The sequence below is a fragment of the Malaya genurostris genome, chromosome 2, assembly GCF_030247185.1.
Source record: "Malaya genurostris strain Urasoe2022 chromosome 2, Malgen_1.1, whole genome shotgun sequence".
Classification (NCBI taxonomy): domain Eukaryota; kingdom Metazoa; phylum Arthropoda; class Insecta; order Diptera; family Culicidae; genus Malaya; species Malaya genurostris.
This window is the reverse complement of record NC_080571.1, coordinates 265167860-265236715: the sequence shown is the minus strand read 5'-3', so window position 1 is coordinate 265236715 and position 68856 is coordinate 265167860. Positions and strand designations below refer to the sequence as shown.

Genomic DNA, 68856 nt, shown 5'->3' with positions numbered 1-68856 from the left:
ATATTATACGGTGCGAGAAGGGCAAGTGTTAAACCAGTCCGAGACATCGATTAAAGTCGAAAAATTTGGTAAAAAAGCTATGGTATGCCAAGCAATTTGTAGCTGCGGTAAGATTTCGAAACCCTTTATCACCACTGCTTCAATAAACAGCGAAATATACATCAAGGAATGTTTACAAAAACGACTTCTACCCATGATTCGAAGCCACAAGGATCCTGTTGTTTTCTGGCCAGATCTTGCTTCTTGCCACTACTCGAAATCAACGGTAGAATGGTATACTACCAAAAATGTCGATTTCGTCCCAAAAGACATGAATCCACCAAATTGCTTACAACTTCGACCAATTGAGGAATGTTGGGCACATCTAAGGAAACATGTCTCGGCAGCCGAAACCATTCAACAGTTCAAAAAAGATTGGAAAAAGTGTCAAAACTTGTCGCCAAGAAGTCTGTATGGAATTTAATGAGGAACGTTCGCAAGAAGGTGTGCCAGCTAGTCTACAATGGCTAAGTAGCAAATGTTGAGAATAATATTATGTTGTTGTAGTCTAATATTATCATTATATCGAATAAAATTTAAATATCTAACACTTGTGAATTATTTACAGCGAAATCAAAGTGCGTCCATACTTTCTGGGACAGTCTTTATGTGCGAAAAACAACAAACAATATGAACTAAACTTTCTCGGGAATGGCTGAATCGATTTTTACAAACTTAGATTCAAGTAAATGATCTTACGTATCCAAAAACGAATGTGTCGGATACAAATGTGCTAGTCACCAGAAGAACATAATCAGGCTCTATATTCCAATTGCAGAAAACAATTTTCCAAAACAATTGCCAACCAGCATTATCATCATACCCACACGGAGAACCCTTCGATCATAAAATTGCGATATCGCAGTTTTTGATTTTTGCGATAGTTGATTTAACTAATTTCTTTTTGATTCAACCAAAATGGTTTTTGATTTGCATATATTCAAGTAGTTGAAAAATATGTTGTTTTGAATGCTGTCAAATACTGGAGACAGTTGAAACCAAAACAATAATCGCAATGCAAAATCAACAACTTTTCTAGTTGAAATCTGTTCGCGTCGCTTCAAAATGTCAATGAAAACAACATCGATGGTTAAAGCGTTTTGTGAAATTGTGTTCATTCGATTTGAGAAATTTATGATAACAAGTGCTTATCTAACAGCGGTGTTGTGATAAAGTTAACCTTGTTTAAGATGAAAAAGATTTGGTGACAAATTAGAAAATGTTAATGAATGATCATCTCGTAATCTTTCAGGTGTGCGCAAAAATTTGATGCTTCAAATTCTATCGTTGATTTACTTCCTGCAGACTGTTTTACTTCCAGCCGTTTGATACCGATGATGATGTTCATGCATTAGCAATAAAACGCTTTTTGACATGAATTTAATTTATAAAAGTAACAGGAACGAAGGGTTTCAAACACACAGAGGCGCTGCGATTGAATGGCGCGTTTGAATTGCTGTCGCAAAATTCCAATTCCCACGGTTGATGCACCCAAGCTCATATAAATTGACTAAAATTAGCAGTGCATAACTTTAGTTCAACCGTTTGAAGGCATCATCTTTCAATACTCATTTTTTTTTTTCACTTTCAATACTCATGTCTAAAACAAATAAAACCGATTTATTTTTCCACTAACAGAATTTTGTTTCAATAACAACACCAGTTCTTTCAACTAAAATATTTGTTGAAATTGAAAGGTATGTGTCCTCACTAATTGACAGCATTTTTTTTCAAACAGTTAAATTAGTTGTTTCAACCATCGTTTCTGCTAATCGAAAAACAAAAATGACAGTTTAGTTAAAACAACAATCGATTAGTTGAACCAAATTTTAACCAATCGAATTCAGAAAATCAACTAATATTCTGGTTGAAATGGGATCGCGGGTGGTTCCGTGCAACCATTAAAAAAGCCAATCGACGAGCAGAACAACGATGTCCATTCAATAATAAATGCTGACCACACTAACCCAGATCTGAACCTCATAGCTGGGCTGGGTAAGTGTGATTACCGGCGTGCTTTGCGGTTACCACGGCGGCATTGTTTCCGAGTTGACTTCAATTTAAAGTTCCGCAGGTCACAACCGTTAGCTATGGCATGTAGTGCCTCGCGGTCTCACCGGAGCAGTATCTATTCCCGCTCGCGAACGCTCTCCTTTCCCAGGGCGAGTATCAAATCCCGCGTGCAGCAGCAGCCGCAGCACTTGGTTGCAAATTGAACACCGAAGCTGATTCTCAGATGCTCAGATATCTGTTGACCTCTGTACTACTCTCTCACAACCGTGTATGACTAGGCGAATCTGTGCCGGGTGCGGTCAGAACATTAGCATGCACATTCCAGTTTGTTTCAGAGCATTCAATTAGCGATGCCTGTGAAAGGGTATGCATAAATCATGCAGCGCATTCCCTGGATAATCAACAAGTATGTCTTGCTTTCAGTCTTTGAGTTCTTTGTGTTCTGGTGACAAGTGAAAAGATAAGAAAGAAAAGCCCGATGAAAAAGGTTTATTCTAGGGTTACCGTAAGTCGATAGGTAGAGACTTTAACAAATAGAAAAAAACAGTACTTCGTTGCAAAAGATAGCAGACATATTGTCACCACGAGATCCGCAACCATTCCAAAACGCAACCCGATAGAGACGCACTTCGAAAACGGCAATAAACAATAAACAATCGGAATCAGCAAAACGAAGTTCCCAGAGTTCGATCGACAGCCATGTCCATTAGGAAAATTTATTGGTTGCTATGAGTCAAGCAAATTGTTGGCGGAATCCGATTTATTTTCAGATATTTTATTATATTTCTCTTCAAATACTGCAGAGTGCCTGACTAGAATGAAGCATGTCATCTCATCATAATGCAGCTATTCAATCGAGGTACGAAGGGGTCAGTTGTATGTACAAATCGAATGAGTTCAGGGAAATCTACAATGTATGCATCTGTATCAAATTATATCACTGAGTTTTCTCCGATACGGCAGATAATAGTTTTATATACTCAGCATGAAATGGATCTATCTATTATCATAAAATGCTTTCTGGAGTTGGGTTTTGGTACCGGAGTTTCTAATTTGTGAGTGTCATTTAAATGCAAAACTTTACTTTAAACTTTACAACAACATGCAAGAGGTAGATATTTCAAAACTGAATACTTACAATTTGTAAACCTAGATAATTGATGGTTGTTTGGGATGAAAGTGGATAATTGTGCAAAAAGTCATTCTCTACTATATGCACAAAACAAAGGCAAATCCCTTAAATTTTGTTCCGCATGGCATGGTTTGTAATAACAAATTTACACTTCAACGAAATGAAACAGACTTACAATTGCCAAGAAATGATACTTTAACAGGGTAATGAATTATATTTACTTGTGTGGCTAAGGAATCAACACCAGTAATTCCATCGTATGTATATCCTTTTGATCTTATGTGTACATCATGTGTACACTAGCCTAGTTCTGTTAAATTTTTTTCCTCGTCAATCATGCCAAATTATAATACAGGGGCCCTTGTCACTACACGGCGAAAACCAAGTGAAGTGACTGTGACCTTTATTATGGGTATCAATTTGCGGTGGAAATCAAGTGAAGTGAATGTAGGTCCTTATTACGGAAGTCGCTTCTGAGACAAAAATAATTACTTGAATGAACTTGATGTCATTATTACCATTACGCCACCAACATTTCGTTGAAAAAAATAATTTTTTCCACCACAGGGATCACTTCACTATGCGTGATAATGTTGATGTGTAAAATCAAGTGAAGTGACATGTAAGTGAAGTGAATGTGAAAGTGGAAGTGAGAACGGTAATAAGGTCCAGGATTTTTTGAACGGAAATAGATGTTGATTGTAAGAAATAGATAGAGATAATTTAGTAGCTGCCTTCGGAAGCTTATAAGCACCATGTCGAAAGAACATCTCATCTTTTGAGGTGATCCAGTCGTGAAGTCACTATCTCTGATCTTTATAACTAATGAAATGCTGCTCAGAAAGTTCGCGAGACATCGATGAAAACAAATGATTGTCGGAAGGGATCAAGTCTGGGGAGTATGATGGGTGGGGCAAAAGTTCTCATCCGAGATCAGCATTTGTTTTTTTTATTTAATAATATAATATATTTTTAGGCAACTGCTTAAGCTCCAAGATGCCAAGGGTATTTTCTAATCTCAATAAACGACTAACTTAAACGCCCTTATTCTGAATAACGACGTATTGGTTTTTCGATCGAATATGGTTGGGTCGAATCCCAGCTACCTTTGATTTTGCTAGCGTTATTAGGAATACGAATGCAATACGATCAAAAAAACGGTACGTCGTTATTAAGAATAAGGGCGAAAACTAGAATAGTATCATTAGATTATGTCGTCTCGGATTTTCGAAAATCCAGCTTTCAGTTGGCGATCGGCAGTGGTCGGTGAAAAAAAGGGGGTATGGAAACAATATGTCTGAAAACTACAGAGATCTAATTAGTTGCCGTCGAGATGGTGAAGAGACGGAGAAAGGGGGAACGAAAAAGTTAGTGAAAAAAAAAGATCTTGTTAGTTCCAATGAAGATGGTGGACAGGGACGGGGATCGAGAGAATCGAGCGGATGTTATCAGCAATTGTTATTGACCGTCTTAGCGTTGTCGTGCTTCAAAACGACTTTTTCATGTCTTGTTGGGTATTCTGGTCATTTTCCGAGCAACGCTCGAAATTTTTAAATTGCAACATTTTCTGTCTGTAACGATTAATTCTTATAATTTCCCCTGGTTAAAAAAACTCGAATCACAAGACATCTTTTTGGTCACACCAAATATAGGGTTAAGGTTTTGCAGTTGATGTCAATGGTTAGTCAGAATCGACCAATGATTTCCTGGGCTTAGGATTCTCAAAATAACTTCCTTTTTGCCTTTCTAATATAGAAAGGTTATGCAATCACTGTAAAAATCGACCGGAGGGCCGAGTGTCATATACTATTTGATTCAGTTCGTCGAATACGCAAAATGTCTGTATGTATGTAACGTTTCTTTTCATTAACTTTTCCCGGATATGGCAGTAAGCTAAACAACTGGAATTAAAACAAAGACCTTGTCTTTATAATCAATATTTAAAATGAAATATTTGTTTCATTGAATTTACTGTTAGTGGGTGTTGAAAATGGAACCAATTCCTTAAAACTAGCCAGTAAATTCTTCTAGCATGCAGCTTATAACCAAACAAACTAACCGCGACTGAACCGGTCACACTTTGATTCAAATAATTGTCTTAGTATCCTATTGAATGAGGTTGAATTTTATCCTTCATATAAATGACAACAGGTAGTAAACCTATTGAACTTGTAGGCCTGACTATTTAATGGCCCTGGAAACTTACAGCAACTGTGGCAGTCTCCCGATTCCGGTTCCGGAAACAAGAATTCAAAATGAAACTTGCATCGATTTTTCGTGAAATATTCATGAGAAATACATCATAACACCAAAGCAAAGACCTGGCAATACATTCCTTTTGTGGAATTTTTCCTTTCTGTTTCAACAGACTTCGCAGCCGATTCTTAGCGTACAGAATCGTTGCATGGCTGGTAGGGTAACAGAGCTATTTGGCCACATCATATATTTTGGCCCACCTAACAAAATTTATCGATTTTATCGATGTTAAGTAACCCCCCGAATAAAAAATATTGTAGAAAAACAATACGATTTGCTGTTACAAAACCTGCCACAATTTTGCTTTGACCATTGAAAAACATTTTAATGTATTGTTACACACTATTCAATTAATTGTAAATATGCTTTTTACAATAGAATGTATAGGTTGTTAAGTATCGTAACAATTCAAATCATAAAATTTTCTCATACATGTTTTCTTGGAAAACTATCAAATGTACAGTTTGCATATTGTTTGAAACACCACGTGTACAATAAGTTCAATTGTAGAAACAAAATATTGAATCGTTGGAAATGAAAAAAAAACTTGTCAAGATATAATGATTGGTATTGTAACCCATATATCTAATTGTGAATCAATTGATTATGCTGTAAAATCAATGGTTTATTTTTTTACGGACCATGTTGCATAAATTTGAAGCTAATCGCATTAAATTACCTATTGCGGAAAGGTATTTTTACAAAGTGCGCCAAAATAAAATTAATCCTAAAGTGGGCCAAAATACCTCTGTTATCCTTCTACGATATTATGAATCCTTTCTGGTCGGGTCTCGAACATATGACAACTAGCTCGTGAGACCAGCGGTTTATTCATTGAACCGCCAACCCGGGGCAATAGGAGCATTAAAACAGTTTTTTATATCCCGTCACGAGCGGGTGCAGAAAACTCTTTGCTCCGCGCATGCTTTAGGCTTTTTTGTACGTTATAGACGTTACAAAGCATTACATGCGTTACTGGTTTGTAAGTTATAGGCGTTACGAAGCATTCCATGCGTTATTTTTTTGTAGGTCAGGCGTTACTTTTTAGTAAGATATAGAAATTACAAAGCGTTCCATACGTTACTTTTTCGTGAGTTATAGGCGTTACAAAGCGTTACATGCGGTACTTTTTTGTATATCAAACGTAACGAAGCGTTACTTTTTAGTAAGATATATGCGTTACTCGTTTTTAAAATACATTTTATAAGTTTTGGGCGCTACGAATCGTTATTATGCTACCAACCACACTCGCTTGTGGTCTCAAATTGTTACGTGAGATGAGTATTTACTCGCTCCTAGTGACCTAACTCTCACATGCAGTTTTCCTTTCAAAATATTCAATGTGAGCTATCCTCTTCGTGAGGAATGGTTGTCTGGTTGTCTGGAACGACAACTTGATGAACACATAGTTTGTTATACGGACGGTTCTCTGTTGAATGGTCGTGCTGGTGCTGGTGTCTACTGTCGTGAAATGAGGCTGGAGCAGTCTCATTCACTTGGTAGATACTGTACTGTGTTCCAAGCAGAAATCTACGCGATTCTGTGTGGAGAACAATCGGCACTTCAGCAGAGGATCTGTGGTAAACGAATTTATTTTTGTTCCGACAGTCAGGCAGCCTTAAAAGCACTCAGTTCGAATGACTCACGGTCGAATCCAGTGATCGCATGTCGAACTCAAATTGAAGACCTCAGCATTTCAAATGCTGTTTACTTCTTATGGGTACCCGGCCATTCTGGTATTACTGGAAATGAATGGGCTGATGAGTTGGCTAGAGCTGGTGCAACGAATGATTTCGTTGGTCCTGAACCAGCTTTACCACTTTCAACTAGTTGGATAAAGCACAAAATTCGTTCTTGTGCTGCATCCAAACATGCCAGCTATCTGAAAATGTCAAAGTGTCTACTGCATTTTTCCAAGCATCATTGCAGTATTCTGGTCAGAGCTCTGACTGGACATTGCAAACTGCGTGCTGAGAATTATTCGTGTGATTTGTGTGAATGCGATTATGGTACTTCATATCATCTGATATGTAACTGTCCCGCATTGACGCAACTACGTATCCGGGTTTTTGGTTCTCCATACATGGTTGAGTCTGTGTATGCGGAGCTAAAATTAAAGAATATTCTCTCGTTTCTCACCCAATATGGTAAGGAGCTATAGTCAGAAGGGTTCATCGTTCTTCCTGGAGTAAATGAATCCTTTCTGTATTCACCTTAAATAGGGTTTATCAGATTGTTTGGCATCCTTTAGGAGGTACCGAATTTACTTCTGCTCGTACATACTGCGAATCGTTCTGCATTCTTCCGGGAGTGCAGAATGGCGTCGCTTTTGTAAGATCTCTAAATCCTCTCGGGGGTTGGAGGTTTTATTAACAGCAGACTGTTCGGGACCTCGTTGAGGTTCAGAATTTACTTCTGCTTCCACTAAATGTGATCCCCAGCAGATTGTTCAGCGTCCCTTAGGGGTGCAGAATTTACTTCTGCTTTTATGTGTTTTTGTGTCGTCAATTTTTCCCATCCTCTTAGTCCCAACCCTTGCCATATCCTTTCAATCCTTCCCTTTTATATATCGGGAAAATGATGCTAAAAACAAATTGATGGCAAGGCACAAATCTCCAATTATCAAGGGGAACGTGCCATTTGAGCCAATTTGTTCTGATTCCTGATACCTTTTGTAAGTTACAGGCTTTACGAAGCGTTACTTTTTGTTATAGGCGTTACGTGATATGTGTTATTCTACAATTACAGGCGTGTAATTTACAGGAGTTACGAAGCGTTACATTCATTACTTTAAACAGGTTTTAGGGGTTACGAAGCGTTACAAGCGTTAATCTTTTCCAAGTTATAAGCGGTACAAATCGTTACATGCGCATGTAGTTTTAAGTTTTTCGCTTTTCCTACCATCTCTCATTCAGCTCATGAGGAACCTATTATCTCACCTTTTTAATCTTTCCAGTGACGTGTAGACGACCTGGAATGGCTTGGTGGCTAACGTCACTTGTTTTTGAACTTGGGTAAACACCCGTATTCTGTTTTTCGATCGAATCGAAGTATTTCAATCGTATCGAAATATTTTGATTGAATTTGAAGTTTTCCGTTTTGTATTTCGATTGAATCCGAATTTTTCATACAAAAACATCACTCGCTCGAAATGCAGAATTTTTACTTTCGATCAAAACATTCCAAGTCAATCGAAATGCAGAATAGAGGTAGTCTTAGTCAAAAATTACAGCAAACTCAATACAAGCCCTTTACCTAGCAATTTGGAGATTTTTTGGGTGGGGCCTCCAACTGAAGAACCAATTTTCCTCATTTCATTACCAGGTTTCTGAATTTTTGGCAAACATTTTATTTTAGGTAAAATAAGCTTAGATACTCTGAGGCGATTGAGATTTATACCAAATAGAGGATCGGCTCTTTGTGTCCTATAAGGGCCGTTATCGATTTTACGGAATATTTAGGCTTCATAATCTTCTTTGTCCAAAATGAACATTTTATTTTCCATATCAACCTTTCTGTAGAATGCAGGCTTTTCCCGCAATTCATTTATCAATTCTTTTTCTCTTATGTTTTTGTCCGCCAATAGAACGGTTTTAATGGTGTCCGCTATAATAGTTCTGGCGTCATCAATATTTTAAGGCTAGGCTACAAGCTTTAAGATTGGCTACATATTTTGAGATAAACAATTGACTAGAAGTCCCTTAAAAATCTGTTCGGTAGGTTTGGTACGTAAATTTTCGAACTTCTCATGAAAGAGAAGTCGTTCCCGAGCGGACTCACACTCTTCCACAAATTTTATTTCACTTAGGAAAGTAGCAAAACCAAGTGAGTATTGTTCTGCTAATTTTAAATGAAAATTATAGCATTCTGAAGTTTTCACGTTTAGAATGCTGTATAATTTTCTAATTCTTTTCTTCGGCATCTCCTGTTGGATTTTACACATTTCAGATTTCAGCGCTATAATGAAATAAATAGTGTGTCCAGATATAAGGTCGCTCAAGCTTTAACTTAATAAGAATAAGGAAGTTTGAAATTATATATCGACTTCACGCGAAGATTGTATCGCAACTTAACTATGAGTAACTGTTTCGCCTAGCAGCACTACCAGTGGGTCGTCAACCCCCTTTTAATCCAAAACGCTTTATCATCGCTCACAACAAAGCGCTCCAGTGCATCTCTCGGCCGATTGTAGTGCTTCATGGATTATCCCGGGTAATTGACTAGAGCAAAACACTTAAGCCTTGTCGTACATAATTATTCAACTTTGTCACCTTTCGTCCCATATCCCGTGCACCACACAAACACAGCGGACTAATTGAATCCAAAAGCATCATTACGGAACTTCGTCTTGTTCTCTCAGTGCCGTGGCCTATGCGAGATACCAATACGTCGGAATTTTCTTCAACCGACGGGAAAGGCTGTTCGGAACCCGCAATAGATTGAAGTTGTGGTGAATGGCTGGAACACGTGCTTTCGAGTTTCTATTAGTGCCTGACTGACGGTTTGGCACTGGCAGCCGGTTGTGCGGAACTGGCAGTACACACTTAACCTATTTAGCTTTGGGAGGTTTGGGGGGCTTCGGAGGAGAGAGATTGCTCATCGAAATCGTTCCCGAAGGGATGCGGTGTGGAACCAGGAATCGACTCTTAATTTCGCAGGTGAGCACTGCCATGCGAAGGCGAGATGGAGCGCTGGCTGCAATCGAACGTCTTTTCCATTACTCACAATCTTATTATCAGCATCAGTTGGTACTTCATAGTGGTGAACGTTCGATCCTGTCAAGCGAATAATGAGTGAAAATGAATTGAATTTTTGCCTCCCGTCGAAGAGTGAGTTGTTGTCTTGAAGGGGAGAATTTTTTTTGTGGACCGTTTGCCGCTAAACCGGGATTTCAGCTGGCAGCTGACTTTTGGTAAAATGTGCCAAGGAATAGATTTCCTGCGGTAAAGAGACCGTACCGGGAGGGAACTGTTCGCCGATTTTTCAATTATGGCTAAATTGTAATTAAAAGTGTTCAACTTCGGCAGATTTCGGGGCTGGGGTGAAGTGGATTGTAAAGTTGCTTCAGTTAGCAGGTTAATTTCGTGCTTGGTTTGATAATTGAATCAACTGTGCTGTGCTCGTCTTGGCGAACTGTTAATTATATCGTCGGCTGTTCCTGGAGTGTCGGAACGAGCGTTTAATCTTTAAATATGGTTTTCGTTTTATTGTGCAATACCAAGGTTAGATGCTGAGTCAGTTGAGATTGAATTTAGTTTAGATTGAACTAATTATCGTATCTTGATAATATGGTACTTGTCAATCTTATTGAATAATTTAAACACTATGGATGACGCACGATTAATTTTGTGAATTATGCAATAATTGTAGAAACTAGGGTTTTCATGTAACTAAAGCGAAGGTGAGAGTGCAGAAGAACGAGCAGAAGTATTTGTGGAATTTCGGTAATGTGTGTCTCACTCAAATCGGCATCGAAATGTATCCGATCCTTGTCGATCCCTAACAAGCTTACAATATAAAGCGCCACCTCCTCTTAGGAAGACTACACACCAAGATGTGTTTCCCCTAAGATGCGCATGCGACTTTGTTACATTGTTGCATGCCATAATAAATACAATGCGGTGATAGTGCATCTTGGAAAAAAATCAAATCCGTAGACTCACTTCATATAACAATAGCTCGAATTTCCATCAGAATCAATTACAACGCTCAAAATCAACTGAAGTGATACAAAACTTTTCATCAGAAACAATTTACTACCAGTGTTGAAAAACGTCTGTAGAAGGTCACAAAATTAGAAATTATCTTATGGAATACAGAAAAATAAAAGAATTGCGTTCCTTTGTATTGTCAACCATCTCGCCATCTCTAAAGCTGCTTCATTTAGAATTGGAACAAACTTTTGCTCATAATGTGGCGCTCCTGGTGGACGGATTTTGAAGTTCTTGGCGGCCACGTGTCGGGAATTCTGTCAGTTTCACGTATGATTCTTGACATTCCGCAAATCGACTGTACTTTGTAAACAATCAACATGGAAGCCGAAGGAAGGGAAAAAATTGTGCACAGTTATATGGAAAATCCAGTGTGGTCTGTATCTAGGCTAGCTAAACACCTGAAATTGCCCAGAAATACCGTATGGCGCATTATCAAACGGTAAAAGGAAACCTTGACGACGATTCGGAAGCCTCAAGCCAATTACAAAACATTTTTGCGTCTTTTCAAAAAAGTTTTTCAGAAGTTTTATAACCGGTTCCAGTAACCTCTGGGATGGTTGGCCAAATGATTGGTTTATTCAAATTGATGTGTTTTAGTAAACTTTGCACATTTCAGATTGTTCCAGAACTGTTCCAATATACATTTTTAGTTTTGTCGTGAATACGACTTACTTTACTATGGGGTTTCATTTCAAAATTAGCCGCATGGAAGAATGAGCAGAACTTAATCGTGAATATCTCGACTTGTATTAATGGCAGCAACATAATTCTTTAACTATTTCATCAAAAATATGATCAGGAATTTAGGATAATATTTTGAACAGTGTGAAATAACCACAAACAACCCAAAAATTAACTGACTGCGTATAAAAGGGGAACCGTGGTCGAAAATCGATCATTTCTTCTTGTGCGTTGGAAGGAAGCGGACGTCGTGGGAATGATTTAGTCAACCAGCAGCTTCGGAGAGTGCACTTTCTGCGTAGTTAAAAACCTCAAACGCTCAGGTCGCAACTCTCATTTGGACTTTAGTCGTCCGGTGGAGCAGTTGGCAATGAAAGCAGGCCTTTTGCGTGTTATAAGGCCTCAAACGCTTAGGTCGTGCTTCATTCGTCATCTAACACTCGATGTGGATAGACGAATAACCTACTACGACTAATTTCGATTTTGTTTTATTTTTTATTCGCAGTTGTCTAAATACCCAAGCTATGGGTAAAAACCGCCATAGATCCGAGAAGGATCCAAAGGATGCTAAGCGTCTGAAGCCAAGTGATGTACAGGTAAACGACCGTTTGCTGAGTAAAAACCAATATGCTGATCTGCCAGTTGATGTCGAAGTGGAACTGCAGAAGAAGAAAAAAATGCCGCCTTTCTACCTGAAGGGCTTCCCACCAACTCTACGCTCGGATTTCAACACACTGATCAGCAAAGGACTACAGGCAACAATCCGTTAATGTACTGAAGGCTACAAAATAACTGTTCCGGCTTTGAACCACTACAAAGGAGTGGAATGCTATCTGAAGCAGACAAAAGCGGAATACTTCACACACGATTTTGCCGCCAACAAACCTATGAAGGTTGTACTTCGAGGACTACCCGACATGATGGAAGCCGAACTAAAGCAGGCACTGTCGGAGGCTGGACTAAAGCCTTTGATGGTATTTAAAATGAAGCGCCATAATACGGACAAAAAGTTTAGAGATCAACTGTACCTGATTCATCTGGAGAAGGGCTCCATCACCATGAGTCAACTGAAAACGATTAAATCGTTATTTCACATAATCATCGAATGGCAAAAGTATAAACCGGTACATCAGGATGTCACACAGTGCACGAACTGTTTGAACTACGGCCATGGAGCGAGGAATTGCCACATGAAAAGTCGGTGCGGGAAATGTGCCGAACCACACAATACCAACGATTGCCTATTAGATGATATCGCTGTAAAATGTGTGAACTGTGATGGCGACCATCTATCTACTAGCAAATCGTGTCCCAAACGTGCTGAGTTCACAAAAATTCGACAACAGGCGTCCCGCAAACAATCAACGCGCAAGAATGTTCCACAGAAGGATGAAGGTAATTTCCCACGGCTCCCACCGAAGAGGGATATTCCGAATTTGCCGCCACTTCCTCGCAGCAATCCAAAAGGTTCAGCCGCTGGATCACAAAAAGAATCTTCCTCAAAAATCCCTCCTGGATGGGGCAATAATCAACCACAAGCAAAGGATGACTCTGGTGATTTATTTTCTGCTGAACAACTGATCGTCATTTTTAAAACAATGACAACAAAACTACGAAACTGCAGAACGCGGTTAGATCAAATCAACGCCTTAGGCAAATTCATCATCGAATATGCAATATAATGAGTTGGTTATAGTGAATTGGAATGCTTGCTCACTCAGGAGCAAAACTGCTGAATTGTCCGACTTTCTTCAAGAGAAGAATGCCGATATTGCTATTTTAACTGAAACTCATCTTAAACCTGAAATTTCTATTTTTATTTCCAATTACAGGATTCACAGGCTCGACAGGACAACTACCAGAGGAGGGGGAGTTGCCATTGCCATTAAACGATCCATTCAGCACAGGCTTCTGTCAGCCTTTACATTGCAACTCATAGAAGCCATCGGAATTGAGATTACAACGACGATGGGACCCATCATCATCATTGCAGCGTACTGCCCCAAACAAACCAATCTTCGAGATGGTACGTGTGCATCATTGAAGCGAGATCTGGCTATGCTCACTCGACGACAGAACAAATTCATCATTGCTGGGCATGAGCTGTGGGGAAACAGAAGACAGAATCGAAACGGATTCGTACTTGCCGAAGATTACGAAGCTGGACAATACAACATCTCCGCTCCGGATCAACCAACGCGACTTTTCAGATCGGGAGTTCAATCCATTTTGGATATATTCATCAGCAACGTCGCCATAGACAGCTCTCCGGTTGTCTTCTACGAGCTCTCTTCTGACCACTTTCCAGTAATATTGACGTTGGGATCTTCACCAGAAACAGTGCCTATTCAACCACGGAGGAACTATTATCGCACCGATTGGGTCCAATTTCAACAAATCGCCGACCAACTTATTAATATCAATGTTCCACTAGATTCCCCGATGGAAATCGATGCGGCCCTATCTTCCTTCCAGCATTCAATCACAGTCGCTCGTGATAGGACGGTTCCAGTACAACATATGCCGAGTTCGACAGTGTCACCAAGAAACTCATCCGACTTCGGAATATCTACCGGAGGCAGTATCAACGAACTGGCATCCTAGATAGGAAGACTACTTATAACAACTTAACTAGGATAATCCAGGAAAGGATATCTGAGCTTCGCAACAGGAACTTCCAGCAAAAGCTTCGAGAAATTCTCCCACATTCAAAGCCCTTCTGGTCCTTAACGAAGGTGCTTAAGAAAAAACCGAAGCCTATTCCTCCTCTGATGTCACCCCAGGACGCAGCTGAAGGAATACCGTTAATCACACCAGTAGAGAAAGCAAATGCGCTAAGCCAGCAGTTTGTGTGTTCTCACAATTTAGGACTCAACATTGTTAGTCCATATGAAAGAGCCGTTGCTGATAGCGTAGTTGAGGTTGACCAATCAGACAGCTTGGTTCCTGAGGAAAGTAGAGTCACTGCGAATGAGCTGATGGCTTTTGTGAAAAAATCCAAAAATATGAAGGCCCCCGGTTTCGACAACACATTCAACATTGAGCTGAAACATTTGAGTATTCGCTCATTTGTCTTCTTAGCTAAACTTTTTAACAGGTGCTGGGAGCTTGGTTACTTGCCTTCAATGTGGAAGTTAGCTAAAGTTATCCCAGTTTTGAAACCGGGGAAAGATCCTTCCTTTTCCAAGAGCTATCGGCCCATCAGCTTACTCTCTGCCCTATCCAAGCTGTTTGAAAAGTCATTACAAAGGCGAATTCTTGCTTTCGCAGATGAACAGGATATATTTCTGGAAGAACAGTTTGGGTTCCGGAAAGGAAGATCCACCATCCACCAGCTCACAAGGGTTAACAACGTCATCCAGCAAAACAAATCAGTGTCCAAAACGACTGCCATGGCAATATTGGATATTGAAAAGGCATTCGATAATGTGTGGCACGATGGACTGGTGTTTAAACTGCATCGGTATAATTTTCCCATGTATCTTATTAAAATTATCAAAAATTATCTTGCAGATAGAGCATTCCAGGTTTCTCTGAATAATGCACTTTCAGAAAGATTTACTATTCCTGCTGGTGTACCCCAGGGAAGTATCCTAGGTCCCATTCTATACAACATTTTCACATCAGACATCCCACCTCTTCCAGGTGGTGGTGTTCTGTCACAATTTGCTGATGATACTGCCATTCTTTACAAAGGTCGTGTCATTAATGCTCTGAAGAATAAACTACAGACAGGTCTGGACGCTTTAACGGAATATTTTACAAGCTGGAAAATTGTGATCAATGCAGCAAAAACTCAGGTCATCTTGTTTCCACATTCAAGATCTCCAAAACTTGTTCCATCAGACGAATGCAGAATACGATTCGGTGATGAGGTCATTCAATGGTCAGATGAAGTTATCTATCTAGGACTCACCTTTGACAGACATCTGATATTCAGGTCACATGTTGACAAAATCGTTCAAAAATGCAGCATACTCATTAGGTCTCTGTATCCGCTGATTTGTAGAACATCTAAACTATGCCTGAAGAATCAGATGGCTGTCTATAAACAAATCATCTACCCCACAATTGAATACGCAGTCCCTGTTTGGCGGGGTTGTGCACGAACACACAAACTTAGGCTTCAACGCATTCAAAGTAAGATCTTAAAGATGATTCTAAATCTACCCCCTTGTACAAGGACTAGTGAAGTACATGAGATTGCCTCACTGGATATACTAGAACAAAAATTCGAACAATACTGCACGAAATTTGAAGAGAGGTGCTCAATCTCTGAAATACAAATAATTCAAAATTTGTACGTATTAGGTTAGGGATAGTTATAAGTAGGTAGACATTTTATAAATAATTAAAATAAATATTATGATTAAACATTAGTATGTAAAACAAGAGTAACTAAAACACCTAATATTAATAACGAATCGTATGAACAACAAAGATGAAAGGCCAAAGGGTCAAAACACTTGTACTGTAAAATGTTGATGTAATACACAAAAATAAGATTAATAAACAGATATTTATGCAAAAAAAAAATAGGTCGTGCTTCATTTGGACTTCAATCGTCGGGAGCAGCAGTCGTCAATGCTTTTATTTGGACTTCGGTCGTCAGGTGGAGCAGTCGCTAGTAACAATAACAGACCTTTAGCGTTGTACAAAACCTCAAACGCTCAGGTTGCAGAGCCACCTGTTCGTTGTCGTTTGCATTGGAACAAAATACAACGGAAATGGACAACAATGTGGAACATTCTGCAAAATCAGCCCTTCTAATGGCTCTAAATGTTACCTTAAGAACTATAAAGATTGCTTCTTTGTAAATCTATATATATAAAAATGGATGTAAGTTTGTATGTTTGTAACGCGATAACTTCGGAACTACTGAACGGATTGCCACCAAACTTGGCACAGGTACTTCTTGTATTTCAGAGATGATTTAGGGAGTATATTTATGTGGGAGGGAGCGTAGCAAGTGTCATAAACAAGGGGGGGTCATGGAAAAATTCATATAACTTGACAAGAATCGATACGTTTTGAAGACCGTAGAACCATTTTGCATACCTTAGATATGACTATATGGGGGATGGATGTAGCAAGTGCCTTTAAATAGGGGGGGTGTAATGTTTAAAACGGCATAATTCCGAAACTACTGAACGGATTGCCACCAAACTTGGCACAGATACTTCTTGCTCTGCTGAGATGGTCATAAGCGTATTTCTATGGGTGGAGAGAGCGTAGTAAGTGTTCTTAACAGGGGGACCTCATGAAAAAAATTGTCTTATTTGACGAGAATCGATACTTTTTTAAGACCATAAAAACATTTTGTATATATTAGATATGATTATATGGAGGGTGGATGTAGCAAGTGCCTTTAAAAAGGGGGGTGTAATGTTTGTAATGACATAACTCCGGAATTACTGAACGGATTGCTATCAAACTTGGCACATGTACTTCTTGCTCTTCAGAGATGGTCATAAGCGTATTTTTATGGGGGGAGGGAGCGTAGCAAGTGTCATAACCAAGGAGGGGTCATAAAAAAATTAATATAACTTGATGAAAACCGATATTTTTTGAAGATCTTAGAAACATTTTGCATACCATAGATATAATTTAATGGGGATGGATGCAGCAAGTGCCTTTAAAAAGGGGGGTGTAATGTTTGTAATGGCATAACTTCAAAACTACTTAACGGATTGCTATTAAACCTAGTGCATTTACTTCTTGCTCTTCAGATATGGTTATAAGAATATTTTCATGGGGGGAGGGAGCGTAGCAAGTGTCCTTAACAAAGGGGGTCATTAAAAATATTATCTAATTTGACGAGAATCGGTACTTTTTGAAGACACTTTTTGCACAACTTAGATAAGATTATAAGGATATTCTGTTAGGAGAGGGTGTAGTAAGTGCCTCTAAAAAAGGAGTGCAATGTTTGTAACGGCATAGTCCGGAACCATTGCACGAGTTGCTAAAAAATTTGGTACAGTTATTTCTTGCTCTTCAGAAATAGTCATAAAGGTATTTTTATAGGCGATTAGATTAGATATGATAGATATGGGGAGTGAATGTAGCAAGTGCCTTTAAAAAGGGGGATGTAACGGTATAACTCCGACACTACTGAACGGATTGCTATCACACTTGGCACAGATACTTCTTGCTCTTCAGAAATGATAATTAGGACATTTTCAGGGAGGAAAGTGTGTAGGAAGTGTCCTTAACATGGGGGGAGAGGGTCCATGACGAAATTTGAACAGAATCGACATTTAGACTAGAAGGAGGGGTTTTTGAAAAAAAATTTTAATCTCCCATTTTTTTATAAAACAAGAGAGTGGCAAAAATTTCAAGGTCGTATTTTTCTTTGAAAAATTCCAAAGGATATGGTTCCATTTTGCCGGGGAATTCAAAGAGCTAAGGGAAAATAATCTTTATCTGTCTATGAACGCGAGTGTATTTAAGTTTCAGCATAACTACTAAACTAACTAAACGAACCGCCACCAAGTTTGGCACGTGTACCAAAGGTGGGAATCGATACTTTTTGAAAAGCACAGATACACAGGAAGTTAAATTAAAATAGGTTATTTCGAGGGTGAGAGAGAGTAGTAACTGCCCCGAACATGGAAAGTGTAAGGGAAAATTGATCGGGTTTTACGCAAAATTGGTACTTCTTCACGAGTACAGTATATTTCTAGCAACTGAGAGGTTCACAAAAATATTCACAAGAGAGAGGGGAAATAAGTATTCTTAACATTGATCTGAATTGACGAAATCATACAACACATACATGTAAATTGAGGAAACTGTCGACTATGGATAATAGGAATTACAACAACATTTCTATTAACTGAATCATTATTCTATAGGTTTTCCTCTCCGATGAACGACCAAAATGGTTAAAACCTTAGTAAAATAAATTATATAAAAACGTCATTCTATAGTACGAATGTAGTTATGATGTTAAACAACCTTTCGTTATAAAATAATCATTATCAAATGGAAAATTTTGAACAATTCATGATGTCATAAAATTTTTATAAAGAGGAGGGAGTAGCAAGTGATTATATCCATGGAAGCCAAAGGTACTGTAGATCGATTGTGACGAAAATTGTGATACATATAAAACTCGGAGGTTACTAAGAAGGTATTTATAGAGAGAAAGGTGTTTTAAATGTTCCTAACAAAAGGGTTCAAATATAAAACTGACCCAATTTGTCGAGAATACCATGAAAATTATGATTATTGTGAGATCTGAGATGGGACACTGATCATTCGCAATCTGAACATGAACGGAGTATTGTTCGATCGGGTTTCCGTCTAAGTTATGTTTCACTACAAGAGTATTTCACTAAGCAGGACAAATTCGAGAATTTTTTTCGATCTTCCCTTCACGAAACATTTCCGAGCAACGCCGGGTAATTCAGCTAGTCTAAAATTAAAATTATCAGTGTACTGCAAATCCAAGATAATTTGACCAGTTTTTTGCAATTTTCACAGTTCTAAAACAGTGTTTAAATTCGTTTATATTCAATCAGTGTTTAATATCTTAGAAAATTATACTATTTGGCTCTTCTGGCATGCCAAAAATTAATCCCGTACAGCATTTTGATAGTATCTTTTACTAAAATATTGAAATCCGAAATGAAATAATCGACATCAAAATTCTCTAAGGTGCCATTTAGAACCATAATTTTATACCCAAAGAATTATGCGAAATTTAACTGCACTATATTGTATACGGCCCATTTTTCAACCAGTTGTAGTTTGTAGTAAACTTTCTGCAGATTTGCTATATAAAATGCATAGCACCGACTCAGAAGCCATTCATTTCGAATTTGGCTGTCGTTGTCATGGTGTTGATTATGGTGCGATCGAAGAATCTCCAAGCGAAATACAAAGCTTGTTACCGCAAGCGGAAGAAGCATTCGTAATATTTGTGTGTCAGAATGTTTAATGTAACTAATCTGTACTGTAGATTAGGTGTATCGTTTCAAATTTTAGTAGTGTAAAAGGGCAAAACTTGCACAATTCACACTATCGATCAACTAATTTATATTCCGAAGTATAAAATAAGAGTGTCAGTTTTATTCGTATTCACGACATCCAGTTATGTCTCTGACATTACACACCTGTACTTTTTTTTCAAAAATTTGTAACTACTGAATAAATTGACCGATCTTGATGCATTTGGTATCAGAAAAACCGGGTTTCTTTAATTTCATTCTGCCTTAATCGGTGTTGATATGGTCCAAAAACACCGGTGTTATTCCAGATCGCTTTGGGGTAAGACGGTTTTGCCATTTGGGGTTTTTTTTTATTTCAAAGATATTTTATTCAGGCCTATTTGCGTACAAGCTTTACGTGGCCGATTTAGCTGAGTTTTTAAATAAAAGATTTTTTTTGTATTGGATCTCGTTGTCACCTTTTTTCTAGGGGGAGAGGTGCTTCCATTTTCCTCCTGCGAGGATTGAGGGGCACTTCGTTCGTGGCTCGTCTCGTCATCCATTGCCGCATCGGTGGTATTGTTGTTCATTTCGTTGCTAGTTGCTGTAGATGCGCTTTGTTGTACATTGTTTGCAGTTGCTGGTTGGTTGGATGGTAAGCTGTTAACTGCAGCTGGTGTACTTTGTTCTATAGGGGATACGTTGGATGGTTTCGTTGAAGAGGATGCTTCTCTGTTGTTGGTGACTGTCACAGGTGTACTGGGGTTGCTTGGGGTTGGTGTAAAGGAAGCACCGTTGTCCTTTGGTATATTGTCTCCTTGTCCGGTTTATCACATGGCTTACCGTAGTGAACAGCTTTTTGACAATATTGACATGTGGCCATCTGATAGTCATAGGTAACAAGTGATTTCCACGGTATTCTTGTATCCACCGAATGTCACATAAGAAGGTATAGGCCTCCTCAAGCACATGCGTAACAAACGTACGCCATTTAGAATACCGGGGAAAAAATTCTTCCACTTTTCTTTTTCGATAGAGAGAATCTCTCCGTATTGGCAAAAGAAATTCAAAACACTGTCTTGAGTAGAATCGCTCTCTTTCTCCGTCCAAAATAAATGGTTTGCATACTGAAAAGATGTCAAAGTTTCATTCAAATCAGAGCAAGTCTATCCTGATTTTGCCACCTTTTAATTTATTTTTTATGCCCAACTGCGGCCCTAGAGGGAATGTAGGTGGAAACAATGCAAAGACTTTTGCAATAATTTCGGACACTGTATATCTCGAATGTTTTATCAGGACAAACGATAGGAAAAAACAGTATAGATAGTTGCTCTTAAATAGATTAAATGTATTTATCGGGAAAAATTGTTACCGATTTGAGTTTCTCTTCTTAGGTATAGCTTTTGAATGGGTTTCATTTTCAAAATTTACTCATCTAACTTTCATGATTTTTTTTTTCGTTTTGGGAAGTGATAAGTAATTCAGCTATTGATTTAATGACGATTAATTTTTAGTATTCCTTAAACTATGAGAGGATCCCCAGAATCAAACTTGTCTGTAGACAAGCAGGAACAAGAATTTTCAGGTTGGTCTGATGGAGTGGCAGGTTTCAGTATTATTTTACACTCGCACTTTTCTATTTTTCTGTCTGTAAGTTTCACTAGATCTGTAAAATATTACTGTCATCATAATTATAACCACCTTCGATGTTTTCATCGTCAAAACATTTTACTTTGCTTTAAAACTATTCATGCAGTGATCAGGAATATTGTTGTTCTACTTCATCACCGCCAATTAGTACTTCTTTACAAACTAACTTCCACCTTCGACAGACAACCATCTCAAATGGATTGATCCTACCTATTATGTACTCAATCAAAATTGACTTCTCAGTTTCCGTGAACTGCAGTCAACAAGTGGTATTCAAATGAAACATTAGAAAATCAACGATCCAACATAGTGTCAAATGTTTCATTAAAATTCTACTCTATCAATAAAAAAAAAGTTTCAATATTAGTTGCTAAAGTTACTTCGGTACTCTTTCAATGGCATCCATCACGAAACCAAACGATCGGGTAGCCACCGAGAACCAGGGTTTACTGAGCAGACTGTCCCAAGGATCAACCGCTCCGGTCGCTGATCGTGCACCGGAGAAGGATCTGCCACCGTTCAAGTAGTCAATGTAATCGTAATCGGATGTGAGTGGACTCACTTTCGAATAATAGATGGCGGCAAATGTAGAATAGATGATCAAAACAGCCGTTGCAACCTGGAAACAACATTCCGACATCAATATAAACTTATCTAGTTGGATTTCAAAACGTATTCTTACCTGAAAAACGGCCCAGAATTTGTACGATCCTTCGGAGATTATAAAGTCATAGTATCCGTTCAGTGGGTCTCCCTTGATGTATCTGCCTTCAACGGTTGCCACTGCGGTCGAGTTTTCTGCGTGAGATTCAAGAGATTAGCGGGTTTGATTGGAAAATGAAACGCAACGAAAAGGATTTTTTTCTGATATCCGGCACGTAAAACAATTCAATCCTGTTCGGTTTAGCAAAGTACAATCAGTATCCGGCATGGGCCGGTTCGGGCGATATTCGCCTATCTTGATTGTAGGAGAAGAAAAAAAACCTGTAAGAACAAATCAAAGTTGTTGAACAGTTCAGCCTGAAGGGGAAAACTTTTTCATTTGCCTTCCGTCTGGGCTCGGATCCGCTCGTGACTAGATCTGATGGCAGCCGAAGTAAAACTTTTTTTTTGTTTTTCGAAATACTCAAACTCGCAACCTAAATTCCCGCATGGCTTATATAACAGTGAGCAGTTGATGCGATGCGCGTAAAGTGAAATTACGAAAACGAAATGCAAATTCCACTTTGCAAAGCTTTTCACGTGCTTCAGTCTCACTCGGGAAGTTTTCCGTGCCCGCTCCGGGGCTGGGCCGGTGGCTGGTGTAATTCACAAGTATTATTGCAGGCATTATGCGGCGAGAGTTACGAGTATCTGAAGTTGAGCTTGATGTTATGTACCGGGTTTTGATGGCTATAATCAATTGGAGAAATGTTTGACATATTTTCTACTGTGACGAAGCTTTATTGCACTCTGTTGTGTTGTTACGTTTAGTGGAAAGTTGCAAACATTGCCGACGAGATGTTCAAATTATGTTTAACTAAGTTTCCAAAATAACACTCAACAAATTTCAAATTTTCAGAAAAAATGAATATTTGGTTATACCTTACATTGCAAGAAAACTACTTTTAAATTATTTAGCATTAGCCACGAAGGTACGCGTGACCGAGAAGTTGGTAGAGAATTGGGAGAACGGAGTGGGCTCAGGTGGATAATACGGCCGTTTGAGCACTCGAAACTGTGTTTTACTAACTGGGTGTCACTCGTATTCCAAAGCTACTACACTTCTCAACAAACGGCATTTCACTCTTTAGATGTCTCTATAAATCAGACAAGTTTGTGCAGTTCTTTTCAGAGCCATCATATTGAAAAATAAACAATGAAAATAAAATAGGTAGTTACGAAACATAACAAATTTCAAAATATTTAGTATTAAAGCATATTTTATATATATATATATATATATATATATATATATATATATATATATATATATATATATATATATATATATATATATATATATATATATATATATATATATATATATATATATATATATATATATATATATATATATATATATAATATATAAATGGATGTAAGTTTGTATGTGTGTAACGCCATAACTTCGGAACTACTGAACGGATTACCACCAAACTTGGCACAAGTTCTACTCGCATTTCAGAGATGGTTTAGGGAGCATTTTTATAGGAGAGGGAGCGTAGCAGGTGTAATTAACAGGAGGGGGTCATGAAAAAAGTCATATAACTTGATGAGATTCGATACGTTTTGAAGACCATAGAAACATTTTGCATACATTAGATATGACTTTACAGGAGGTGGATGTAGCAAGTGGCTTTAAAAAGGGGGGTGTAATGTTTGAAACGGCACAATTCCGAAACTATTGAACGGATTGCCACCAAACTTGGCACAGATACGTCTTGCTCTTCTGAGAAGGTCATAAGGGTATTTTAATGGGGAAGGGAGCGTAGTAAGTGTCCTTAACAGGGGGGGGTCATGAAAAAATTTGTCTAATTTGACGAGAATCGATACTTTTTTTACCATAGAAACAGTTATATATTAGATATGATTATATGAGTGGTGGATGTAGCAAGTGCCTTAAAAAAGGGGGGGGGGGGGTGTAATGTTTGTAATGTAATAACTCCGGAACTAATTAACGGATTGCTATCAATTCTGGTACAGATACTTATTGCTCTTAAGAGATGGCCATAAGGGTATTTTGTGAGGGAGGATTTATGAAAACCATAGAAACATTTTGCATTCCGTAGGTATGATTATATGGGGGTTGGATGTACCTTTAAAAGGGGGGGTGTAATGTTTTTAACGGCATAACTCCAAAACTACTGAACGTATTGCAATCAAACTTGGCATAGGTACTTCTTGCTCTTCAGAGATGATCATTAGGACATTCTCAGAGGAGAGAGTGTGTAGCAAGCGTTCTTAATTTGAGGAGACCATGTCGAAATTTATCTTATTTAAAGAGAATTGATACTTTTTAAAACCATACATACATTTTGAAAAACTCAAATATGGTTTTAAGGATATTTGTGGGGGGGGGGGGGGGGGGTGGATATTATGAGTGCCTCTAAAAAGGAAGTTTAATGTGAAGTTTATAGAATTTTCCATAAAACGATACTTCTTGCTGAGTACAGATATTATTTGTGCTTCAGATGATGCTAAGAGCATTTTTAAGAAGAGAGTGGGAGCGGGTGGATAAAATAAGGGTCTCATTCAAGGGAGGAGCAAAGTTCAAATTGTTAATATAATCGAACGTAACTCCAAAACAACTCAAACTCACCACACCTAACTAGGTTGGATATTTTAAGGTGGGGAGAGTGGGGGGGGGGGGGGGTCGCAAAGAGCAAAGTTTCATATCAACTCAGTAAATTATCGCCAAACTTGGCACAGGTACTTTTTACTATTCACAGGTGGTCACGACAAGCTTAGATATTCATGACAAAGTGTATTATAACATTTTCTTATTCGTTGTCAAACAAGATAGGGGGGCGGATTCAGACTAGGAGAAGGGGATCTTGAAAATCAATTTTCATCTTGAATTTTTTATAAAATAAGAGAGGGACAAGAACGTCAAGATTGTGCTAGATAGTATTGCTATCGTTAATTTGAATTTAGTAGTACTGCTATTGTTAATTTTAATTAATTAATCGATCCTTTTTGAAGAGCACAGATACTTCGTACACTACTAAGAGGTGGTCATAAGGGTTATCATGGAGGAGAGCTGTAGTAAGTTCACTAATAAAAGGGGAGTTCAATATAAAATTTATTCTACGAGAAACGATGCATCTTGACAAATACAGATACTACTTTTATGTCAATGTAGATTAAAAGGTTATTTTAAGGAAGAGGGAGTGCAGCAAGTGCCCCAAATATGGGAAGTGTAAGGTAAAATTGATTGAATAGCAACATAAAACTGCTCAGAGTATTACACTAAGTAGGATAACTTCGGGAATTTTGTTCGGCCTTTTCTTCCCGAAACATTTCCGAGCTACGCCGGGTCATTCAGCTAGTAAAAAGATAAATCTTTAAATTTTACAATACCGAGACGTGTCACTTCACCAAAAGCCATTTCGCCGAAAGCCATCGCCGAAGGCCACTTCGCAGAAGTTCATTTCTCCGAATGCTATTTCACCGAAATCTGTTTCGCCAAATGAGCCATTTCTCCGAAAATGTAATATCGCCGAATAGACTATTTAACCGAAAATATCGCAATATTGTTTCAATCCTTTTCATTATAAAAATATATAAAAAAAACTCCGTATTTCTCGAAGATTTAAATAGAAGTTTTAAGGTTAAATAAAGTCCAAAAAAGTTTATAATCTCTTAAGTTGTGAGAAAACTTTTTTGGGATAATTCTTATTAACAATGCGGTCAGAGTGTGATGGGGGTTGGACAATCACTTTCCTTGCAGCCTATCTGAGCTCAATTTCCAACCCCGCAAACAAGGTCCATAAGGTTAGGACATCTTTTTTAAATAATGGAACAAATAAATAATACTTTTAAAATCCATTAAAATCAAGGGGAACGTGCCATTTGAGCCAATTTGTTCTGATTCCTGATTCCTGAACAAAGATCTAAAAATAATTCAGAAAGCTTAGCAGTTTGTTAAATTTTATGCAAGAATAAATGAAAAAAGTGCACTCGATTTTCTCAGAGAACGCATATCAGATTTTCTTCAACTCAGATTCAAATGAAAGGCTAAATATTTCTATAGCTTGCTGTTGAATTTCATCCTCATCCAACTTCCGGATCTGGAGTAGAGGGGTAAAATGTGCCAATAAATTAAAAAAATGCACTCGATTTTCTCAAAGACCGGTCAACCAATTTTCACAAGCTTAGGTCTTAAAAACCAACTCAACTAGTTTTTGCAATGACTGAGTGGAAACATATATTGTAGAAGCCAAATGAACGAGAAACTCACAGAAAAGATGATTTTTCGGAAAACGATAGGCTCAGATACAGGACTCGAACCCGCGTTCTTATGCAATCGGTGCATACGCGTTACCATTTCGCCACCCTAAGCAGTGTGATAGAAACAACTCTACCACCCAACTGGGTCTGGCAAGCGTACATCGAACATGGTTTAAATCCTAGCTGCCTCACGACCGGTATCATATATTCAAACATCTTCTCTGTTCATTAAACAACAAACACTAGTCTTCTCGCTCTCGCTATCTATTTTTTCTCTCAAGCACTGGGTGGTTAATCTATCTATCTATAGTCTATCACACTGCTTAGGGTGGTGAAATGATAATGTGTATGCACGGATTGCATAAGAACGCAGGTTCGAGTCCTGTCTCTGAGCGTATCGTTTTCCGAAAAAATCCTCTTTTCTGTTGGTTTCTCATTCATTTGACTTCTCCAATATATGTTTCCACTCAGTCATTACAAAACCTGAACTTAGTTATGGCGACTACACGTCAAACCAACTAAAAATTAATAAATCAACTCAACTAATTTTTACAAGAAAAGTCTTATCCCATAGACACCTTTCCGGAATTACAGACCGATAAGTATAAAAAATTTCATTCTCAATAGAGTGTTTTTATACATGACTGAAAAATCAAGCAAAGTACTATGAACTAGTCGTATAATTAATAAGGTTTGATTAGTTTATGACATTGATTTTTGGTTATCAGGAAGAACCTAAAAAAGTGATCATATACTCTTTTGAAATCACTTCAATTTTTCAGAGACGATATTATGTCTCCATTTGTCAGTGTAGAATTTCGTTCGGATCCGACTTCCAGTTCCGGAAATACAGGGTAAAGTGTGTGTGAAATTGAAACCCATCATTTAGAGCAATAGTGCAAAAATTGGAAAAAATCTTCTAAATTTGGCTCAATATTGTTTCAATTTTTAGGTTGTTTTGTTGCTGGTCAAACGAATCGATTTCGACTATGCCGGTTTCAAATTCTTGGTTCCGGAAGTTCCGGGAATAATAATGAAATCTCAAAAATGTACTCTCTTCAATTTGCCAGAGAAGCTGAGTAGATTTTGACAAATTTACACTCATATGAAAGGTGTTATGGTCTTATAGAATGCTCTTTGACTTTTGTTCGGATGCGACTTGCGGTTCCGGAACAACAAGGTAAAGTGTGTTTAAAATTTATACCGAAAATGAAAAATTATTATAAACTTGGCTCAAAACTTTTAATAATTTGGAAATAATTGGGAAAGGGTATGCTAGTGTATACTCATACAAAGTTGTTTTTGTTTTTTATTACTATTATTATTTCTAATGAAACTCTTTGTAATATTTTTGAAAACATGAGTTATGTAAGAAAGGTATCATTACACCACTAGGTGGATTCAAACAGGTTATTTTTTACATTTTTGCTTTACATGACGGTACAAAATTCTAAGCACCATCACTCTGTTGTTCCCGAGCCGGAGGTCGTTTACGATCAAAAGTCAATAGTGAAATTTGTCGGAACAATTGAAAAGAAAATAAAATGTTTCAACAAATCAAAACCGATTCTATAAGATTAAATAAAATATCAAGAAAGCTTTCGGAACAATTAGAGATATTTACTAAAAATCTCTGAGCATTTAGAAAATTTAAAAAAAACTCAAGAATATTCCTGAACATTCTGGTAGCAATCAGAATGTTTCGAAAATGTTTCAAAGATGCTAAAAAAACAACAATCACTGTTTTTAAAGACGTACAATTTCTGTAAATTTCAGAAAGTTTAAAAAATTTATAGTTTTTGAAAAATTCTGGAAATGATTCCAGAAGTGCATATGTTCTACGAAAACTTTCAGAGATATCTGTCATTTATGGAATAATTCATATCTATTAGCAATATTTTATTTCAATACATGTTTAAAAAGTTCAAAAATTTCAACGACATCAATTTTCTTCGATGTAAATACACTAAAGTTTCACTTTACACCGTTTTTTTGTAACATGACACGTAACCCCCTTTGTAAGAAAAAACCTTAGTGTAGTTCAATTCACTGATCTTTTGCAGACAGACCACGATCCGAATCGGCTGTGAAATCAGAATAGACAAATTCAATGAAAGGAGTGTAATAAAAAGATTTTGCTTTATCTTTTCAAACATTTCTAAAATACCAAAAAAAGAACGAATTTAACAATTTTCTTAACAGATCATTTTGACTACCAATGACTTACTTGTTATATCTCAACGCAACCCCATTCTGCCATTTTGAAACCATCGTTGTATTTTACTATATTATGCAAAATACATAGAAATAATTTATGCAAATACCATCAAATTTCTAAAAACATCCTAACCAACCTCCCACTTCCAGAAGTAGAATCAGGAAAATCTGTTCCTTGTGATGGAAAATCTTACGAATCGTTACAACTAGGTGAATAATTTTCCCAAGCTCAATCCATCACCAGTCGTGTAACGAGCAGAAAGGCCAAAGTAATCGTTATAGTGAAGCCTTCTGACAGAAATGCGGTCCCTCGGTAAGTTTTAAAATATATACATACTTTACCATTCATTTTCTAAATGCATAATTGAATTGGAAGAGAAGTGAATAGAATTTGAATTTATATGATGATACATGAACCTTTCCTCAAAGTATGAATAAACATTTCCGACTAGCCGGCTTCGAACTACGCTTCGAGCCAAGTTTCTCTTTCGTTAGTTTTGAGTTACGGAACCTGACTCAGTGTTAGAGAAAGCGAACCGGAAATCAGTCGGGAGTCCAGCTAGGTAGCGTACCTCGACTGGGATAAAGTTTACTTTAAGTAGACGAACGTGGTCTAAAAAGTTTAATCAATAGTCAAAGCGACATAGTGCCGGTTAAGAGTGGAGAAAGAAGGGCCATAAAAACGAAGTTTCCCGGTGTGAATTTTTCAAATTTCGGTAAGCCGTCGAAGCGCTGAAAAGTTATAACAAAATTGTACTCCAGCTGAAATCTTTATCGATTTTTAATACGTTTGTAGAGTCATGAATCCACGCGAAATGTGGTGCAATACTTCAACCACTTCCAGGAGCTTTATGTGCAGTAGACATCCATAAACTGCAACATAATATAATTAATTATTTTACTGAATTCTTTCGGTAAAACCAGGTTCGTTTCCGCGGTGTCAACAGAAAAAAAGCCAGCAACGTTCCCATCGCAACCAAAACTGCAGCGAATATACGCAAACGAAAACTTTTTTACGAACTAGATAAAGGGGTTAATTTTGTCCGGATTTTTTTTTTACTCTAGCTACCCAAATCTCAGTGTATATAACTTTGGACCATGCTAGGTGCAGTCGTCGGCACCCTGTTGCTTTCGCGCCAGTTCCTTCTCGGTGCATAATCAGACTGACCAGATGCTACATCCAATTAGAGGGCACCGTATACACATGCAGGGCAAGATAATAAACTTGTTCCATGTAGAATTTGGGCACAACTCGCTGCATCTAGATATGAAGAGTAGATCGCCGGATCCAACTACAAGGAACCTACTATGTGTTGAAGTGGTAGTAAATTTGCCAGCAAAAAACGGATCCAAGCTGTTCCATTGCCATAGGTGAATTTCCGGTTTATTGCATCCAGTTGGTCCTTCGTTACTGGGCCAACGGCAGCTGGTACACAATGCGGTACAACAAATTGAACAAGTATGAAATCGAGTTAACTTTATGAAATAAGTGACCGAGAAAGTTAGTTACCCGTTCCGAGTTGCGGTTCATAATGAGGATACTAATAGAGCAGTAATGGCATGAAGGTGTTCCTTCTCATGGATACGCTCCATGTAGTACAGTGCTACAAGATTTTACGTGATATTATTATTTTAGCTGCTCGCAGGACACGATTTAACAATCATTTGAACAGATGACAGCTTAACGAATTTAGATTTTCGTTGATGACAACACGACTCTCATAATAAGTATAGTGTAAACATTTTCTCCAATAGGCATGAAACTCCCCTATCTTTTGTAAATGACTCGTAATAACCATCCTTGGTTCGATTTCTTCGTGTTTCATTTCGGCTCATCAGTGTTTAAATCAGTTCATACTCAACTGCCATTTCCACCTGGCAATTCAATTCAAACCGTTAAGTAGTCAGAAAGGATATTTCCTCTTTCGTACAATATGCTCAAAGTGTTACGTAAATAATGTAAAGTTTGCATTTGCTTAAATTGAACTGCAAGGTGAAGATATCAGTTCGAAATGCAATATGTGCTTATTGTACAAATCAAAAGATTCCTTAATGTTCGTACTTGGTTCTGTATGTGAACACCCTGAAAGAAAGAGAGTACGGCGATAGATATTAAAAAGCAAAATTTTTAAAGATCTGAACAGTACCGTATGCGTCAGAAAATAATGAGACTCGAACATTTTTAATTTCATTGAAGCTTAGTATCTTTATTACCAAATTTGAACAAAACCTGTATTAGCATAAAGTGTTCGTAAAAGATTATGCTTCCTGTTCTTTATTTTATTGGGGAGCAGGGAAAAGCCCGCTGGAGCTGAAATTTACAATCTCTCTCTCCAGCAGGCATTCACAGATTACAAAGATCCGACAGATATACTGCTTAATACTAAGGGCTTAAAGTTAAACTACTCCCGGCGAGGGTCAAGAGTGACGTTGAAGGCCGCATCCTGCTGTCCAGTCGGGGGATTGAGAAAGTCGAGCGGATGTTAGAAACAAACCTAATGGTGAATATTATTCTTGGTTGCATAATCGATAGAGAATGGAAGCAGACTTACTAAGGGAGCACTAAACTAAACTTGTGGATTAGATAATAAATTAACCCAAAAGCTAAATCTAGAATTTATGTATTGGAGTTGGAAGGACTGTTTAAGATTGTGTTTAAAAAAAATTGTTTTATGGTATTGCGAGACAGGGTAAAATCAAATACATGAGAACATTGATTGAATAGACGACACATACTGGAGAAACTCAATATGTCTCTCTTATTTATGATTGCTTCTAGACAACACCTGAAGCTTTTGCAGACTTTGGTAATATAATCTGGTAACATTTCTCTCCATTGCTATGTTATGGAGGTCCGTAGTGAGATCAAATTCGAATGATGATGTTTACATACACGTGCTTCAATATTCGCCCATATACTGAAATGCAGAGGATTTAAGCAAATATTTTATATATCAATATGGATCACTTCAACGAGTCCAATACAAATCAAAAAAGACGTCACAGGAACACCATCTCGTGACGAAAAAGGCTATTAGTTCAGTCATGTTTAATAGTTTGCGTTTAGCGTGCACCCAGAAGTGAAATGTCAAAAATAATCGAGCAGATTTTTTCTGACGAAAGTAAATATCACCTATAATTAATGTAGAATTACGTTTAGACCTATCGTCTTCACTTTCAAAAGTTATAAAGTAGTATTCAGCTTTGTTCATGAATCTTATGAATAGTGCTGAAAAAACGAAACTTATAGTCTGTGAGGGTAATGTTTGGCAGATCACTTCTGATATATAGAAAATATCAACAAAATAAAAATGAAAAAAACGGTGTATTACAAGTTACTTTGATTGCGATATTTTTTTCATTGCTTACATGGCATCGAACTTATGCTGTTTTTCCTTGAAAAACACTGGTGGCGTGGATTGCTCTGGTTTTGCACATTCGAGCAGAAATGCAACATTCTGACGGTGTTTCATTGCTATTTCTGCTCGAAAGTGCAAAACCAGAGCAATTCACGTCACCAGTGTTTTTCAATGAAAAACGCCATTAAATTATCTTCACATTATCTTTTCTCTCAGGGAAAGTTAGAATGTAAAAGAAAATAGTCATTTTCATGAATTGTCTATGAATTTAAAGTTCATATACTAAGTGATCTGCCCTTTGCTGTGAACTGTTTTAGTTTGAACTTTTAGTGAAAAGTTGAAATTTCGATCATTATTTTCTAAAAAGTATTTGAATTCTACTCAACAGACGAACCGTTGAAAATTCAACAAATAGAAAGTTTGTTTAGCTCTGAAAAAAATTTAATAAATAGTATGATAAATGCAATGAAGTAATCATATGCCGTTTTTCATTGAAAAACACTGGTGGCGTGGATTGCTCTGGTTTTGTACTTTCTAGCAGAAATAGCAATGAAACACCGTCAGAATGTTGCATTTCTGTTCGAAAGGGCAATAAGAACAAGTTATACTTTTACTTCAATTGATAGCTCCGTTGAGGCAAAAACATCTACATTAACAAGATATCCAGCTCTCACATTTCACGAACAAATCATTGGCAACATCCTTTTTTGTGAGCATGGCGCCCTCAGGCGAGTCCGCATCGAATCTCGTACATAGAAGTAGGGGGGAGAAATGTCAAATTCGTGCGCGCCAAAATAGCAGCACTGCACTCCCATACATTTGACATGACATGTTGAATGTGATAGCGAGCGATGGCGTTGCTCAACTGAAAATTGATTTCGCTCCAAGCTGACAGGGTCTGGTTGAGGTAAATTACAAGTTACGTTTTATTTATATACTAAATTATATTGTTTTGAAGCATTTATTTATTTATTAAACAACCTGATATTGCGTATTTATATCACGGAAACCGTAATCATTATCACAGTAAACATGAATAAAAATGGATTAATTTTTCAAATCAAGAATTTGTAGTACATTAAGGTTAATTTGATTAGTTCTGCGTGCACATTTCACACACATTTATGTAAATAGGGATTTTTATAAAACAATGTGTTCTCTTCCGAGTTAGTATCAAATTGCAATTCTAAGCCGTATTTACAGCATATTTTTTTCTGTCAGTGTATATCGAGAAATATTCCATATATCTGGAGTTGTTTGGTTCAGTGTACTAATTGAGAAAGCTGTCATATGTGCAATAGAAAAATTGTAGTGTATTAGTAACCTTTTTTGATATCCCTCGTGAATCGCAAGAGTGATCCATATTGATATATAGTATAATTGATTTAAGTCAGGAGAGCTAGGTGGCCAGCTCTTTGGACCAGAATTGAGACAGGAGACAGTTGAGGGACAACCATATTTGTGTTTTCTTCGAAGTGTGGACAGGGCATCTCTTCTTCAGATTACTAAGCAGTTTCTTGCTGCGCTCCACTCTAGCTGCTTTAATTATGTCAGTAATCAAATGTATTTTAACTCGAGCTCTAGATTTTCCTTTTAGGTCATATTTCGATGTCAACATTTAATAAGGTCACATAAACCAATGAGAGTTTCGCATCGTTTACTTTCTACTTTGTTAATATCTCCTTAATTTTCACGTGTACTTTCGAATTATTCGTGTAGAATGAAAGACAATATTCCCATGTTTCTAACAGCACTCAATATGTAACGAACTTTTGTGTAATAACGCAGATATAGTCGAAAGAGAAAGTAAACAAAGAGAATCTATCGATAGTTTTTAGGCCCTTGACATAGATTTCACAACTCTTTCCAGCGTTGTACCGTGATGCCAAGGTGGCAGACATAAAAAAAATATGTTTTTCCTGCACTGCATTATTTTTTTTTTTTTTGAACTCTCAGATAAGTGAAAGATTACCTTATGATCAATAAAGAACCCGAATTTTCATTTTAAAATTCCCGCGCTTGTCCAATCGCTAAACTTTTATTCTCTCAACGTTGGCAACACTTTTATACACATTCTGTCAAATTTTGACGCATATCGTATGATTAGTTTTTGTTTGGCGTCTATACAAAGGAGTTGAAAAATTTTCGTGTGGCGATTTTTATAATGGATGAAAATTTAGAACAACGTGCCTTCATCAAATTTTGTGTTGCGAATGGATTTAAGTGTTCCGAAACGATGAAAATATTAGAAAAGGCCTTTGGTGGATCGTGTCTAGGAAAAACACAGGCATACGAGTGGTATAAACGCTTCAAAGGTGGTCGTACAAGCTTGGATCATGATGAGATCGCTGGCCGCTCAACAACATCTGTTACTGAAGAAAACATTGAATCGGCGAAGCAAATCGTGTAGCAAAATCGTTCTGTACCGATTAGAGAGATTGCTGTGTTGTTGGGCATCTCTTATGGATCAGCCGAACACATTTTAACTGATGTTTTGGGTTTGAAACGCGTCGCTTCTCGGCTGGTGATAAAAAAGCTGAATGCGCCGGCTCACACAGCGTTGGATGTGTCGCAGTTTTTGGCCAAAAACTCAACCAATATCATCAACCAAGCACCGTACTCTCCAGATATGGCCCCGTGTGACTTTTTTCTCTTCCCCAGACTCAAATTGCCATTGCGGGGAACGCGTTTTGAGACCATAGAGACCATAAAAGAGAATTCGCTGCGTGAACTAAAGGGCATACCTTCAGCGGCCTATAAAACTTGTATGAAAAATTGGATCAAGCGTTGGCATGCATGTATTGCCGTAGAAGGAGAGTACTTTAGGCGATAATAGAGAAATTTATTAAAAATTGAAATTTTGCGTTTTTATCTTTTTTTATAAATATAAAAAATAGGTATAGAATTCGCTCAAACTTTCGACAAATTTTCCGAGGCCCGGAGTGCCGAATGTCATATACCAATCGATTCAGCTCGACGAACTGAGCAAATGTCTGTGTGTGTGTGTGTGTGTATGTATGTGTGTGTGTCTGTATGTGTGTTGTCAACTAAGAGGTCGAGATCTCAGAGATGGCTGGACCGATTTTGATCAAACTAGTCGCAAATGAAAGGTCTCCCCGTCACCCAGAACGCTATTGAATGGTTTTGAGATCGGATGTTTAGTTTTTGAGTTATACGAAGTTTTATGTCAAAATTTTCAGTTTTTTGACAGTATCTGTCACAATTGACCTTGAAAACAGAATATGTTTTCAGACTTAGATTCCGCATGGTAAAAGCTATCCAACAAGCCATAGATTGTTGAAATCCGTCCATTTTTAACGGAGATATCGAAATTTTTGTGTAAGCGACTTTTCTCCCATATTCCAGCTGTAGAAGTTCTGAGCGCTGTTTGGCAAAGAAAGGCTTGGGAGCAACGTGAAACACGATTTTTTTTACTGTAACATACAATTTTTCTAAGTTCCAAAAATACTGTGTACAGCATCCTTTTTCATGACATTTTGCCTCGGACCGATTTTAGCACGGTTCGTTTTTGGCAACATAATCGTTCGAATATGACATATTGGAAAGATGGCAGTACTTCCGAATTCAGAACAATTTCATAATTATATTGATTTAAACTGCTTAGAGCAATAAATGCTGGAAGAACATAACACTCATATACCATTCGAATAAGTTCGTCGAGATCAGCAAATGCTTCATAATTTCACTCAATTTTTTACCTTTTTTTCGAAGATGACTCAACCGTTTTCTACAAACTCAGATTCATATGAAAATTCGTATGCTCCTAAACAAGGTTCCAGAATTATGTTTGGATCCGACTTCTGGTTTCGGAACTACAGGATGATATGTGAAACGAAATTAAAATTATGTAACTCATTTTCCTCGTAGATGGCTGAACCGATCTAAGATTCAAATGAAATCTAACAATCGTCTAAGTTTTGCTGATTAGAATAGTCGACAACCAAATAAACGTATATCAGTTTTAGTGGTATTCAGTTTTCGATTCGGAAGGCACCCAACAATTTAACTCGTACTACGATTTCTCAAAGATGTCTACACTAATTTTTAAACATTTTGAAACAAATGTAAACTACTCAGGTAAATTTGTTCTAAATTCCGGCTCCAGTATCGAATCGTTTCTCAAAGCTCAATCGTTTTCTCAAAGAAAGCCAAATCGAATTTCAGAAAAAAAAATCCAATTTAAATAAACTTATATTCCCACACAAAATTAATTAGATTTATCCAATGCTGACTTCCGATTCTGGAATTACAGGATGATGAATTTTTAAAATTCAAACCGATATGGAAGATGACAATCCCGAAAAGCTTCAAAGTTGGACTCAAAACTGTTGTAATTTATTCGTCATATGGCCATACGAATCGGTTTGGGTTATGCTGGTTCCTGAATACCGGCTCTGGAAGTACCTTAAATTACCGTAAACTATAAAGTGGAACTTTCTCCGACATATCATGGAATGTTTAATCGATTATCACACTTTTAGATTCAAATTCGATCTGATTTGCAATTTCGACATTACAGAGTAATGAGTGATTAAAATCTCAAATTGTCGCTTAAAACGACGGTCATTAAAATAATGTCATGAAAACTTAAACACCGAAGAATATTCATACAAAAAAAACATGCGGATTGATAAAAAAAGGTATCATCTCACTGCTAGGTGGATTAAACACGTTTTTAATAAAATTCTGGTACTTTTTTGATATTTTGATCAGGTACTCAGATAAGTGACAGATAATTAGTATAAAATTTTTTGAATAAGAAATAATCTCTCCATATCATCTCAAAAATAGGGTATTGTAAACTTTCTTTTCATTCTTCCATACAAAATATATGGCGCAATGATGATGTTTTGCGATTCTAGGAGTTCTAGGAAAAGGTAGGAAAGGGCTGCCACTGTTCAATAGTATTTGATTTTATATCATTTTTTCTCTACTTTTCAAAAACCTCTATGCGATCCTGAACATCTCTGCACCTTAAAGGTTATTTTCAATTGTTTGCGGGGACGACAATAAACATCACAGAAACAAGGACTATACTTTTATAAATGAAGTCGGTGCGAATAAAAAAATTCAAATAAACGGCAACCGTATGGAACAATGTCTAATAAAAATAAAGGCTGGGGCAGAACTTTTCATTGCAGCTAAAGCTTTTCCATTTTCGAAAAATGGAGTCTTGCATTGTCATGAAGCAAATACACTATGCCACGAAGATCTTCATATTGCGTCCGCTTTTCATGCAAGAGTAATATGTATAGGGAACCAGTGATGGCGTCACCTAATTTGAGTAGCTCATAATAAATAGCGCCCAGTTGATCCCACCACATGCATAACTTTCTTGCAGTCCATATAAAAAATTCCCAAATTTAAACCACGAAAACCACTCAGTGTCAATTTTTTCGTCATTTTTCATTTTACATAGTTTTATAAAATACTTCAACATAATAAAAATCATTATTAGCATTAGCATTAGCATTAGAGACCGCCCGTGTGTTGCTACTCCGTTATTGATCTGGACCAATTGAGATTGCAAAATGATTTTTTGAAGTAACATGTTTAGGAATAACACATTGTTTCACACTGTGCAAACTGTATTGAACCATGCATGCTGATCAATACCTACGCCGGCCACGTCCGAATGCAGATCTACTTGGGAGGGAAAGGATTGTTAGTTCGATGCATGTTGCTACTAAGAACCGAGGAATCCTCTGCATTCCCACATGCATCACAGGAGAGGATACTTTGTTAGTAAATGTTTTAATAATGTTATCATGTGTTTATTGCTCTGGGTAGCCGGCTACCAAGAATGTTTTTAAGTATTATCGTTTTATGTGTTACTTTGTGCTGGCAATATAATGCACGAAACAGTCAATCTCCGAAATTGACAAATCTCCGGACAGCCGGCTGTCGAGTATGCAGTCACTCGTTTATGCATCTACCTTTCGCGTTTTTTTTAGTCATGCAAAAAAACACATGCGGATTGATAAAAAAAAAGGTATCATCTCACTGCTAGGTGGATTAAGCACGTTTTTATAAATGAAACTACGTGATACAAAATAAACGAGCGAATAGGATTTATTATTTCCGCTTTATTATTTTAATTATTTATTGAAATTATTAATTGGTTATATTAGTTGATCTGGGCAGCCGGCTACCGAGAAAAATATTAATTTACTGTTTGAAATATTAATATCAAGTGTTTTTCACTATGTATTCAATATACCGATATATGTTATCTCTGTTATTAACTTTGTAATATAAACGGATTTGCGCAATGGTTTATTTTTATCACTCATTTTATAATCCTGAAAGACAATCAATAACATGGAAGAAGAAATCATTCCTAATGAAACTTTTCTCCGAAGCTAGACGGAAATTGATAGATTGAATAAAGAGATGATTTAGTAAAATAGAGTAATCAGAAGTAAAACATTGAAAATATCTGATAACTGAAAGGAAAAAGAAACTCCTGCAATTGTCGCCTTTTACGACATGGAAGCAGGAACCCAGTGGATCTATTCTTGGTTCATTTTTTTCCGCCGGATTCCACACGGCATCTAGGCTGGTACAGTCCGGAGAGAGCTAATAGGTACTATCAATCTCCTAGTGGACCCCAGCCCCTACTTCAACATAATAAAAATTATTATTATTAATAAAGCGGTAGTATTCAACCAAATTCTGTTTTGTACTTGAAAAGGTTGTGTTCTTTCATTTTCATTTATTTCATTTAGTAATTTGATGATGAATTTTGTTGATGACTTTTCTTAGATGTGCTGGGATTGCTTGAAGCTCGAGAAACCTCCGATGACCTGAGAAACCTGAGCTTAGGTGTAATTCTGTTCGATTTGATGACCGATGTCACTCAGCGCACTGTCAAACATCCGGTATGCGTAAATATTTAGGGGTGCCTTTCAGAACGTAGATATGGCTTGGAGCTTTTACGAAAAATTTGAAGACAGAAAAAATGCGGAAATATGGCTTAGTTTGACCTTATGAGATCGACCGAGCAGAAGTTTGAAACTGATAACAGAAAATTGGGTGCTTCATGAAGACATCTAAGCATAGAAGCCTTTATAGCTGTCACGCCTGAAAGGAGGAGAATGACATCACCTTCTTGGACTCGCCCTCCCATTTTCTCTACGCAAACCCTATCAACAATGTCTGGGCTCTTATGGAGAGTAAACTTGCATAACAGGAGAGTCTGTCCACAGTATGAAGAAACTACCTTGGGTAATTCGAATGATTTGGCATTCTTTTCTGACAACAAATCCAAATCCCGTTCTCTAGTGTTCACTAATGGATGGCGCCGTAGCCTTCTCAATGAACTGCTCAATACTTTTATTACTTTCGAGCCTCCTTTCTTGTGAAACGCATATAAAGACTGTCCCAGAAAGTATGGACGCAACAAAAAACCGCTGCCATTTCGCAATGGTTCAGAATCTGTCAAATTTTATGAATGCGTCCTGTTGTTTACACTCTTCTCTCACCACTTGTGCAGTTGTTTATTCGTTTTCATTAGTTTGTTTCGAAATGCGTAGACTTTCAGCAGAACCACGTCGAAAAATTGTGTACAAATGGTGCACAGAACGCGGACTGTCACTGAGAAAGATAGCAAAAATGGAAAGAGTAAGTGAAAAAGCCGTGCGAAATGCAATCAGAAAGTTCGGTGAGGATAACACCTTTGAGGATAAACCGAAGATGGGTCGAAAAAAAGGTTCTGCTAACCCTCAGCTGAATAAACGTATACTGCAGGCGTTCGAACAAAAGAAGGAGATTTCAGTTCGGGATGTGGCCAAAAAAGTGGGCACTTCGACGTCAAATGTTCTTCGTGCTAAAGAACGTTTGAATCTTCGAACCTATAAGAAGCAGAAACAACCAAAACGTAGTCCGAAACAAGAAGCATCGATCAGGCCGAGGGTTCGAAAGCTGTACAATACGATTCTTGCTGGAAATTTGAACTGCATAATCATGGACGACGAAACCTACGTGAAACTCGATTACAAATCCTTGCCGGGACAACAATATTATACGGTGCGATAAGGGCAAGTGTTAAACCAGTCCGAGACATCGATTGAAGTCGAAAAATTTGGTAAGAAAGCTATGGTCTGGCAAGCAATTTGAAGCTGCGGTAAGATTTCGAAACCCTTCATCACCACTGCTTCAATGAACAGCAAAATATACATCAAGGAATGTTTACAAAAACGATTTCTACCCATGATTCGAAGCTACAAGGATCCTGTTGTCTTCTAGCAAGATCTTGCTTCTTGCCACTACTCGAAATCAACGGTAGAATGGCATACTACCAAAAATGTCACTTTCGTCCCAAAAGACATGAATCCACCAAATTGCCCACAACTTCGACCAATTGAGGAATTCGAAAAAGATTGGAAAACAGTGTCAAAACTTGTCGCCAAGAAGTCTGTACGGAATTTAATGAGAAACGTTCGCAAGAAGGTGTGCCAGCTAGTCTACAATGGCTAAGTAGCAAATGTTAAGAATAATATTCTGTTGTTGTAGTCTAATATTATCAGTATATCGAATAAAATTTGAATATGTAACACTTGTGAATTATTTACAGCGAAATCAAAGTGCGTCCATACTTTCTGGGACATATTTCCATGCGTATGGGAATTAATCATCATATTCTGAAAACCCCTCCAAAAATTGTGTGGATGCGCGCCTAGCAAGTCCATTTACTGACAAAATCTTAACAGACTAAACAACTCAAATGATGCTCTATAATTCCATATCACATAAGTTTTCTAATACACCTAAGCTGTCCGTACTAGAAAATGAAGATTTTAGAAATTTTTGAGAAAATTTCACGTATAAAGCATATTAATACTGAACAGTGAACATTAAGATATAATAATTGCAGGTTCGATTAGTAAATGGTGTAAATATCCACTCTTGTCTGGTCACAATAATAGCAAAAATTGTACCTTGGGTGGATGATTACTTCATTCCACAGAACCAATTGGTTTTGATACAGAAACTCACACTAAAATCAATGAGCATCATGAAATTTTTTTGGAAGCTGCTGTTGATATCGATACAGGATCTATCCAAACACACTAAACACCCGAAATAGCTCATACCTCTTTGCTGAGCTGCATCATCCTCGCCGGTTGTTGATGTTGCACTGTTTATGTCCTTATTCTGATCATTACCACCAGCACCGGTGCCACTTCCGTTGGCTGCCCTACGAATTGCTCCAAGAATGCTGACTGCACTCAGCCCATCTCCCGACGTTCCCATCGATCTTCCGTACGACAGAGCGGTGCTTATCACGTTAAACAACGTTAGGAACGGTTGCACCACTGTGTCATACTGCTGCCGGAAGCTGTGCTGTTTCTTCTCTCGTTCCACCCTTTCAGCCGCCTCATCGTAGTCCTCCAGACCTTGTTCGTATCTGCGAACAAAAAGATACGAAATGAAGAGAAAATTTTCAAAAAAAAAAAGAATTAAATATAAAAGCACACAAAAACACTCATACACACACAAGTCGCGAGGTCGGGAGAAATATCAACCGACAGACGTTGTTTTCTGAGCACACCAAATAAATAAACACACTAAACTCTGACGTCCGTTGCTTCCTTCATCGTTCGAAGCTGCTGAGCTCAACGTTAAATTGAAATTCATTTGGACCGGAAATGGGAACAGAAAAAACCCTAAGATGAAACGATGCTGTCGTGAATCACGGACCACACATAAGATACTTTTTACTGGGGATGTCGACGACCACTAATTTTTTTTGGAATTCCGCCAATTTTCTGAAACACGAATGTTCTATCGCCGAATCATGTGTCAACTTTTGGGATGTATTATCATTAATTTTCACCCGATTCGTTTTTGGAATTCAACGGAAAAAGTTTCGTCCACGAAAGCCAAACCAATGACCATCCCGTGCAGGACAGACTGCTTTAAGAACTTTGTTCTAATTTCTCAAATTAAACCAACACGTTTGATATCATCCAACCGGAGGCATTGTGCTTCTAGCTGAGTATCATTAACAGCTCTCTGTTTGATGGTCGCCACCAGAGCGAAGATAGGGCAGAAACCGAAATAAGCTACAATAACAATAAACCAAATTTAATTCACCGCAGGCAATTGTTTCGTTAGAAATGACGATTGAGCTGATGATTCCGTCCGAAATCCTCCATATTTGTTGTTTGCGTATAGTCCTTCGCATGGTTGAAGTTCGTCGTTGGCACTTGTTCTTTTACCAGCAAACGATAGCCACATTTCATTGGTTAGGATGCCATTCTTGATAATGTTTGTTCAACAATTTAATGGTAGATCAATGCTAAAAAATCAATATTTGTTTCTTTTTTATAGCACTTCGTCTTCGACTCGTCAGTGCACTGTAGTTCAAATTCAACTTCTAGTGCTTTGTAACAGTTCAGTTTGAACCGCTAGGCTCGCTCTAAGCAACAATAGTGAAATAGTAAGATTGCCACGCACATTGAAGGTGCAACTGTGCAAGAGAAATGAAACTAAGGAACAATTGTTTTAAATTAAGAACTACTTTTTCAAGAAGTAGCCAAATCTATGAAACATAAACTATTGAAGTCAAATCCGTTTGATTTTTCTGAAAACGCTACAAAAAGAGAGAGCAAGCTTGTCACCCGTTTGCATTATAAAAACATAAAACTATGCTAACTAAGTACAACATAAACTGCTGCGCACTGATGAGTCAAAGACGAAACGTAAAACAAAGTTTGGAAATGGGTAGCATAAATTTGGGGGTAAAAAACTAAGCCCTTGAAATTATCATTGTTATTTTATTTTATTCTGGAGCAGGGAAAAGCCCGCTGGAGGTGAAATGTACAATCTCTCTCTCCAGCAGGCATAAAACCTCATCATCTTTTTATATCAACAGATAACATTCCTGTGCTAAATTTGAGTTAAGTCGAACTTGGGTAAGTGGTGCCACTTGGTGGAAACCTTTTTCAGCAATCCGCATGTGCATTTTGCATGAATAATCTTCAGTGTTCTTAGTTTTCATGACATTATTTTAATGACCGTCGTTTAAAGTGAGGGCTTGAAATTTCAATTACTATTTACCATGTAATTACGGAACTATCAGAATCAGGAATCAGAACAAATTGGCTCAAATGGCACGTTCCCCTTGGTGTTTGAAGATTTGTGCCTCCATAAACCATAAAATTATTTCTTAAAATTTTTAGGTACTTCCGGGTTCAAAAACCGAATACCGATAAAAATGAAAAAAGTTTATTTGGTCATCGACAATTAAAATCTGCAAACACGATAAGCCCGATCGATTTATGTGAAATTGACATTTTATATTAATTACCCTGTATCTCTGGAACCGAAAGTCGGATCTGATTGAAAACCAAAAGGTCTTAAGATATTTTATTTGTTTCTTAAGTGGAAGAAATCAGTTCAGTCAATACTGAGGTCTCATTTTACGCGGGAGATACGTACCGCGTAAAAAAACGCGCAAAAAATACCGTGTAACTTCAGAAATCCGTGTAAAAAACCGCGTCACTTCGGAAATCCACGTAAAAAAAATCGCAAAACTGAAGAAATTTTTTTTAAGTCAAATATCTTAGAACTGTATGAAATGTTCAGATCTGGTGTAATCTCAAAAACAAATTTTTCATCGACTTTGGGTCTTAAAAATCGAATTTGAGACCACGTAACTCCACGGAGAAAAGAACCGCAAAATTGAAAAAAATGTATGATGTAAAATCTCCTAGAAATGCATAAAACGTCCAGATCTGTTATTATATCGAAAAAATTTGTTTTCACAATATTCGACTTTGGGACTTTGGAGAGAGAATTTGCGACCCCGTAGCTTCGGAAATACGCGTAGAAAAAAAACACAAAATTGAAAAACCAACTTACGAACCCACTACAACATCAGCTCCTCCATCCGTGACGCCCTTTCCATCGATCCCGTATCCGAAACCACCCTAATCCTCTTTCTGAAAGACGCCCGGCTCCTACACCTGCTCTAAATACCCATCCCTCAACCAACCATACCTCCTTCTTCGTTTTCTCCAACCCTATTTCCTTCCACTTACACCGACTAACGGCAAAGACGTAGCATCGATTTCCGGACCTCCCGGCTTTCACCGCATATCCAACCAAGGGACAGTACCGCTCCATGGGCCATCCGCGGGGGGAAGGTCCCCCGGGATGTCAACCATGGCCCCCCGTCACTAACTACAGCACCGCTCCCACCAACGCACGGCCACGGCCTCACTGCCCGCCGGTCTTCGTTTCATCGGACCTCCCGGCAACCGTCTAACCACCAACAAAACGATGATATCGTCCCGCGAGCACCCGCGGCTCTTCACCAACAACCACAGCACTGACACCACCCACTCACAGCCCCGAGATCGCCGACTACCGATTTAAACACCCACAATCGCCCGAGATTCAGCGCTCACCGTGTGCCATCCGCGGGGGAGGACCCCGCCGGGATGTTGACCACGGCACCACCCTCCAACAACACAGCCTCGCCAACCGGAACCCGGCGACCGATCTACACCCATCCGATACATGACACCACCCTTACGGACCATCCGTCAGCTGATGTCCCACTGGAATGCCGACTGCGGTCCCAGCGGAACTCTATCTGCCAGTACCACCAGGACCAAGGACCGAAGACCAGGACCTCCTGAAAGGTCTCCACTTAAATACCAGCACCCCAACGGCCATCCGCCGGGGGCGCTGCCCCCGGGGATGCTCCCCGCGGCCGAAGCGGAAACCGACCAGGACCGAACTACAAGAATACCTCTCATGAAATGTATATTAAAAATTGTAAATTGTAATGTACCACATGTAAATTGTAAATTGTAATGTACCACTGTAAAACCGGGTATAAATAAACGATATAATAATAATAACTTCGGAAATCCGCGCAAAAAAAATCGCAATATTGAAAAAAAGATTTTTTGATGCCAAATGTCTTAGAAATGCATGAAACGTCTAGATATGTTATTAGTCTCGAAAAAGCATTTTTTATTAAAATTCTACTTTGGGACTTTTGAGATTTCCGATATCGAAAAATTTTCTTGATTCCAAATGTCCTAGAAATGCATAAAAAGTCGAGATCCGGTGTAATCTGAAATAGGTTTTTTTCAATCGGCTGTCACAGGTGTACTGGGGTTGCTTGGGGTTTGTGTGAAGGAAGCACCGTTGTCCTTTGGTGTAGTTGTCTCCTTGTCCAGTTTATCACATGGCTTACCGTAGTGAACAGCTTTTTGGCAATATTGACATGTGGCCATCTGATTGTCATAGGTAACAAGTGATTTGCACGAAATTCTTGTATCTTGACCGAAAATCACATAAGAAGGTATAGGCCTCTTCAAGTGTATGCGTAACAAACGTACGCCATTTAGAATACCGGGGAAAAAATTCTTCCACTTTTCTTTTTCGATAGAGAGAATCTCTCCGTATTGGGACATAGTTTTGCGAATATAAGAATCGGTGACGCTTGAGGAAAGATCATGCACACGCACTTCTATAGCACTATCTTCCATATATACTGGAATGTTGTACTTAATGTTCTCGTGCTCCACATAGTGCACATTGTTATTGTCTTTTGCGAATTGAATTGCATCCAACTCTTTATAAAACTGGATGTAAATAATGTATCGATGGTCGAATTTTGCACTGCCTGAAGTCAACAACAATTGTATTCTTTCGTGTCAGCGGTAGCTTTTGTTCGTTTGGTTCACTCATTCCGAGGTGGTTCTATTGTTCACTACACAATACTGTACTTGGTTTTTTCTGTTCCGAACGTAAGCGGTTTTGTTTTATCGACTGACTTGGATGAGATGTGAAACCGAACTGTAGGCACTTCTTTTTGATGTAATCGTTTGAATAGTACCGCTTTAGAAAGTTTGAGATTGCGGGTACCTTAAATATTGGTACCCTACCCGATCAGATGTTATCATCCAAATTGTATCACATATTGATGTTATAAATAACACAAAATCCTTCGGAATTTTACCTAAATTTACTAAAAATAATTGTTAAAATATCAAGATTTTATATCAAACATGTGTATCGATTGTATCTAGGATTATTTTTATGTAAAATGCTATTGTTGTATCTTAATTGATTTAAAATTTTTTTATCGTAAATTGTAATCAATTTGCTCTTTCTTTTAGTAAGAAAAAAATAAACATTCCATATTTGAACTATGGATGTTTAAAACAGCACATTTTTATATAAAAATAAATATCACTATTGTCGAATCAAATTTTGGTACCATTTAAATAGAATGATCTATGAACTGGAAAACTGTACATCATAATTATATTTCTGTTTCGGTATAAATATCAAAACGAATTTGAATATCATTCTGCTATGGTTTTTCATCAGGTAGTGTTCCTACATGTAACAGAGTAACTTAGTTGGTAGAGCATCTCCACGGCAAAGAGAAGGTTGTATGGTCGAGCCCTTCCTCTGAGTGATACTGACTGGTATTGATCATACTACCATCCTTTACGAAGGTCGTGTCATAAATGCCCGATGATAAAATCATTTACAAATTTGGTATACTCATAAGGTTATTTTTTCAATAAGGATTACTCTATTGCCTGCAAGTTGTTTTGACAGTGTAAAGTGAAATATCTACTCAGCATTGTTTGGTAAATCATCATGAATAGGTTAACTTAAGAACAACGCTTTTAAATCGTAGAAATTTATTTTCAAAATCCTATAATCCTTCGTCTGAGACTACCATAAAGAACGTAATTACCAAATTTCGAACAGTTCGCTTCCACATCTCATCCAAGTCAGTCGATAAAACAAAACGTTCGGGACAGAAAAAAACAAGTACAGTATTGTGTAGTGAATAATAGAACGACCTCGAAATGAGTGTACCAAACGAACAAAAGCTACCGCCGACACGAAAGAATACAATTGTTGTTGACTTCAGGCAGTGCAAAATTTGACCTTCGATACAAGAACTTGAAGGTTTGCTTAAGTAGCAAATGCAATAATGGCAATAATGCAATAAGACGCATAATGTTGTTTACATCCAGTTTTATAAATAGTTGCATGCAATTCAATTCGCAAAAGACAATAACAATGTGCACTATGTGGAGCACGAGAACATTAAGTGCAACATTCCAGTATATATGGATGATAGTGCTATAGAAGTGCGTGTGCATGATCTTCCCTCAAGCGTCACCGATTCATATATTCGCAAAACTATGTCCCAATACGGAGAGATTCTCTCTATCGAAAGAGAAAAGTGAAAGAACTTTTTCCCCGGTATTCTAAATGGCGTACGGCATGCGCTTGAAGAGGCCTATACCTTCTTATGTGATTTTCGGTCAGGATACAAGAATCCCGTGCAAATCACTTGTTACCTACGACAATCAGATGGACATGTCAATATTGCCAAAAACATGTTCACTACGGTAAGCCATGTGATAAACTGGACAAGGAGACAACTACACCAAAGGACAACGGTGCTTTCTTTAAACCAACACCCCAAGCAACCCCTGTACACCTGTGACAGCCACCAACAACAATGAAGCATCCCCATTCAACGAAACCATCAGTATCCCCTATAGAACAAAGTACACCAGCTGCAGTTGACAACTTACCTTCCAACCAACCAGCAACTGCTACCAATGTACAACAAGGCGCATCTACAGCAACTAGCAACGAACTCAAGACTGCGAACAATAAGGAAAACGAAAAGAAGACGGAATTCATCAACTATACCAGCGATGCAGCAATGGATGATGAAACGAGCCACGAACAAAGTGCCCCTCAATCCTCGCAGGAGGGAAATGGAAGCTCTTCTCCCCCTAGAAAAAGGGTTACAACGAAATCCAACACAAAAAAAAATTATTAAAAAAATCGGCTCGATCGGTCGCGTAAAGCTTGTACGCAAATAGGCCTGAATAAAAATATCTTTCAAAGAAAACCAAATTTCGATCTACATTCACTCTTTTGGATGCAAGTCATCGACAAGAATAAGATAAATGTACTGTTTGGTGCGAACTGGTAGACTCATCGGTCCTTATTTCCATAAAAATGAGGAAGGACGACGCGTTACCGTGTGAGACTAGGAGAAGGGCGATAACCACACGAGAGATAGGGACGAAATTTTTCGCATGTAAACAACTCTAAACAAGTTCATCAATTTCTACTCATGCAATAAAAAGCTATAAACAAAAGAAATAATTTTCGATTCCAGTCTTTGGTCTGTTTCATAAATGATGTTGTAATATTTTGCAAAAATTGGACATATTTTTGAAAAAACAAAGCGATTTAATACTGATCATTAATCCACGTTTGTGCTTTTCTGGACCAAAAAAGCGAATAACCTTAAAGTAAACCCTGTATGATGGAAAAATGAAACGAACGGGGAGGCTCACACAAATATTGAGACCATAAAATAAGCATCAGTCGCTGTACAACAGATTATCTTCATCTTCGCGAATTTTCAAAAGCACAAATTTTAAATATATCGAATGTCAGAATGTCATAGGAAGAAAAGTTGAATACGTTCTTGATGAACAATATCCATATGTTTCACACACACAGAGAAAGCAAACTATACAGCCTGCATAACCGAAATCTTCCAGATCAAATAAATCCCCGACACAAAGTAAACTTCGGTTCTTCTAGAAACTGAATAATCCAGCAAAAAAAACCTTTCTCATCTCAAATGAAATTTTTGTTTACCGTTCCCAGCGTGTTTCAGTCACGACTGCTGAGCTCCTCCCGTATTGATTCAGTTTCAACCTGAGTGTGGGATAACTTTCTGAATTGCACCATAGTCCGGAACGTCGCATTTCCGCACGTCTTACCTCTTCAGATGCATTGCCAAGCTTTATCCGCCATCGTTATTGACTTGACTGAAACGCGTGCACTTGTTGAAGTGATTAAAAGAGGAAGGAAATATGAGTGAAAAATATCACACCTCATGTCCCAAGCCTCCCGGCAGTGAATCGGAAAGTCATGGATGATATTCGTTGCCGTTTCCGTTTCCTTCGTTGATTGGTCCTCAGTGTATGCCTGCATTGGGGTGGCTCTCGACCATGCGAACTTGGCCGGAACGAATGACTCCAGGTCATACCGAGCTGCGAAGGATTCCGATTAAGAACAAGCTACACATGGTATGCCCACTCCCGATCGATTCATCTTCACGTGATCCATTTGCATTTGCGAACCACTCTCGGCCCTCTCGAAAACGGATGGTGTAAGCTGCTACTCAATTTCATCTCCACTTCTCCCCATTGTAGATAGAAGGATTTGCAGTTGGAAAATGACGGATGCTATTGATAGAAGGGATTTGTGAGAACTACATATTGCTATCATTACTTATTGAGTGCAGCTACGAAGGCAGATTCGTAGCGCGCTTGGGCTGGAGCAGAAAAGACTAATAGAGCTGATATTGAAAATGTTTCCGATTGCTTTCGACTTTTTCTTACATTTTTTTCTTAAATCTACTCCAAACAGCCATGATTCTTTTCGATTGGTGCTGACAGGGGGAATGAATTTTCCAGCTGCCACAGTAAGTATTATATAAATGATTTATTTAAGATTGAGTATGTGATGAAATTCGAAAAATGAATTTAAGGATGTGTTAAAGGAGAGGTGAAAAATAGAAACTTTTTTACGTATTGCAAATGAAATATTACTTTTTTTAAAGATCGTAAACACGTCGGGTAACGGCTCTCTATTTCATCAGAACTCCCATTTCCATCTCTTAACTTTGAACATGAATCATATCTTTTCCCCTGTCTGAACTAAACTTTGAAATGTTTCAAAATGTTTATTCAAGCTAATGTTTGCTTCATTTATAATTGAAACAAACTTTTGCTCATATTGTGGCGCTTCTGGTGGACGGATATGGAAGTTCTTGGCGCCCACGTGTCGGGAATTTTGTCAGCTTCACGTATGATTTTTGACATTCCGCAAATCTACTGTACTTTGTAAACAATCAACATGGAAGCCGAAAGAAGGGAAAAAATTGTGCATCGTTTTTTGTAAAATCCATTGTGGTCTGCATCTAGGCTAGCTAAACAGCTGAAATTGCCCAGAAATACCGTATGGCGCGTTATTAAACGGTATAAGGAAACATTGACGACGATTCGGAAGCCTCAAGCCAATCGTCGGAGTGGAACTGTCGACCGGAAACTGCGTGGTAAGATTTTGAAGACGATTAAGAGGAATCCTAATTTGTCGGACCGTGATTTGCCCAGAAAATTCGGTGCTGCCTGTAGTACCGTGAGGAGAACTCGACTCCGGGAAGGAATCAAGTCGTGTCGAGCTAGCAATCAGCCAAATCGGACCATAAAACAGAATAGTGTGGTCAAAATTCGTGCTCGGAAACTATATGACCAGGTGGTGACCAAGTTCGATGGGTGTCTTCTGATGGACGATGAATGATTTGCAGATATGGCAAAAAAACGAAAGTTTTCGTTACAAATAAGACAATGACATCAAAACTATACCAAAAAACTGTCTCAAAAACGAGTTTTGCCGTTCATTCGATCCCACGACCATCCCGTAGTGTTTTGGCCAGATTTGGCAAGCTGTTATTACAGCAAAGTCGTTCAAGAATGGTATGCAGAGAAAGGGTCCAGTTTGTTCCGAAAAACCTTACCTCACCCAACTGCCCCCAGTTTCGCCCTATTGAGCAATACTGGACAATTATGAAGAGGAGACTCAAGGCAAAGGGAAAGGTTGTCAAAGACATCAATCAGATGACGACCTGGTGGAATAAGATAGCTAAAACGATGGACGAAGAAGGTGTGCGCCGCGTAATGAGCCGTGTTACAGCAAAAATTCGAGAATTCCCTCGAAACCGTGACGAATAATTTTATCCGTATTTTTTTTCTTTAAAGTATGAAGAAAACACAACATTTGTATAAAAAAAGATCTTGAATTCAATTATAAATAACTGAAATACAGGCAATTGTCTTTGTTCCAATTCTATCTGAAGCAAGCTTTATTGTCATACTTTCCCATTAAAAAAATGATTTTAAATCCTTCAGTGATTGTTTGTTCCATTAAAAAATAATTTCACTTTCCAATTTAGGAAACATTTTCGTCTCAAGTTTTACAGATCGTCATGTTTCTGAATATTTACTAATTGATTCGTCTCAAAACGTGATCCCTATTTTACATAATTACGCCAGGCCCGTGCGCAGGGGGGGGGGGGTTTGGGGGTTTTAACCCCCCCCCCATGAAGAATTTTAAAAAAAAAAAGTTTCATGAACAATGGAGTACTTATTATATTAAAGTGCAAATAACTTGACAATTGATATTTTTTTATCAATTTATAAACTGAAATAATTCGAACACTCCCTCAACCCCCCCCCCCCCCCTCTTTAATGATTTCTGTCATGCTTTCATTGTCAATATAGTTGGACACCCCCCTCTCCCCATAAACCCCCCCCCATGAATGATTCCTGCGCACGGGCCTGAATTACACCACTATTCAATGTTGGAAGATTTCATAACTAGCAATGTTCACTTTTCACTTGTTTAATTAACGATTGAAGACTTCTAAAATTACCCGCTAGACCACACAAATCTTCAAAAATATGAGATGAAAGTTTGCACTAAGGATGAAGAGTAAATCAAGTTTACTTGTGTTGGTTATTTGTGTATTACGTACATTCCTAAAACAAGACCTGAAAACTTGGGGGGGCTGCTTTTGTTCCAAAATGGACCAGTTTCTGATTGGCTGATTTTGATGTTGCTACCCGCACATTGTGAAAAGAAAAAAACTTTTGCAGGGTACGCGAGCAATGATGCCAAGTATAAAGAAAATCAGAAAACAAGTTTATTAAAATGTATAATTTAAGCTCACCAATGAAAATGGAAAATTTCAGAGAATGTTTCACTTTTTTTCAATCTCTTTTGTAATAAATGTTTATAGTGGCATCACTGTGTAATTAAAATCAGAATCAAGCCGTTTTTCTTTATAGTGAATTAAAGTGTAACCAAAAAGATTTGATAAATTAGTGTAAACTCGAAAGCGTGTTTAGTTTTACGAGAAGAATGAACTGTTGTGATCCACACTGTGGTCGCACTAAGCATTTCCGGCTTTTTCCGGTTTTCAAAAGATCCGGTAATACGTCAACAATGGATTCGATTTTGCGTTCAACATGAGATTTTTCGTGTTTTGTCATCAAAGCTTAATTAATTGATTTTAAGCATTAATATATAATAAAAAAAATGCATTCACCAAAACATTTTTCATGTTTATTTCAAATAAAAAAACCGAGTCTAAAAATTTAAATTTAATAAATATTTTTTTCTTAGCATAAAGTTGTTAAAAAATCTGTAAATATGGCTACACTGTAGCCGATACGTTGGTATTTATTCCACAGGGCCAAAATGATGAGAAGGATGGTTCGGAAGAAAGAACGAGAAGCCAGTTGTCAGGTCTTGTCTTAGGTACATTCTATTTGGTTCGTATGTCATAGCAGCGTTGCCAGGTCATTTTTCCAAAAATCTGTATTCGGCACAATAGATATCAGTACCATATCGATATCAGAATCCCGTAACATAAGTACCAGGAAAATGTCATTTTGGCGAGAAAAAGAAAAGGTTTCACAACAACCTTTTCTAAGCTAAAACCGAAAATTGGTATTTATCTGTGCCATCCATGAATTATCGGTATAGAGGTCAAATATCTGTATAAATACTGAGAAATCGGTATACCTGACAAAACGTTGTGTCGTAGATCTATGTTATCATATATGCAGTGCCACCAGTTTATCCAAGTTGCTTAAACGATGGAGTTTCAAACAATATTTTTTAGCAATAATTTATTCTCAAATAAATGTTAAGCCTAAAATATCAGTTTTGATCAATTTTTGATCAACGTTTGATGTAAAATTGTTTATATTTTATGAATGTAGATTTTTATTTCCCAATAAAAAAGTTAGAAACACTGTTTCAATGCATTAATATTAGATTGCGCTACAAAAAAATAAACAAAAGTTTTATGTTAAAAAGCAGTTTTCCGGAAAAATAAATAGTTTTACGAAATCCTTCCATATCCATTGCCTTTTGCGTGTTATAAAATAAAGGTTCCTATTTTGCGGGATAGCTAGAAGAAGGTACGTAAATCTTTATTTCGCAATAATTTCTGCAAGAGAAAATCCATACAGGAATGTGTGCGTTGCTTAACAAATATGTTAGCAGTAGTAATCTGAAACTGATATAATTTTTCTCAAGCATTTTTCAGGAAAACGGAAGTTTTAGATTAAGATTTTCGCTTTTCTTGAATTGCAATTCAAATCTGAATGAACTGATTTGTTTATTTTTCAACCATTTGGAAGATTTATTGTTTAAAATCAGGAAAAAGCGCATGAATTGGTTCCACGCACTCATACGCTTGCAAAGTGTCTTACCCCTTAATTCACTCGATTGCGCTTTGTTTTCATCTCATTTCGTTTAGCAAGGTTGCCAAGTTTTCTCATGATGCTACGAAAAAAACTTCTTTTCTTCTTTAGATTACCATCAGCGAACGGTTTTTTGGTATCCGTAACTTTAGTTTAAGTATATTTTTGATAATTATATTTCAATAAAACTGTTTCAGCTTAGTATATTACTAGAAAGTGCATGTTAGATACTAGTGAAATAACCATGATGGCAAATCTAGTAGCACTGGTTTCATTCCGATATATGTCAACATAGCGCTGATAACTGTGTGTGTGTGTGTGTGTGTGTGTGTGTGTGTGTGTGTGTGTGTGTGTGTGTGTGTGTGTGTGTGTGTGTGTGTGTGTTTGTGTGTGTGTGTGTGTGTGTGTGTGTGTGTGTGTGTGTGTGTGTGTGTTCCATCGGCTGTGCCTCTGATATTTTCTTATTTTTTTAAAAGGGCCAATCTAGTTTGACCGACGACACGACCTGCCACTCGTCTATCGAAACTGTATCGCAAATTTAACTACCCCTTAGTAACTGGTAATGTCAAAATGAAATCACTTGGAAAAAAATTGAAACTGGCAGCACAAGTTGGTAAATTATTGATTTTGAATAACAGTTACCATATCCTTGGTTACTGCACATTGAAGATTTGTGCAATGTAAACAAAACAAAATGGGTATTTAATTACGAAAATTTAAAGTGGATTCAACGGCTGCCTCGAGTGGAAGATCTCTTCTGCGCAGTAAATTCCAAGTTCTCCAGCATCATTACCTGTCATAGAAGTGGACCAATCAATCGGTCTTGATGCGTGGTGTATGTATAAAGAGATGCACCATTTTGCGTGTTGCTCTAATCAAATCACATTTGCTGATACAAATTAGTCGACAGGCAGGACTACAGAGTACTGCTGCGTTTGAAAGGATTTATTCTAACGGACTTAGCACTCAAAATAATTATTCCATGCTACTAACGATGAATTCTAATAGTAGGAATAGGAAATTAAAGTTATAAACTGCTCTTTAAATGATCGAATGTACTGCCCTGCCCCGTATCTGTAGGAAATAAATTTAGCCAATGATTTATGAGCATTTTCTTTCAATTCTCATTTATTCAGTGCATTGGAGTATGTCAATTTTTAATGTTTTATTGAATGTACAATGACTTATAACCAGTTAACGTTTGTAAACAAGTCCAACGGGTAAATCAACATAAAAATGTGTCCATTGAACAATGGTTAGAGATGCGTATATGAACGTCAAATGATGATCTCACCAAGAGTGCCTAGACCCAACATGACGATATCTTATTCGTAATGTTGGAAACATTCCAAAAAAATTAATCCGAAATTCAGTTTCGTTAGCTTTTTAATCTGGTTATAGGCACTTTACCCTCACCGGATACATCAGCGAGGCGCTATCGATTTGTGTTTGGTTGCAGCAAGATAACGGCCCTTAAAATACGTCGCAATTTTGAACAAAATACATTCAAGATCAGCTACTTTGCGCAGAGAATCCACGTGACGCAGATGGTTTTCGTTGTCGGGAGACAGACGCTAGTTTCTGGATCTGGGCAGTTTCTGGATTCTGGTGTGACTCTTGCAGACTGTATATGTCAAACTCTAGAAGCAAAAACAAAACATTCTTATATTCATAGCACACAAATAAAATTTAATCGCTCACCTTTATTATATCTTGCACTGATGATGGTTGTAGAATTTCGATGCTTCACTTTCTTAAGTTGCTACTAGAAAGTGGCGCTGAGGCCTCAAAAATTGAATTATTTCAATTGCCACTTCCTCAAAATGTTTGTTGATTTTCTTGAGGCTCCTTAGTAACTTGTTCGTAGCAACTTAAACAGTGTTGCTGAAGAAGAATATTTTTATCATTATCAAGGGGTCGCTATATTTGTGGTAACTGGCGGTAAATCGCTCACAGACACTTTTAGTTGCAAATTTTCTTCGTAGTGTCTGGTCGTGTCGTCGGTTTGACCTTGCAGTAAAATTCCAATTGTAATACGAAAGGAAACGAAAACGACCCAATAATTTTTGAAAGTTGAATTGATGCCAAACTGGTTCTTAAAATATATTGTGTTGTATCACATTTGGCATTCCACCCTTTTAGAAAAAATTCCGATATTTTGGATCTGAGAGTGTACAGTAGTGTTTTCAGCTGTTTTTTTTTTTTCTTTTTTTGAATTTAAGTTTAATTTCCATGAAATGTGAATCGATCAAGGCGAATTATGCTGATATATGAAATTATCATAGTGATTTTAGTGGCTAAATAAGGTAAATGATGTATCGTCCTTACAAATAAGATGGAATAGGGAGTCGTTGCTATAATTTGCATTTTAAATCTACGATAACGTTCCGATTGAATTTTATACCCACATACATCAACACTTTTTCTTGAGAAGTTATGAAAAACACTTTCCAGCTCGCAATTAGGGATGTCGTAATATCGATCGATGAAACGAGTAATCGTTTAATAATTCAAATAATCGAGTAATATTTAACCGATTAGTTTAAAACTAATATTCGATTATTAGACTAATCGATAATTTGAAAAATTCAATAACAATAACAATAAATATATTCGCAATTTTCCTTGAAGCTGCTCCAAACAAAACATTCGCTTTTGACCAAAGATGCTAGGTCATTTTTCAAACATCTGTGTTTGATCCAAAAATCTATCAGTGCAAAATTTGTATTCTCTCCCCATCCGAACACAGCAAAATGGGATCATATTCGTGAGCAAAAAAGGTCTCGGAACTTTGAAGCGCCCTGACGGAAATACGTTGTCAGTATGTTTTCCCTAGCAAATCGAAGAATTTTAGAGGCTTATTGCAAATCTGAGATCGGTTTCGGAAGTCTGTGCCAGTTTTTTTTATCTGTTCTTTATATTGAGAATCTATGAAATACAGATTTATCTGTGAACCTGGCATCTCTGCTCATGTGAACAATACAACTTAGGATAGGTTGCCTTTCCAACATTCGCCCTGTAAAAATCATTTTCTCTGTAATATATGATTAAATTTTGAGTAACATGAGATAATCATCAATAATAATCGATTCGATCCATTGTAGGACTCACAAATCTTTCTTAAAGAATTGTCTACGAAACTCGCAGTCATTCAAATTAACAAAACTATCTTAAAATATTCGACAAAGATGTTCTAACAGCTGATTTTTTTGCCGGAGCTCCTTCGTTGGTGAGAGAGTTGTATTACGCTAATGTTTAAAGAAAACACTTTCACGCAAACAACATTATTATTAATTATCAAAACAAACAAATTGACAAGACTGACTATGACAAAACAAAAACGAAAAATAATTTTTACATCTCTGGAATATTTCAAACATCTGTAAAATTTGAACAATTTAAAATTTGGTGTTCAAAATACGATAAATTTAAATTACAAAATTGTAAAACTTCATTGGAGACCGAAAACGTCATTAATACGAGCAAGAGAAACGAAAGAAGATCGCAATAAGGAAACTAACGGGTGGTTTTATAGGAAGTTTGTTTTTTCAATGAGTATTGCTCTATTATCTAGAAGTTATTTTGACAGTGTAAAGACGTCTCTACTCAGTATTGCTTGGCAAATCATTATGAATTAGTTACGCTTCCAAACCGTAGACATTTATTTTTAAAATCAGCACTTCGTGATTTTTATGGTGCACATAATCGTCCGCCTAAGTCCACTGTAAAGAACGTAATTACTAAATTTCGGTCTACATTCACTCTTTTGGATGCCAAGTCATCGACAAGAAAGACAAATGTAGTGTTTGGTGCGGTCTATGGGCTGGTGGAATCATCGGTACCTGTTTCTTTAAAAATTAGGAAGAACAACGCGTTAACGTGAATGGAAAGCGATACAGAACCAAATTTCATGTCAGCAAGCTTTTAAAATAACATTCATTATCATTACTATCATCGACAGAACATGGATCTTGTTCTCGAAGAAAATGCAAACAAGAGAAAAGAATTTATTTCCTCACCATTTTTACCAGTTTTGAGTAACTGAAAATGACGTTTATGTGCTCGTATGGGCAATATACGTTTAAAAGTAATAAGCAACAAAAAAAACTTTTCCGATCTGCTTCAAGTGTTGCACCAAATGAGTGGCAATTGTTTGCATCGGTATTGTGCAAATCGAGAAAAATGCACTCAACATTTTCAAAAATCGAAAAAATGCTTTTATTCCAGATGTCCTAGAGATGCATGAAACGTCTAGATCTGTTATCTGTAATTTTTTGAATCGACTCTGGGATTGAAATTGAGATGCGACTAAAATTTGAAAAGGTTGCTTTAAGGTCTGAGGACAGAGGGTCACGTGTTGAGTTTTAAATCGACCAAGTGGCTCGCTCAATTCTTTTTGCGCATCGTATTTCTCTTGTACTCTTTCGTATATGAGCAAACTGTACCGGGTTGGACATTACATGGATTCCAATGAACAATAAAAAAATATTCAACTTTCACAAAAATTGAATGTCTGTGTGTTTGGCAGCCTTGTCGAGCCAATTTTATTTCTCTCTACTTTTTCAGAATGCTAACAGGAAACCAAAGCGAAAAAAAATGGCGGATGCATTGAAACTGACTTTGGTTCACAGAAAAATACAAGACTTCTATCGCGATGACATATATGTTTTTATGTACTAATCGCATCTAAACTAGATTATCTAGACTTTGTCACGGTAGATTTATGATACAAGCCTTCTAAACCGAGATATTCGATGAACAAGTAGAGGTATGCATTTCCGAGCGTTCCAATTTTCAGCAGTTCTTCAGTTAGAAAAAAATACAGCACGACCGCTAAACTCAACAAATCATTCTGAAAATTTCACAGAATATTCTCAACTAAATTTCGAAGACATTGTCAGGTGGGTTTTTCTATATTCTGCACCGTTTCCAAGAAAATTTAATTTGAAACTTGAAAATGGCAAAAAACCTACCACTTTACGGTACTGTCCTCAGCTCTTAAGTGAAATCGATGAATAGTTGGATTTTACTATAGATTCCAATTAGCAATCGTCTAGGAATTCGTTCCTACTTCGACTTCAAATCGTTGGAAAACTTAAAATCGAAGTATAGCCCTCTTCGAAATCCATCGTCGCTCTTCATCGCGCCTAGATACTGCTATCGTTACCACCAATAGAGGCGTGATATGTTCCACTTTTTGTCATTACATAAAATACTTCTTTGATTCTTTTATGCAATTATATGCACCATCGCCATTCAATATCGCTCGGCTTCAATTCATACAGCACCTAATTTCTAACCTTTCGGATGAATTAGGCGCAGATAGACCACGATTGTGACAAACGTAAGCATGTAGCAAGCTCTTCTTACCTTCAACACGGAACTTATAAGTCTAACGCATCAAAGTCACCAATTTCTCCCATTCAAATATTTCGGAACGCTCTAAATTCAGAATTGCCAGTTCCGAATTGTTTTTACACACCGATTTTCCAATATATTCCGCTCCATTAGTTTACGAGAGCAAAAGAAGAAATGAAGCAGCGCTTCTACAAAGAATACTTAAAACTTGATATGATTTCCTATGCGCAAATATGTCGCACAAATTGGAATGCACAGATATAAAGATGGAATTTTGTTGCCAGCCTGGACATACTACTGTGGGTAAAAAATAGTAGGACTTTGTTCATAGTTTCAAAATTCTTTATTTATTTTTCCAAATCTATTTCAGTCCGCTTTGAAGTAGTCTTTGACTCCAAACGGTTTCCTCGGAGCGGTCGTTCGAGTTTGCTGAATAGCCAAAAGTCACAATCAGGCGAATACGGTGGTTGCGGAACGATATTGGTTGAATTTTTGGGGAAAAAATCATAAAGAATCAATACTGTATGCGAAAGTGCATTACCGTGGAGCAAATAACCAAGAGTTGTCGTTGTCGCCCATTTTTACGAATAGCTTCGCGAAAATGACGCATAACACTGACACTTGGCACAGATGTCACTCACAGTCATACCAACCTAAAAAAAAATATTTTGACGAATAAGGTTTCCGCGCAAAATATAATTCCAAAGTCTCACTACTTTTTGCCCACAGTAGTATGTGATTCATCACGTCGTAGTTCATCTACTCATACTGAATAAAAAATTCTCAGCTTTTTTTTGGTTTTATTTCAACTAATGCCATTCTCAATATTACTCAATTAACTTCAGACATTAGTTTTTGCTCTGCAACGGAGTTTATTGTACAAACGACCGGTGATGATCCTTCAACCCGAAACTAAATGCAAATAACGTTATTTTCATCATAATTTCTTATTCATCAAACAAAATCTACTCACTTCACCTTATAATTCGATGTTTACCTAATTCAGACGGGGCGAATCGTTTAGGTCACGTTCCGTCGAATCGTGACTGCACTCCATAATGCGAATGCATAAACAGTAAAATTGGTAACGAATTTACTTAAACCCCCATCCACCTGCCGATAAAATTATATACGCCACACTTCAGTTGATTTGCATGAAACCATGCATTGAATCTTCAATGGGAAATATGAAAGCACTCGTTCTTTCAACGGAAGTATGAGTTTGTAGAAACTTATTACCATTTTATTAACAAATTAAGTCTACCTTTTTAATAAAGTATAAATTAACGACCAGCAAACTAAATTATGTTATCAATTCAAGAAAATGTGACTACTCACTACTTGTTCAAATGATTTACAAGTCAGAATACCATAACTTAATTGATTTCCAGTTCCATTGCAGTCGATGTCAGCTCAAACAAAAAAAAACCAATTCATATTTCCATGGAACGATGTTAAGCTTCCATAAATAAATATAATCGACAATGTGAACTGCGAATGCAGGATAAATCTTTCAGTTACACTTATTTATTGCCTTCCCCTTCATTATCATCGAAAACATCTTCATTGTGATGGCGAAAATATCGATAACATATGGAACTCTCTGCGATGAGAAATCATTGGCGTAAAATATTATTCAGAGAGTTTACCAGCGGAAAGTTTTAACGATTTATCAACCGAGTCTAGTATTGAAAAATAATGAATATGAATGACTGCTAAGGAATAAATATTTAACATCTGCTCTATCTGTAATTATGTTTACCTCATGCAAATTACTGCAAAGAGGCAGTTACTGGAAATTGCTCCATTTCAACCTTAAACGCCTTAAACCAAATGCTGTAAATTTCGTTCGGTACCGGAAATCCAATGGCGCGCTTTTCAAGCGGCTGACCACATGCCGGTGTTCCCTTATTTATTTTTCTGTGACAATCGGCAGGGTATTTATTAATTAATGAAACTCAATATTTTTTTTTGCTGACTCATCCACAGTAACTACCGATCGGCAGATGTGCATTTAAAGAATAAATAAATAAATGATACGAGTTTATCGTCATTCCAAATCGTTGCCCGTATTCGCATATCAGTCTCATACGGATTTTCAACCTTATTCTGAGTAACTTTCACAAGCAATGTACGTTGTGCAAGTTACTTTCAAATTTTACTATAATGATTGTGAGTATAGCGTTACTTTGAATATAGTAGGTACAGAATAGAATACAGAGATGAAGTCGAATTATTACTTTCCGTTATAGCTTCATAAGGCTAGATTACGCAAATGGCTAAACCAATTCTGACAAGCTTAGGCTAGTTTTCCGAAAAGTCATTAATTGAGTTCAAACGGCTCACCATAAGGCTATTCCACAAATTACATTCAAATGGTTTCACTGGCAAACACTTTCTGTGCCTGAGAAATAATCGTATAAGCGACGTAACCGACAAATCGCATTTCTCGCTATCCGCACATTATTCTCAAAAATGGCTCAACCGATTAGAACAATTTTAGGCTCGTTTTCAAATTACAAATGGTTTCAATGATCAAGTTCAATCGTTGCCTTTTTAAGTGGTTCGTGAAATGAACTAAATCGATTTAAAAAGAAAAATCCAATTTAATAAAATTCATTGAATTCAACTATATTTAAACAAATCTGCACTATTTCGCCACTAATGTCACTGGATAGTAACAGACACAGATTTTGTAAAAATAGTGGTATTAAAAGGAGATAATCGATTAATCTTTTTAAATCGAATAATTCAAATGTATTATTGTTGATACTTTTGAGAATACGCGACATTAGTGTTAAAGTACACTACTATAGTTTATTCGAATCAATCTGGAAATTATCATGAGTTAGACTTTATTATAGACTATCTGACATAACATTGCTTAGCGGAGAATATAAGGGAGAGTAGATTAGTCATGGATATTATTAGAGTTTGCTTACAAGATGAGAGGTGAGGTTGAATTTTGAGCTACACCAGCCATGCCCAGTCTGAAAATATGCTACACGCTTAAAAATAGTTACTCAAAAATGAGTAAGATCTCACTCATCTACAGAAAAAGTAAAACAACTCTAATTTAGAGTAACTCCGAAGTTACTCAAATTTGAGTTCTTCCACTGGAAACGATATTTGGGTAAAATCTACTCATTTACTGAGTAATACTTTATTTGTACATGTACCAAAAATAGAGTAACTATCACTCAAATTTTGAGTGAAATTTTATTTCACATATACCAAATTTGCAAAACATTGCTCATTTTCTGAGTGTATTGTATTAAAATATAAGGTAATTGAACTCAATACTATATCGAGTGGTGAAAGCAAATTTGCTCAGGCACCAATCATACACTTATTCCTCATAAATGACATTTGAGCATATTCGGTTTCATTCTAAAGCACAACACGGAGTTTATCATTCCGGTTTTTGCAGACACAACACCGTTAGTGTTGAGTGACTCACCCTCGAAATACGCGATCTCACTAACAAAATATACAACCTGTTGCTACAAATGGTTATTACAACTTTTAGACTGATCTTGCGAATAGTAACACAAAAAACGAGTTATTGCGTTAAACTCAAATTTAGAGTAGGAGTTACCCAATATCATTGATGATAACTACTCAATTTTTGACGTTTCCATGTATCATTTGAAAATGAGTAACTAGTACTCAAACTTTGAGTAACTTTTTCTAAGCGTGTATGTTCTGTTCCATCACAGTCTTCTAAGTTGTGTTTCATCACATCCAGAGTAGTTCAATTGGCAGAACGATATCCTCGGATTGGAGTATTGTTAAAAGTATTTCTTCAACAATTTGTTATTTCCATTTTTTTTCTCCGAATATCGTTCTGTACTTTTCTTATCAATTGGTATCAGACGAGACCCGATAATTAGATGCTGATTAGATGACTAAGGAGTGTATCGATAAGTAGTTAGGAACATTCAAACAGTTATTACTCTGAAATAGTTTAATTTTTTGCAGCGTGTTTTGCGGTGACATGTTTGTTTACATGTCAATAACAGCAGCGCAATCGGTTGGTTCCGGTACGGTTTATCGTTTCTATGATGAGTCGAATTGATCCGGAAACGCGACAGAAAATTCTGCACACTTGGTGCTCAGAAAGTGGTGTCACGTACAACGAAATTGCAACATGGGTGAAAGTGCACCACACCAGTGTCATAAATATTATCGAGAAGTTCGGTAAGACCCTTTCCATGAAGGATTTGCCCCAATCAGGTAGGAAAACGGGTCCCAGCCAGCCCGGCCGGGACTTAAAAGTGGTTGAGTACATCAGGAAAAACCCATCGGCGTCGAGGTGGGATTTGGCCAAGCAGTTCAACACCAGCTTCGGGATGATTTAACGGATCAAAGTTCGGAACTCCCTGAAAACGTACAAGAAACAGAAGGTGCCGAAAAAGTCCCTGGCACAGAAAGTTCAGGCCAAAACAAGAGCGCGAAAACTGTATAATCGGATTCTACAGAATAAAGACGGATGCATCCTGATCGACGACAAAACCTACGCCAAGGAAGACTTTCGAACGCTGCCCGGACCGCAATATTATACGAAATCGGTGTACCAGGACCTGGACGACGCTGACACCACGGTGGCGATGGAAAAGTTTGGGCAGAAGGTGTTTGTCTGGCAAGCAATTTGTACCTGTGGTTTGCGGTCGTCGATTTTCTTCACGAAGGTCACAATTAACGCCAAGGTGTACGAGGAAGAATGTTTGAAGAAGAAGCCACTGTACAGAAAGCATAAGGCTCCTCTCTTCTGGCCGGATTTGGCTTCAGCCCACTACGCCAACTCCGTTCTACAGTGGTTGTCAAAAAATAATGTACAATTCGTGCAAAAGGACATCAACCCACCGAACTGCCCGGAGCGGCACTTTCGGAAGGAAGGTACAGTATCCCAAAACATGCAGGAGTTAAAAAAAACTAGACAGCTGCCACCAGGAAAGTCACAAAAGTAACTATGCAGAATTTAATGAAGAATGTCAAGTCCAAAGTGCGAGCGTCTCGCAGAAACTAGGATTTTCTTCAATAAAATCAGTGAAATGCATAAAAATGTAATTTTTCTACAATATAACGAAAACTGATGTCAAAATATGTTGTTTTTTCGCTTTTTTATTCAATAATCAATGTTGCTAACTACTTTTCGATAAACTCCTTATTTTGGACGCTAATACGTCTCACTTTACTATCGGTGCGTTTTCAAAATTTTCCCTATGTGAGATAGGAATAATTTTTGATTGTTAATATCTCTTGTAGTACTCAACGTGACAACATCAGTTTTGCTCTATATTTCTAGGAATATGTTCATCAATTTATGATAAAATTTTCAGTAGTTTGAGATAACCATAAATAATGCAAAATTTTGGTGTTATTACAATTTTATAATCAATTATTATCAAAGTAAAATAATCAGGGCATTTCTTGCCTTTCTCGAGCTCGGACAGCAGTTTTTTTCGTTTTAACTATAGAAGTATTACCCTTAAGGTTCAGTCGCAGAATCCAGGTCCACATCTACGTCCAGATCCCGAATTCAACAAACACATTCAGGGTCCAGAATTCAAGTCCAAAACCTTAACCAGTGATATGGTAAGACCAGATCCCATTTCAGTATCTGAACCTTAGCATGGATATTGATCTGCACTTGAACCAGCATTATAATAAGTTTAGGTTCAGGTTCGAAAGTGTTTAACTTCGAAGAGCTTTAACGATTCTTTTAATTCGTACTCACGTCATCCGGCCATCCTTCTGGCATTACCCATCCGCATTTTTTTCCTGAGTGCTTATTAAATTTTCTACAACTTCGTCTTAGAAACCAATTTATTATTACAATCGACAGTTAAAAATTATACCTGCGTCAATTTGATCCGAATAAAATAAACGAACCCCTACGTATACGTATTTTTGCGATTTTTGGTGGTTAGTTACAGATCACCCTTTTTTCGAGCCCTTCGCATTGAAAATGCAACTCGCCATTGCATTACAGTTCATATTGACAATGCGCTTCAGTGCAACCTTTTAACAGTTGGAACATTACGGTTTCCTCGAGGTTTATGTTGAACTGATAGGTGCTATAGCAGCTCAATATGAAATGTTTTGCACCTACGAATCGAAGACGGACCATAATAGAATAATTAATCTATTATTTGCCTTTTGCACAAAAAAGGCTAGTAACAGTACTAACAGGTTATTTAGAATATTTTAGTACTGCCTTTCATTTAGGGAATATCTTGTTTGGCATAAAGCCATTTGGCCCAAAGTCGTTTGACAAAATGACGATTCGGTTAAATCAACGAAGTTAGTAGAATTGTTTATATCCTTTATTTATCAGAAATACGAGACTCTTTTTTTAGAATAAATTATTAATTTTTGAACTACTGTTAAGATGATCCACGCTTTATGCTGTACCAATTTAATAACATTTTTGTCTCTTCAGGAAGGAAACACTTTTGAATTATAAGGGATTTTCGAAATAATTTTGAAGCGTCCTTCCTAAGATTCTGAACCGATTTCAACGAGCTTAGGCTCGCTTGAAAGCTACTATGGGACCATTTATCAAGTTCGAAAATCAACCGGTTGTCACTTCTGATTCCGGAGATATAATGGTATAAGTGACGTAACCGACAAAACGCCTTGTTTTTTCAAGGCTAAATTTTCTCAGAGATGGCTGAACCGATTGTAACAAACCTTGACTTATTTGAAAGCTACTATTGCATTTTAGATCAAGTGCTAAGATCAAATGAGTGTCATTTCTGGTTTCGGAGATAAAGCGGTGTAAATGACGTAACCGACAAAACGCGTTGTTATCCTAATGCTCAATTTTCTCGATAATGGCTGAACCAATTTCAACAAACTTAGGCTCATTTGAGAGCTACTATTAGACCATTGATAAACTTTGAAGATCAAAAGGCTATTACTTTTGGTTCCGGAGATATAATCGTATAAGTGACGTAACCAACAAATTCGTAGTTTTTTCTAACACTCAATTTTCTCAGAAATAACTGAGCCGATTGTAAAAAGTCTAAGCTCAATTTAAAGCTGCTATTGAACGAGTTTGAAAATCAAAAGGCTTAGACTTCTGGTTTCGAAGATATAATGGTATAAGTGACGTAACCGACAGTACGCGTTGTTATTTTAACGCTCAATTTTCTCCGAGATGGCTGAGCCAATTTCAACAAACTTAGGCTCGTTTGAAATCTACTGTTAGACCATTGATCAACCTTGAAGATCAAATGGCTGTTACTTTTGGTTCCGGAGATATAATGGTATAAGTGACGTAAATGACAAAACGCGTTGTTATTTTAACGCTCAATTTTCTCCGAGATGGCTGAGCCAATTTCAACAAACTTAGGCTCGTTTGAAATCTACTATTAGACCATTGATCAACCTTGAAGATCAAATGGCTGTTACTTTTGGTTCCGGAAATATAATGGTATAAGTGACGTAACCGACAAACGCGTTATTTTTTCTAATGCTCAATGTTCTCAGAAATGTATAAAGCGTTTTTAACTAGCCTAGTCTCGTTTGAAAGCTAGTATTTAATTTTTGATGATGGTCGAAATTCAAATGGATGTTACTTCCGGTTCTGATTATATAAATATATAAGTGACGTAACCGACTAATCGTAAAGTTTTCACCGGCTGAATTTTCTCGAAGATGATCAACGAAGTTCAGACTTAGGCTTACTTGAACGCTAGCAATGCCAATCAAATTTGGAAGGATTTTTGCGAACATTTCCGGTTCGAGCGTTAAGACTTTCGTAATGTACAAAATAAGGCCCAAGCTCCGAAAACTAAAAACGACTCAATCCATTTTCCGAAAATTAATTTAGATTACTTGCTATTACCATATGTGTTAGTTTGTGGATATCGGTTCTCTACGAAATTATGTTCCACACACACACGCATACATGCATACTTGACTAATGTTTTAGAAGGGGTGCTTTGCTATAGGAAAAACTGGAATAATAAATTTCTTATAAAAAGTTTCCCGCTAGACATACACAAAAACTTTTCCTATCTTAGCGAATAAGCAACATAACTCACCTGCTCATTACCTTCGACGATTTGATGATTTTCGGCGTAGTCGCAACATAATTAGCGCTACTCGGAGTTGTCACTACAATCCGATGGTTCGGGCCAGCTGTGACCCTATTTTGCTCATTTTCACCATTATCGTCATCTTCATCCGAATCGCCAGCCTCATTATTATGATCAGCATCATCAGTACCCGTGGTTTCAGCCTCCTCCTCCTCCTCCTCCTCCTGCTCATCATTAGCAACCGTAGTTGTCGGTTCATTCACTACTGCCCTTAAACCGAACGGCCTCATGGCTTTATGATTTCGTTCGCTAACTTCGCCAGCTTCCGCCGGCACGAAATCCGACAGCAGGACCATCGAAAGTAACACCAAACTCGACACAAGCACTATCGAGTCGGTGGGTTTCCTGCTGAAGAATGGCATTTTGAACGCCCTCGCTCCGTCTCGGATTATGCCTTCTTCTACTTTATCTAGTTTCTTATCACAGACAATTGAAAACCGGTCAAAGAGTAAAAAAGATTCCACCTTTTCAATTTGTTCTCTTCTTCGACGAAAAAAAAACTCGCTCAATGAGGCCAAATTCAAAAGAAAATTTGCTTTTTCCTGTTGCCACAAGTACAGCAACCCTTCATAAATAATTTCCCAGTTCAGATGGAGCAGACAAAAAAAAAATACAATTTCTGGCAATTTCGGTCCGAATTCACTTGTTACAATCGCCGCTTTCCCAGCACGCCTTTTTCACTACTGCAAATATTTTATCATAATTTCATTTTTTTCCGCTATCCTCCATCAGGACCAACAAGAGCAGAATCACGAACCGTCGTCGCCGAAAAGCACGCTCCGAACGTTCCGAATCAGAAGGCGAAAAACTTGCTCCTTTTCCGTTGGCCAAGTAATTCACCACGTTCCGTCCACAGTGATGGGACCCGAACTGATTGAGGGTGCACCGGAACAAAAGCAACCAACGAGAGCAAACAATGGTGGGCTCTACTAGGTTTCGGTTTAGAGCAAAAAAGTAATTTGCTACACTCGCTCGAATAGCCACCACGAATGAGTATGCCAGAAAAAGTCCTGTCAACGAATAATCTGATAAATGTCTATCTCTTATCACGGTTCACAAATGATTGAAATAGATTAGATTACTGGCGGTTGGGAAAAGTCATACGCAGACAGTTGCCTCCTGAATACTACGAACGATGCTGCTGGTGTGACCAACGAGCGGCCTAACTGACCTGCTAAACGGTCTAGTTCTTCCACTTGACACGTTCGTCCACTGTAGAAGAAAATCGAAGTGATCTGTGCCGCACGGAGCGATCGACGGTGCTTACCGTAGTGATCTTTCGTCGAAAAAAAACCAATGTGGTAAACAAATAATAACGTCTCAATAGTTTGAATAGTGTATAATCCCTCAGCTATTAGGAAAACAATATAATTTGACAAATAGAAATCTTAATTTTAAGACGAATCCTGGCTCACCGTCTGACACACAAGCATGTGCGACCGCTCAAACGAAAAACAGTTACCGGTCACGATGTGCGAATGAGTTCTGTCAATCATCATGTTTATCAATCAGGAGGACGAGCGACAGATGGGTGCCCAAGAAGTTATTGTTTGTTCTTACGCATTGAAACTGCTACGGCTCGGTGAATATGGAGCACTCGTTTTGACCACTTTCTCCAGTCAGGTGCGGTGGTTCGGATCGGTGACAAATAGCGATTGATTTATTTACCGGGTATGGAAACTATGTAATTTAGAAATTGCCAAAAGAACTTGAAAGTTTAAATGTGTGTGTGTGTGTGTGTGTGTGTGTGTGTGTGTGTGTGTGTGTGTGTGTGTGTGTGTGTGTGTGAGAGAGAGAGAGAGAGAGAGAGAGAGAGAGAGAGAGAGAGAGAGAGAGAGAGAGAGAGAGAGAGAGAGAGAGAGAGAGAGAGAGAGAGAGAGAGAGAGAGAGAGAGAGAGAGAGAGAGAGAGAGAGAGAGAGAGAGAGAGAGAGAGAGAGTGTGTGTGTGGAATCACAGGATGATATGCACCAAAAATGTGAAAATAATGTCACTCACTTTTCTCGGAGATGGCTGAACCGATTTTAACAAACTCAGATTTAAATGAAAGGTCTCACGATTCCATATAAAATTTCTGAAGTT

General features: G+C 37.6%; 1 protein-coding gene across 1 annotated transcript; it reads right to left on the bottom strand.

The window, feature by feature from the left end:
- Positions 1–21475: 21475 nt before the first annotated feature.
- Positions 21476–67941, bottom strand: LOC131429855 (uncharacterized). The gene is made up of 4 exons (XM_058594268.1): positions 66723–67941; positions 41041–41354; positions 22099–22214; positions 21476–22035 (listed from the first exon to the last, which is right to left on the bottom strand). The coding sequence occupies exons 1-4, from the start codon at positions 67136–67138 to the stop codon at positions 21793–21795; spliced, it is 1089 nt and encodes a 362-aa protein (XP_058450251.1). The 5' UTR covers positions 67139–67941; the 3' UTR covers positions 21476–21792.
- Between the last annotated feature and the right edge of the window lie 915 nt (positions 67942–68856).

Excerpts from the sequence above, each read along its gene's own strand:
- LOC131429855 (XM_058594268.1), bottom strand. The coding sequence starts at position 67,138 with ATGCCATTCTTCAGCAGGAAACCCACCGACTCGATAGTGCTTGTGTCG. Across the intron at positions 22,215-41,040 it reads TGATGCAGCTCAGCAAAGAG|AAAACTCGACCGCAGTGGCA; the intron begins GTATGAGCTATT and ends AATCTCACGCAG. Across the intron at positions 22,036-22,098 it reads AATTCTGGGCCGTTTTTCAG|GTTGCAACGGCTGTTTTGAT; the intron begins GTAAGAATACGT and ends TGTTGTTTCCAG.